Raw genomic sequence first — 66,047 nt, forward strand, 5'->3', positions numbered from 1 at the left:
GTCGAAATCCTCCGATACAAACCTCCTTGGTTAATAAGAGCTAAGCAATACACCTTTTTGCTCTTCAACATTTTAACTAAAATAAATTTAGAGTAGCTTTGATGAATACTTTGTGAACGCCAAAGTGTGACCAAGGTGGTGAAGAAATATTTGACTTGACCGGCTTTTACACATTTTTTGGAATATTTTCATCAGCACAAGTATTCATTAACACCAAAACCGTTTTATTTCAGCGTAAACAACATTCCTTAATGAAATTTTAATCTAAAACCTTCAAATTTTCATTCAGGATTTTGAAAAGCCTTATATGAAAAAGAAAATTTCTAAATTCTTCTTACAAAAAAGGCTTTTAGAATATGTTACCGTGTAAGCTCCAAAGGAGTATTGTGAAAGACTATGTGTAGTAAGGGTGTTCGAAGATTAAGTCTTTTGGTTCCAGGCACCTTGATTGTTTTAAAAGCAGGCCGAAGAAATGAGAATACAAACAAATGAACAAAATAACGGTCCGCAAATGTGCTGAATGGTTCAGGTTTAGGTTTATACAAAGTTTGCGAAGGTTAGTCAATTATAACACAGCTTATAATTGACACTCAGTGGAACACAGCATATTAATTGAAATTCTTGTTACTTGTTAATGAACGTGAAACGGTCATTGCTCGCACTGTGACACAAAAGTTGGCAATTGTCATGAAAATGAATGAAGAATCGTATTTATGCAAAAGGCTCAATGAAATTGAAAACCTTCATGTTATTTAACTTTAAAGTGGCCCGTTTTTTTGAGAAATTAAAATGAAACTCCTGCTTTGCGTATTAGATTACTCACCTCCGTCTTTAGGCGAAATGACGGAATTCCGACACCAACATGCGGACCGTTTTTAATGGCGACATGAGAAGCTTTGCAATTCAAACAGAGACATGCATACCTCAAAGGACCTTGAATTGTCAAAAAAACACCTCATTTTTTAGCAGACAGTGTGGTTACCATAGCTACAGCCACATACTCAATAACAATTAAGGTGGGCAGCTTTGTAGTTAACGTGTTCCCCAAAGCTTATCTTTAAACAACATCTTTTTTAATTTCTCACAAATGGGTTCTTAAAATGTGGATTTAAATTGCTGACATCAAAACGGTACAAATATTTTACCAAAAGAAGATTTTGTCGAGGAGCGAAGAGGCAACAAAGTTATACGTACTACAAAGTGCCTCCGAAATGCTACTAGTAACACATAACACGGCACTCATTTTATTCCAATTCACTGAAACGTTTTATGCTGTTTTCAGTAGCGACGAGTTTGTGTTCATGTATTTTATCTTATGCAATAAACAATCTCCAACTGTGTAGTAACTGTTCTAGAGATGGCAGGGCTCCTAAGCATAACAACTATCTGAGCAGGAGGAGAATGATGAGGCTTTGGCAAGTTTATAGGATGGAGAACACCCGTATCTCAAAGCAGTGTCTGTTTGGTGAACTCTCTAGTGGCCGGCGATCTCAGGGCAGACCAGAGTTTCGCTACAGAAACGTGTGCAAGGAAATCATGAAGCACAAACAGACAAAGTCTTGAAAACTAACTAATAGTGTCAGACCAAGCGACCTGGAGGACTACAGTACACACAAGGGCATCCCAGCAAGAAAAGAAGCTAAGGTCACGGCCGAGCGGGAAAAGAAACGCCATCGATCGCAAGAATCAAATGACCATCGTTTCAGATGCCTTTATTTGTCATTATTGCAGCCGGCCCTGCCGCTCAAGCATCGGCAGAATTAGCCATGAGAGGCGCAGCAATGCAAGAAGAAACTAATTGATCTCTGCCTGATGAAACTGCTTTGACCGTCTGTTCAGACGTTAGTTTTGATATAATTTTATAGAGGATATTATATGACGCGCAGGGATACAAATTTTATCTTCGAGTGCTGATAGTATCTCTTACTAGTGTCGGATGCAGCGAACGAGTGAGAGATAATATCAGCACGAGAAGATAAAATTAGTATGCTCAAGCGGCCATGAAATGTTCTTTTTTACAGTTACATAAAGTTCATTTGTTTTAATGAGCCCCCCACATTCCCTAAATCATAGTTCATAACAATCTGTGAAGAAAAACACAATGTCATTCTACTCTTTTAATGTTACTCATTCACTTCATATAAAATATGTTCATTAATTTTTTAACTTCTAAACAGAACTAAAACACTGATTAAAAAGTCAACTTGATTTCTTTTTGACGAACCAAAACTGATATATAAAGTTGAAACATCCCCTAATCTATAACACCCCCTATACCCCCCCCCCCCAAAAAAAAAAAAAAAAAAAAAAAAAAAGGTCGAGATATAAAATAAAATTGGTTAATAACCAGGCAGGATTAAATCGATATTGTAAATTCGTCAAGTCACATTAAATAATTTTCAAATCGCATTTTCTTCCCCAATATAATACATTTTTCTAGCGTCAAAGAGTATTAGTCATGAATTTCAGTTATCGATTTCAGAATCCAGAACGTTCGAGAAATGTTTTATTCGCCATCGGCCTCATTTATTCAATAAAACAACAGGTACAATTTACATTCAATAACAGGTAGAACTAACGGGCAATAAGAAAAGCCGAAACATGATATCAAGACATAGACGAACACAGCCTATGGGCTCTTGAATTAACTGTGTAAATATGTTTTGTTTTGACAACACGCCATTGAAATGTCAAGTCCGCATCCTGGCTGTTCATAAATAATTAACCCAGCTCTTTCCGTTATTAAACGAAAGATGATATTATATAGACACAGTAAAGCCAGTTTGGCTTAGATCTCAGTCCACGATTCATGATAAGCAGTAAAAATGTAAGATACAATGAAACCAACAGCGGTGGTCATGTCATTTCTCTTTCTAGCTTGGTTTCTGATAGGCACTTGCGAAGGAGTCCTTTCTGAAGAAGGTGAGTGTTTTAAACTTGAATCCTTCTTTATTACTTTACCTCAGTTTCAATTCGTCTTATTTTAATTTCAATAGCTTGTAAGGACGGCCTGCGTTTAATTAAAAAAGGTTTCAACATGTCAAGCGTCAGCTAGCTATCCCGAGCAATTTCCTTTATATGATTGTACGGAACTGATTATGCATATACAACTGACTTATGAAACTACTCAGAATATTCGTATACCTTCTAGAACTTCAACAAAATTGTTAAACGTCATTGAGATTCTATACTTCTTAATTTTCAAGTCACTACTGCAATACCAAAACACACCTGCTGAGCAAAAAATGCAATAAACACAGAGAAGTATTATAAAGAAGTCGGATAAAACGACTTTTCGACCGCTTTCTTTCTAACAGTTTTAATAACAGCAAAAATGAGTCCGCTATGCGAACATGTGTGGACTTTCTTTTGAATAAAAGTTGACATTATGAAGTAATCAATGAGTTACTGTAGCAGTCAACGACTTCAAGTTTCGAATCGAGTAATTCGAGATACAAGGCGAAAAAACAAAGAACTTATCAATCAATTTATTTTTTACAAGACTGTTGGAAGAACAAATTGTTCTATTACTTGTCTTATGTACTACGCTTCAAGAAACACACGTTACCATTGCCGCTTGGGATGTCACGCAATTTCAATGAGCGTGGTGTGACCCTTTGTCACGTCGTTCACGACAAGTGCCTTTTTTCATGCAAATAAAAACCTAGAATCCTACAAGAACAGCAGTTATTAGACCAAAAGTCTTTTCTTACCGCTAGCAAGATAGGATACTATTTTCATTAAAAAAAAAAGAAATGTTGCGTGGAGCACGTGAACTGTCTCGCATCGCTTGTTTACACAACCCTTACTTTTTGTGTAAAGCTTGTGTAAACAGCTCATCGAAAAACTTGTTTTCTTTCAATGAGTTCTTTTTTAACCTTTTTGGAATAACAACGTTTCAATAAGCTTTCACAAATAATTTCTTAGTAGCTTGCGTAGAAAGGCGGAGAAATATATTTTTCTGTTCACGAAATATTCACTTGGAGTCGGTGTTTTGAGAGGCGGCGAAGGACGTTATTTAAACCGACAATTAGATTATTTTGTCGCACGGTTTGGATATATGCATATTCTACGGTTCGATGTTATTTTTATTCTTTTCGTGACAATGTTTTAGTTCAGTGCTAAATTCGACATCGGTCTTTTGCTAAATATACTACTTGAGAGAAATGGAGCTGGTGAATTATATCCCGGAGTCCAAGACAAGTAAAACAACATGATCAGCGAACTTGTTTTGATACAACTCGTTGTGCATTCCTTGTGTGTGGCAAAGCTGAAAGAAATAAATAACCAGACATTTGATTCGTTTTAATATGCGAATCAAAAGTGCTCAAGCCGCACAGAAAAACAAACAATACGGAAAGTGAGTCAAAAGTGTGAAAAAAAAGAAACGTGACCTGCGACCGCAGTTGTTCAGCTTATTAGATATGCACATTTCGGCCGTCGCGATTGTTATTTCACTTTTCATCTACGCCACCGCTGCCTTTGAGGTTGTTCCTTGATGTATATTTTCCAGCCACCACACGCTCTTCGAAAGATGTGTCAAAAAAGGCTTCTAGATTCAAGAATAAAGTGGGACTTACTCGATACTGATCGAATTTCTGGGTTTACTGCCTTGGCTGCCCATCTCACCGAAACTTCGGATTCTCCGATCACTGTCGAAAACTTCCGAAAGCACTAACCCGAGTTATCACGGAAAGTGACCCCCCAATCGGAAAAAACTGCATGACAACAATGTGTAGACTTTAAAGTCCACACAAAAATGAAAGCAATTTCGCTCGAACAATGGTAATGTGATATTACATTATAATAAAACGAAGCCCAGTAGAAGGGCTGTTTTATTTTAATCAGCTCAAAACATTGTTTATGCGAAGAAAAGACAGGATTTGCAAGTTCGAGAGCTATATTTCAAACTCCGGGGGAGTGTTAAAGAACAAAGATTGTAGAAATCATACAAACATCGAATAACAAGTTTAGGTTTAAATTGGTTTTATTTTATTTGGGATGCATGTTTGTTTTCCTTACGAGAAAGTTCTGTTAACGCCATACTGTTAGGGTTATCCCGATGAAGTATTTTTCTGAATGTTATTTGGTATGAATCCGCATGCTTGTTTTTTTTTAACACTTCTGCTTCAGCGAATTTACAAATAAAACTTCCACTGCTAGACAAAAAACGAGAGTGAAATGTCATTACTCAAGCTCATTAAAAATTCATCAGGTTAAAAAAGGTAAATTAAAGGATACCATAATTATTTAGAATCATTGATAACGGTGTTTTGAAAAACTGATCGTCATCAGCATAAAATTTAACAATTTTTTTCCTTAAACACCATAAAGTTCGTCAAAAATACCTCGCTGCACATTGTTTTTTAACTCTTGTCAGCATTCGGATGATGAAGCGCTTTCTTTTGTGTTTGTTATAATTATACTAAACGATGGCAATGTTGAAATATATGGAATGCCTGACTGCTTTCAATGAGACGTCGTTTTGGGAACAAAACCTGGCCAGCTAGGAGTAATTTTGTTTTATGAAAGGGCGACAGCGGCTTAAAATATAATTAAATTATTCTACTTTATAAGGATATCATTATAAAAGGCCGTGAGTGATTGATGTGAAGAAAAATACATCTTTGTCAATATCCATATCTTGTTATGAAACGGTTTGTTGTGTATTTCGGAATACTGGCGTGGTTCCTACTAGAATATGCTTTTGCATTTCGGTGAGTAATTGAAGCGAAAGTAATAAAATTTATCCAAAAATGACAGCCCATGAGAAAATGACAGCCCTTTACGAGTGTCATCTGACGGCATGCCATTATGGACTATAAATCAAGCCAAGTTTTCTTTTTCTAGTAAATATGTTTTCCTGGGATGTTTGCCATAGTTTGATTATTGTTTGAAATTTTTTTGAGATATCACAACTCTGCCTTGCCATGCACGCTATTAAAAGACGTATTAATCGCAAAGTTATTCTATCCGCAGAAGACTGTCGACAAGTTGAAATCAATCCTTCCATCGAGGATCACACTTTCGTGGGTCACGTGTTCAAGAGCATATTGATACAAGACTCCAGTGCTTGCCAAGTGAACTGTTTCATTGAAGATGACTGCGTTTCGTTCAATGTCAAGCAACTGCAGGACGGAAAGTATTTGTGTGAATTAAATAATTGCAGTGATGCAGTTCATCCAGAGGATCTTAAAGACAAACAAGGAACTGTTTACACTTCATTCAAGGTCAGAAAACAAAGTTATCCTCTTTATTCCTACTGTTATTTTCTAACGCCCTTTCTCCCCTGCTGAGTGACTGATCCCTGTCTGTCTGTCTGTTTGTCTGTCTGTCTATTTGTCTATATGTCTGATTATCCGGCTGCCTGTCTGACAGTCAGACAGACAGACAGACAGACAGACAGACAGACAGACAGACAGACAGACAGACAGACAGACGGACGGACGAACAGACTGACAAATTCACTGACTCGCTGACTGGCTGACTGTCTGACTGACTACCTGACTACCTGACTACCTGACTACCTGACTACCTGACTGACTGACTGACTGACTGACTGACTGACTGACTGACTGAGTATGAAGCCCTGGATTAATTCATTCAGTGATAATTAGATTATCTCCGTTTACTAAATCTTAGTTTCCATTTTAATGGTTGAGGTCACACTAGTGCTTTTTTTACTATAGTAAAGTCAAGTTTACTATAGTTAAGCCAATTTGTAGTGTGACCGGCTTTTTTTAGTTTACTATGGTAAATGTAATCGTAGTCTGTCGCGATAGCAACGGCGGCAGGATGAAAGCGAAGTTTACTATAGTAAAACGACCTGAAAAGGCATGGTTTATCGCGCGTTTATCTAAACTTTGTTTTTTTAAGTAATGGATTGTCTACGTTTTGACATGAAAGGTCTCAAAGCTCTGGAACCATAAAATGGTTGCGCCATTTTCATTCACATGCTCTATTCTTGTGTTCGGATCAACACAGAAGCAACGCTAGAACTTTTATTTCAGTTGTCCTAGAAAAGTCGCTGAAAATATGTCTGACAAATGTCCGCTCTTCTTCGCCGCGCAGAAGCTTGTCTTCTCAGCATTCGCCTTGCGAGGAGAGCAGTGGGTAAGTCGTGCCGTCGTCTGTTCGGAAGAAAATACATGTTCAGGACAATAAATCTGAATCTCTGAGCTTTCCGGATAGCAGCAATTAATAGAAGAAGAGCAATAATCGTAAGGACCACGCGTTCTGAATCCATGGCTCACTGCAGGCGACATGCAAGCGAGTGAAAGTGGAATGTCTGAGCATATTTGTTTTAGTCATAAAATTGCAGTTTGATTGACAACATTTAAACAAGAAGCCATCTGGGAAATGTAAAAGTCGACAACACAGTTTACCATAGTTAACTTTTGTTTACTTTTTTTTACTATAGTAAAAGCCTTTAACCACAGGAAAAGTCTAAGTGTGACCTCAACCAATGAGAATAAAATGAAACGAAGAAATATTACCACGGGTTAACCTAAGTGCATTTTTCTGGATATACAGAACCCATGTTCAAGTAACCCCTGCCCAGTGATCAAGCGATGCCAAGCAGGCTTCAGCATCAAAGGTTACCGCTGTGTATGTATCAATGGAAAGATGGGAGAAGATTGCACTGAAGGTATTTGAGAGAAACTCCTGCGCCACTTATTTAAACTAAAGTGTTTTTTCATGCATAAAGATATCTTGATTTTATGTTGATTTTGAAAAACAGTCATTAAATTCCACAATTAGTTGAATCTTTTCAAGCCTGTTCTCTGTTCCCTTGTTTGGTTTCATGTGCGTTTGCTTGCCTGCTTCTTCGCTTGCTTTGCTGTTTTGTTGTGCAATTTTTCTGAACGTTTTGCTGATGTTAATTCCAGAACCTCCAGTTGTGCAAGTGGTTCCTGACAAAATAGCCATCGAGGAAAGAAGTGACGTCATTATGATGTGTAACGTGACTGGTAATCCTACTCCTAACCTCACATGGAAAAAATCTCGAGGAGGTCTCCCTGATTCAAGAAGCATAGTCAATGAAGGAAATCTAACCATACTGAACGTCACTACAGATGACAGCGGTTCATATGTGTGTACAGCTACAAGCAATATGGGTACGATGTCTGCATCAGTCCAACTTCGAGTCCATACTGCTCTCAACTTCATCACCAGGCCACCATCCTCTGTGATTGTGTACACCGGTAAGACGTTAAAACTGACATGTTCTGCATCAAGTGATTTGCAGCCAACAGTTTCCTGGATGTTCCATGGAGCCCCCTCGTTGCCTCAAGGCGCGGTTACTGATGCATCGAATGACATGGTCGTTTTGTCTGCTAATGTCACTCACAGCGGTACCTATACTTGCATTGCCACGAACTCACTTAGTTCTCTTCAGGCAAATGTCATCGTTTTAGTCAAGTACCCAGAAACCTGCAGCATTGTGAAAGCAAACATCAGTGATGTCAGTGGTGATTACGTCATTGATCCTGACGGCGTACAAGGCGAGGCTCCATTTACTGTTTACTGCGACATGATTGGCCAAGGGGGCATTGGAGTGACAGTTGTCAGTCATAATAGTGAAAACAGAAGCCACGTGAAAGGACATGAAGGCCCTGGTAGTTACAAGCGTGATATCCATTACATCGGCTCCAGTCTCTCTCAGTTGAAAGAATTAACAGAAGTTTCCAAGAACTGTCAACAATTCATTAAATTTGAGTGCAGATCAGCTTTGTTGAGTAAAAATGATCACGGTTATTGGCTGTCACGTGACGGAGTGAAAATGACATATTGGGGTGGTGCAACTTTTGGGAACCGGTGCGCATGCGGAATGAACAACTCGTGTGCTGATCCCACATGGCCCTGCAATTGCGATAAAAATGATTATACTTGGCGAGAGGACAGCGGTCTTTTGGCAAACAAGTCTCACCTCCCCGTATCTCAGTTGAGGTTTGGTGACACTGGTCACGCTGGAGAGGAAGGATATCACACGCTTGGAAAACTGGAGTGTTATGGAATGAACTGAGTTTGGTCATTAACAGTTGGAAACAGTTTAACATTAGAGGAGCGACACTTGTAATACGCGCACATGACCCGAAAAATTACCGTATATCATCGATTAAGGGACCCTCCTTGACTAAGTGCCCCCATGGCCAGGTGTCTTCAGAAACAAAATTGTATAAAAGTAAAAGTGGTGTAACCACAGAGATTTATAACTGATATCCTTGACGATTAATTGACGAAATACGGTATCCCTCATATCACAAAAGCTGTCTTATTAAAAGTAAGCTTATACTTGCATGGAAAACAAAAAAAGGAGTGTTTACATACAATGCCAAATAAATTAGATTAAGATGGAATTCGCCAGGACTTCGAGAAAGTATTGGACAACATTATGTACCAAAATTACAATATTACAAACATTTCTGTTACATTTTACTGCTTCAAATATCTTATCAAAAGAAATATTTTCTAACAACGTTCACCAAACGTCGAAAACCAATTTCACAGTTCCATCTAATTCCGTTGAATCGCCCCGGGTGAATCGCTTAAAAGACGTGAGCTTTTTCCTATAGGTTTTGAACTTTGAATTTCATTTTTGCAGACTCTGATAAGAAATTGTTGTACCAAAATCATTTACACCTTTCTGCAAACTTTTGTGTTACTGCTTCGAAAATAGAAATATTTTCTAACAACACCAAACATCGAAAAACAAATTTCGAAGTTCCACTGAATCGCTTAAAGACGATTTCACAAAATGGCTACACGTAAGATTTTTCCTAAAGCTTGTGAACTTTGAATTTCATTTTCTCAGACTCTGATACGAAATTGTTGTTGGTGTTACCACGGATAATTGCTTACATCTTTACCTTTTATTAAGGGTTCGAAATAACGCAGTAGGATTTAGCTATAAGATTATTCTGGTACTCGATTTTGGTCCAACTTAAATAAATATTACTCGATTTCCTGGTGGATTCCATCATATTGTCTTTTACTTTAATTTACACCGAAAACAAATCGAGCTGCATTAGAATAAATATGTCTTTACTATTTTATTTACTCGTGTACTTTATGAGAACTTAATTTGCTTTCCTGTTCACTCGACGATGTTCACGTCTTGTGCTCTTTCTCGTGTAAAATGACAACAGTCAGAAAAGCGTCTCCATTTCTGCTGTTTGTAGCCTGCGTTGCAGACGAACTAAACCCTGGTATAGTGTGTCTGCGCAACGGCGCCCAAAAGCTTGCTCCGATATCCCGCAGGTTTGTAAGGATCTGTGTATTCACTTTTGATTGGCTAGTTTTATATTACTTTCAAACGCGCTTTGCCATTGGACAAAATTAAAATCAAAACTAGTCACGCAAGACACGCTAAGCTAAAATTAAAATATTTTCCAATAACCATCTAGAAAAGTCTTTCCATTGATACAAATAAAACAACGGTGGTGGTCGAAGAGGACTAGAAACAGAGGAAACGTGAAAACCCGGCGTTTTGGACGAATATTAACAGGTTATCATATTCAAAGTTTCGTTTGCAATAGACGTTTCTACTAATAAATTTATGCCATTATTTTATAAAGAATTAATATATTGATTACCGTATTTACTCGAATAAGCGCCGCCCCCGATTAAGCGCCGCCCTCGAATAAGCGCCGCATTTGGGACAAAAAAGTTAATAAGCGCCGCCCCCGAAATACACCCAAAATATGGGAAAAAATTGATAGGTCACCAGGCTCGTTTAGGAGAAAGTGACAATTTACTTCTCTCGCGGACTAAGCCGCATATAAAAAAGCATTGTTAAAAACTGTGTAGCGCAGTCTGTTGATCACATAATAAAGTTAGAGTTTCGTTTATGCGCTAATTTTTGTAAATAAATCCAGACGTTTCGGGACTTCTGTCCCTTCATCAGTGGAAAATAGCCGTTAAAGTCAGCGCGCGTCATTTTCTTTGAATGTGGCAACATTGCGTGCGCGCGCGCTAACTGAGTCCATTTAAATAAAAGCAAAGTCAATGTTTATGCCGCGCGGCTGTAGAGATTTCAGATCCTGAAACAAAGGAACTCTTTGACAACTCGCGCGTACTCGGTGCTTACCGCCGGGACACCAATTTAAGAGATTCCTTGGTTCGCAGCAGTCTTCAATCCGGCGCTAACACAGGGGATAAACCCCATGGAACCTTTCCGTGCCACCGCCCACGATGCAGGACCTGCGCCCATACCAATCCAGCCTCCCAGATCAACACCCCTGGTGGACCGCTGACAATACGACAGAGGTTCTCGTGCACGACCAGTAACATCGTTTATATTATCACTTGTCGTGCATGCACCATGTCGTACATTGGCGAAACAGGACGTAGGCTCGGTGACAGGTTCTGCGAACATTTAAGATCTGTCGAGAGGAAAGCTGACCTGCCCGTAGCAAAACATTTCTCCTCGCCTGGTCACACAACAGATGACATGATGGTGTCTGTTGTGCGATCAGGCCTTACGAACATCAGAGAAAGACGCAGCGCGGAAGGCCGCCTGATCTTCAAATGCCGCACTCTACAGCCGCGCGGCATAAACATTGACTTTGCTTTTATTTAAATGGACTCAGTTAGCGCGCGCGCACGCAATGTTGCCACATTCAAAGAAAATGACGCGCGCTGACTTTAACGGCTATTTTCCACTGATGAAGGGACAGAAGTCCCGAAACGTCTGGATTTATTTACAAAAATTAACGCATAAACGAAACTCTAACTTTATTATATAAAAAAGCAGCCGTTTTGTTGATGTGCTCGCCCGCGCGCGCGCTAATTACGCGTAAAATTCTGCGCAGTAAGGATGCGCAATGCAAAACAGGGCAATGACCTTAAGATGGAATTCGCCAGGACTTCGAGAAAGTATTGGACAACATTATGTACCAAAATTACAATATTACAAACATTTGTGTTACATTTTACTGCTTCAAATATCTTATCAAAAGAAATATTTTCTAACAACGTTCACCAAACATCGAAAACCAATTTCACAGTTCCATCTAATTAAGCGCCGCCCTCGAATAAGCGCCGCATTTGGGACAAAAAAGTTAATAAGCGCCGCCCCCGAATAAGCGCCGCAGACCCGATTCGGCGCTTTTTTGAGGAAATCCGTTTGACATATAACAGCACTATAAAGCAACTCTAAAACAAACTTGGACATTTTTTTCCATCAAAAGCGATGTGTTGCAGCTGAAAGTTATTGTTTTACCGCGTGCTCATTAGTTTTCCAATCCAACATTCTTACAATACGTAGTTCTGTAAATGTTATGAAGACCACGATCTTTGCCAGGACAAACAAGGGAGTAATACTGACAATCGAAAGACGCTATTTTCAATTACCTGTAAAAGATTAAATTCTTTGTGGCGTCCAAATTTTAAATAAGCGCCGCCCTCAAATAAGCGCCGCCCTCGAATAAGCGCCGCACTTGAGGCGCGAAAAATTTAATAAGTGCCGCGGCGCTTATTCGAGTAAATACGGTACTGTCACGGATAAATGAGCAAGAAACACCAGTCGATGATTTTACCAACTTTGTATATTTAATGAGGCTAAACAACCTCATTTGTTTCCAAGATGTATTTCTAAATGGTGTTTGCTGCCGTTTGTATTTGAATGTTGCAATGGATGAGATTGGTTCCGTAAACAAATCACGAACTTGCAATACGAGGTACCAGTGTTGACAAGTGCAGTTGTAAACTGCATGCTATTTTCTTTAGAGAAAATTTGACCATTTTGTAAAGCTAAGGTAAATACACATCACTTTCTTAGACATTGTGTACAAAATAAAAAAAATAAAATAAATAAAAATAAAAATAAAATGTGTTCATATAACAGAGTACGTTTGTGTGACATTGCGTTTAGTATATTTTGTGCACATTTTCCTAGTATAAGATTTTATATTACATAATGATCTTAGTTCGCTTTTGCAGAGATTTAATTGTTATGTTTATTGTTCAAAATGCTAGTTTTTATAAACTCCGTTTGTACATGTATTCTTTGATTCCTTAACATACTTCTAAAGATGACTCACATTACTTTGGCATCATGTTACAGCAAACCTTGTAATGCTGTTAAAACCGTTTAGTGCAAGCCTGTAAAGTGTACATCACTATAGCTCTATAGCTGGTTGATGAACCTCTGTTTGCTCTCTGTTTTATGTCTAGCATAACAAGATGCCAAGTTATATATAAGACCAACAATTTGCTCCATAGGTGATAACCGGATAGGTAATTATCCGGTAAATAAGATTATCCAGCCATTATACAACTGGTTTTTGCCAATCACAAGGCCATTAAAAAAGTCAGACGCCTCAAGCGACCCTGTCAAGTAAAACAAGATAAAGATTCCCACTTCGCCCTTACGAGAGACGCTTACTGGATTTGTCATTAAATAAATTGAAACTACACCAAATCAGGAGTGAAACCGGCTACATCAGAATGACCCTTAAGAATTTAAAACAGGTACATCTCGGTTCTGTGCAAGTTCTACATAAAAAATCGAAATCCGTGATTTATTTGAATTTAGATCGTTCGTACATGTTAAGGTAGTCCATAGCATTTCAGTTTACCCAGAGTGTGATATCCTTCCTCGTTGTTGCTTCCGGTTTCTCCAAACCTCAGCTGAGAGACTGGAAGTTGTGCTTTGTTTGTAAGAAGACCGCTGTCCTCGAGCCAAAAATAATCGTTCGTGTCACAGTTACATCCATCACCTGGAGTGAAGCAAGTGTCGTTCACCCCGCATGCACATCTCTCAGTTCCTCCTCCCCAGTAAGTCATCTCCTCTCCATCAACTGACACCCACCAACTGAACAACGCATGACGGTTCTTGAACTTAAAAGCACTGGCATGGCATTCGTACTTTATGAACTGTTCACAGTTAGTTGAAACGCCGGTCAGTGCTTTGAGTTGAGCCAGGGTCGCAAGTCTGTAAGTTATATTTCGTACATAGGATCCTCTGTCTTCGAAGCCTTTCACGTGGGTTCTGTTCTCACTGTCATGACTGACAAATGTCACTCCAACGCCACCCTTGTCAGTCATGTTACAGTAGACAGTAAATGGAGCCTCGCCTTGGTTGCCGTCAGGATCAATGACGTAATCACCACTGACATCGCTGATGCTTGCTTTCACCGTGCTGCAGGTTTCAGGGTGCTTGACAGAAACAGTAGCATTCGTGTGAAGTGAGCTTAGTGAGTTAGTGGCACTGCAAGTGTAGATACCGCCATGAGTGAAGTTAGCAAACAAAAAAATCACGTTATCGGATGCATCAATAGCTGCGCCTACAGGCAAGGAGGAGATTCCATCGAATATCCAGGAGATTGTTGGCTGTAGATCACTTGAAGCGGAGCACGACAGGTTCAATATTTGACCAATGTACACAACCACAGAGGGTGGGGGCCTGGTGATGAACTTGAGAGCAGTGTAGACTTGCAGCTGTGCTGCTGATGAGTTGGTACCCATAATGTTTGTAGCTGTACACACATATGAACCACTGTCATCTGTTGTGACGTTCAGGATCATCAGAGCCTCTTCACTTAGAATGCTCCTTGATTCAGGGAGACTTCCATTGAGCCTGCTCCATTTGACTTCAGGGTTTGATTTTCCATTGACCTTGCACGTAAATTGCACTTCTCTTCCGGACTCGGTAACTTGCGTCTGAGGTGTAATAGTAACTAAAGGGAAACGAACTTTCACTCCAACGCCACCTTTATCACTCATGTTACAGTAAACAGTAAATGGAGCCTCGCCTTGTTCGCCGTCAGGATCAATGACGTAATAGCCACTGACATCACTTATGTTTGTTTTGACCGTGCTGCAGGTTTCAGGATACTTGATATTAACGATAACGTCCGTATAAAGCGAACTTAGTGAGTTCGTGGCACTGCAAGTGTAGGTACCGCCATGAGTGAAGTCAGCAGACAAAACAATCAAGTTGTTTGATGCATCAGTATCCGCGCGTTGAGGCAGCGAGGGATTTCCATCGAACATCCAGAAGATTGTTGGCTGTAGATCACTTGAAGCGGAGCATGACAGGTTCAATGTTTGACCGGTGAACCCAAGCACTGTCGATGGAGGCCTGGTGATGAACTTGAGAGCAGTGTAAACTTGCAGCTGGGCTGCTGATGAGTGGGTACCCATAATATTGGTAGCTGTACACACATATGAACCGCTGTCATCTGTCATGACGTTCCGGATCGTCAGAGCCTCTTCACGTACAATGCTCCTCGAGTCAGGGAGACTTCCATTGAGCCTGCTCCATTTTACTTCAGGGTTAAATTTTCCAGTGACATTGCACGTAAATTTCACTTCTCCTCCGGCCTCGGTTACTTGTGTCTGAGGTGTAACAGTAACTAAAGGGAAAAGACCTGAAACAAAAAATTATAACCGTATTAATTGGCCAGCGCGAAGCACAATTAGCAAACAGATTTGCTATGATTTGGCATTATATAAACCAGCAACTTATCATGGCAAGGTTCTCAAAGCACGTCGATTGTTGTTACCGTGTAAGGCAAAACGTTTAATAAAGATAAATAGATAGATAGATAGACAGACAGACAGACAGACAGACAGACAGACAGACAGATACGCAGGCAGGCAGGCAGACAGTCAGACAGACATCTGCAAATTATAATAATATTGTGTAACATACCTTGAACACAACGATACCCTTTGTCTTTGAATCCATTTTGACAAACAGACGAGCTGGCGAGGCACGGACTGCTGTGACAAGCGTTCTAAAACGAGACAATAAAGACAATTAGTTATTCAAGTCGATAGATTGAAAATTTTTTATGTTGTCATGGCAACTTATTTAGACGCCATATAGCTATCAATTTATTCATTTGTACAACGTATACGAATAAGTAATAAAACTTAATTATTCGTCCCCATTATTGGTGAAAAGGATAGGTATGCAGTATTACAGTGGAAACTGAACGGGAAGTGAACAAAGAACCAATCACACGATGAGAACAAAGAAAGGCGACCAGAAATGGACCAACGTAGACCGAACAGATTGCAACAAAAAACAGACAACAACGGAAAGTGCGGACCCTCAGGAGCGGATGGGAGCGACAACTGACTGACGGAGAGGCCGAACGAGTGGAAGGGAGGATGTGCGGTGAAGAGAAGAACGAAGGACGACGAAGACGGAAACGGGAGGACTGGGACGCCAGTGCCATGGATGAGATGTCGAGAGAGGAAGGAAGAACGCGAGAGTAGGTCACTCCAGACAACGTGTGTGAGGACAAGAAGGAAGAGAGGGAGCCCGCGACAACGACCTGAATGGTGCTCGCGCGAAATGACCAAAGTGTGACGAGCGGGAACCAAGAAAGAGAAGATGAGAACGGAACACTCCCCCGAACGTGAGAAAAGGAAAGAGAACGAAGATGAGCCGAGCACAGGACACCGACTGATGACCGGCCCAGGAGGGAGAGACGGAGACGACGAAAGGGAGAACGAAGGGAAGAGACTGGCGAGGAAGTGACGCGAAGGAAGAAGAGAGAGAGGGTACGGCGGAGAGTTCGAGGAAGAGGACGGGAACACCCTGGCCGGGGAATACGGCGAGGAGCCGCGAAGAAGCAACCTGAAGAGCCCCGACCACACGACCCGAAAAGGAGAAACCAACAGGGAGGAGAGGGCACGGAGCGACATGGCGCGAACGAGCTGCGAGGCGACATCCTGTCTCATACTGTCAGGTAACTGTCCAACGTCCCGGTTCGAGATTCGCACTGTAAGTGATTCTTTACAAAGTAGGTAAAATACTATTGTGGCCACACTGTGGCGACAGACAACAGTAACTCGATGTCTAGCTGAGTTGGGTTTTTCCATAGTGAACTACTTAACACCGTTACTTAATAGCGAACCGCGCGAGGTCTAAAAATAGAATGCAAATGAATATAACCACCACGAGGCTCAGAAAACATCAGCGTGTTCTGAGAGAGGAAAAAAGGAATCTAGGCGAAGTATTTGTTTTATGAGAGTGTTTTAGGAACATCGGCTGTTTAAGGTGATTCCCTAGAAATAGAACTGCTCATAGATTTCCAACCTAACTTTGCCAGTTGGTTGTTTACCTTAAGGGAAGTTCAATTTTGAAATAAAAAAGGGGGGTCACCGTATTCGTTTAGGAGCAGGAAGACCTTGTATTTTCCATATAATTCCTAATATTTCCTTTGCGAGTAATGCTGAAAGTGCACGTTTTCGGTGATTATGTATTATTCTGCCATAGAAATTGATCTGTATTCATTTTATAGAAAGAATTTGGTCGCTACTTTCGAACTAAGAGAAAAAAATGATAGGTCACCAAACTCGTTTACGAGGAAACGACGATTTCTTTCTCTCGCGAGCCAAGCCGCATAGAAAAAAGCCGCCATTTTGTTTATGTGCGCGCGCTAATTACGGGTAAAATTCTGCGCAGTAAGGATGCGCAATGCAATACTAGGGAATCACCTTAAGAAAGTGTTTTAGGAAAACTTTTGCCATTTCGGTTTGTTTGTCTGAGTCTTGTCTGAGTCGTGACGTCACTCGCGCGCTTCGCTATTAAGACTTTATTCAACTCTCACCTCGAATGGTTGATAAGCAAAACCTTCTCGTTCCAAAAGATCTTCAGGGTGCAGCAGGTGATCTGAGTTACTCAGTTGACACTTGTGAGTATCGTCCACAAGCTTAGAACCAAGATTGTACGACATGCAATTTTCTTCTACATAGCAGTGTGCCATGCACGAGCTGTCTCTTTTCACCGTCAGGTTTCTAAACACGTGATTGCGTAGAACCTTTCCTTCTTTAACAGGTGTTGGCTTTAACATGCGACAATCTAAACATACATGTAAACAAAAATAAAGCATGAGCTAAGTCGGAAGCAAGGATAGTGAGCAGTAAATGAAAACGACTTTACTATGAAGAATAATTTCAATTAAATGTTTTTTTTTCTCTTTATAGTACAGTCGTTTTCATTAACTGTTCACTCTGCTTGCGCAAATTCACAAGAGGAAATGCACAATTAAAACCCGCGTCGAGTGTCCAAGCTTTGCGTAGACATAAAAACAACACTGTTGGGAGAAATATATTTTTTAACAGAAATAGTAAGGGCGAATAGAAATAAGATAGCACACAAAAAATTTAGACTTATAACACCAAAGAGGGTATTGTATGGTCATTTTGAAGGATTTAAAAGGATTTTTATTGGAAGACCAAGCTTTGCCATCCAGTCACGCTCTAGTACTTTTTCACTAACCCTTGTAAAATTTCATATTTTCAAACTGCTATTAAATCCCTCCCTTCAAATGTATGGCTTAGGACGATACCCCCATTCTACTGTAGTGAATAGGTTGTAAAACAATGCACCATGCAATTTTAATTTTATTTAGTATATTTTAAGTAGTAGATAAAATATGAGCGGGAGATCTGTATGGGCGGTTACAATGGCGAGCCGATAGGCGAGCCATTGTAAACGCCCATACAGATCGGACGCGAATATTTTATTTTACTTGTGAAATGAAAACAATAAATTGAATGCAAAGTATTATTGCGAATCAGTAGAGATCTGAATCAAAAGTTAATGAATACGAATTAGCTGAGCAGGAGTCTGTATCAAAAGTTAATTATATTGTTTGATTTGTATTGGGGTTTACAGTTGTGTACATGTGATCTGAATAGTGTGCTGGGATTGGTTTGCACCCTCATGAATAATTAATGAATTTTACAAGTCATAACATAATTCACAGCTGTTTCTTTTTTTCTTCCAAAAATTAAAACCTTTGTTGTTGCTTTTTCCGCTGTTTGTATCATGTTTATCTTTCTACGATTGAAGCTTAATTCTGAAAGTTACAAAAACCAAAAATAAAACAAAAATTGACAAAGAAAACAGACTGAGTACAAAAGACGGGGACAAAACAGTTTTGACAAAACTAATTTTCAATTTGAAGATGAGAAGCGTTGAAAAATAACTTAAGTAGGGAAATCAATTTGGAAATCTGACCTATCGAGAATTAGTATTAAATATTATGTTCTTATTTGCACTAGGATTTCTTCTTGTTGCGTTAAACCGTCACCCGGTACGTTATATAATATTTTTTTGTTATAAAACTCAAATTAAGACTTTCTATTCATTAAGCGGTAGTGTCATTTATACTTTCGGGCGTTGTAGTAATTCTTCAGCACCTAAAAACAATCTTTAATTTGATAGTATTTGAGTACCTTCCAGTTGGAAGTTGTCTAGTCAAGTTGATGCAGAAAAAAAGGTAGAACGAATCAGAGTACACTTTTTGATCAGTAAAAAGCGGATTAATTTTTCTGAAAAGCCTAAAGTGTATTTACAGCGATCTCGAACATAATAATCTTTGAATAGGTTTTCCAAAAAACGCCTTGACCGAATAGCTCTACGCCTCACTTTTGATCGTGGCAAAACGAAGTCGTGCAGTTTATGTCAGAAATATCTGCCTGTGCTTTAACCAGTCAGAAAGTGATCGTAATGTGTGAAAAAAACGAGTTCAAATTTAAAAATTGTGCGAATCTTCATTGCATGTTCCTGAGGGATAGAAGTGTGACGCACTATACCGCCAAGAAAACCTTTGATTCTACTATCGAAAAAATTCCCCGGCTGATGCAGTTGTAACAACATCGAATTTTACTAACTAGAGTTGAAAAATAATAACAATTCATTGAAAGTAAAGAAACATGATCCTCGCAGTAAAATTACAAAGAAAGAAGCCTAAGAAAAATTCAGGGCTTCGATGAGATTTTTGAACTCATGACCTCCTCGATACCGGTGCGATGCTCTACCAATTGAGCTATAAAGCCCCACATTAGGAGCGAGGTTCCTTTCAAAGATTCAAGGCCAAGGTTTAAATTCTTTCAAATTCACTTCAAAAACTAATAGATAACAAAACCCTGATCGATATGATTTTTCTTTGAGTTTTGGAACCTTTTGCTAATATAGAACTCATAGTCGTCTTACCTCTTCCAGTCGAAGACTTCAAAAGAGAAAAAATCCAGAGCTGTACAATACTGAGACGAATAAAAGACTCTCGCATTGTAAAATATCATCACACCAGAATAAACGTTAGGTTTCTTTCCAGTGCACTAATTATCAATCTATCTATCCGAAGATTGTTAACAGAACTGATGATGGAAAGCCTATATTTAATATATGATCTCGTACAAACTCCTGGAGAGGATGTCCAACTGAGCGGCATACAAGAGCAGTGATTAATAATAAATACGTTTCCAATGACAAGAGGCTGTTTGTTGGTAACGCGCCATGTGAATTGTTAAGTATACTGTTCAGTCATTGGTCGAGATTGGAGTCAAGGTTAATAGATAATAGCAATATCACTTTAATCAAATTCAACCACAGAGAAAGATAATTCTTAATTCTGGATCTGACAACTTAATAACTCTGAACCCCATTATATGGTTGTAATAAAATAAAATAAAATTGATTATTTTGGATTTTTGCATTTTTGCAATTAAAGTTAAAAGAAAAACCCACTTTAAACCAGTCTGTACGTCCTCGCCAAAAAATGGCGATATACGTTGATAAAAAAAAACCCTGCGCGCTCACGTTTATAAGTTATTGCTGGCATTCGCAAAGATTGGTTAAAAAACAATTAACAATTATTTTGTTAAAAAATAATAGATAGTAAATTTTTTCTATACATATACATACATACATCACTTTTATTTAAACCTCAGATTTACAGAGTAGCTGTAAAGGCTAATATCTCGGAGAAATAAAAGAAAAAAACACTCAAAAATACAGTTGCAGGCGCCTCATTAACGCGTTTCATCAGTTCATTTTACTGCCCTGATCACCCTGTTTAACTGGTTCCGTAGCCCTGTGAAAACACAGGCATGCTCTCAATATCGGCAGATATCACACGCTGCGACAACCCTTTCACTTTTTAGGATTAATAAAAAAAAAACAATGATGAAATTACGAATTACAGTTAAACTCTTTTACATATTTGGAATCTCACGCCCACATAAACGTGCTGATCGCTCTCCCATTCTGACTCTTGAGTTTTCGTTGTCAATACATTCTTTTATAGCGTTATTCCTTTATAAAAAATGCCTGTTCCTTGCTTACAAAATAATATGGTTGTTTATAGTTTAAAGTTTATGACGTCATAATAAGGTTGACATTAAATTTACCATCTTCCCATTACTAGACTTAAATTATCTTCCAAGACCGCAGAAAGGTGCATTTACCAACCCAATATTATAAAAAAGTAAAGAATGTTAGATTGAACTATACAAAAACGCTGACAAGGCAAAGATACTGAAAGAAATTTATTCGAAACAGTATCATTTCAACGAAGAAATAAACCTCAAGATTTTACATTTTGTTGTACAGACGTGTCAAAACCTGTGTAAGATCGCGAACTGTAGACAAGTTAATGTCATTCCTTCGAAGGGTGAATAAGAAAACTCAATGTAGGATGGAGGATAGGGGGGGGGGGGGGGCACCCACCCTCAACCTGAACGCAGTCAAGGTTTAAATTGTCCACAGCCGTAGTCACTCTCCGACAGTGTTCAACATAATAATTCTCCCAAATGTTTTAACATAAAGTCATGCATATACGACTTGATATCGAATGCTATAACTTTTAAAACTGCTTCTATGATCAAATTTTCGCCTTTTGCAATTTTAGGTGCTTTATAGTGTATTTTACGTAGATTCAAAATGGCGTTTTCCGTTTTCAAATAAATCGTAAAATATGCAAATTAGGGGACTAATGACGTCATTTATTTATTTATTTATTTAAGGATTCGTACAAGTCAGGAGCCCATGTACAAGTACAGGCGCTTAATAATAGGACATAAGTCCCCTACTTGGTTAAAACACCCACACCCAGCCCCCTAAAAAATATCCCGAAAAAACCCTTCCCTGACCCGACTAAACTACAAATCAAATAAATCTAAATAACACAAATACAATCTGAAATATACTAATCAACTTAACAAGTACAGACAGAAATAATATTAACACGGCGACACTCTACTCAACCCAATTGGTGCAGAGACCAATATGACTTGGCAGTCTAATAGTTCTACAGGTGACACACTACCAGTGATAATATAATCATGTTACCATTTTAACTCACTCTTTTCCAGTCCCCAGCAACCTGTTTTTGAGTCTAATGCTTGCGTGCGCTTTGCGCATGCGCATTAGACTCTTTGTTATATGAAAAAAGCTGTTAGCAATCCCAAGGGAATGGTTCGGGATCGATAATCGTTCGCTGTAATGTAGAAAACAATGATCAGCTGCAAGAACGGACTCCGTACGGACACGCACGATTAGTTTCAATTAAAAACAGCCAATCAGCGACACGTGTTCCCACGCATAATTAAAAGTTTTTTGTCAAGTCACGATTATTCAACACTTGAACTGTACAGGCCCGCAAATGATCCCGGCCCTCAAATGATCCCGGGACAGCAAATGATCCCAAATCGGACCGCAAATGATCCCAGTACCGGAAATGATTCGTGTGAATGTGACAACAAAATTTTTGGAATGGTGTGGACTTTATTAATAGTCTATGGATGTAACGATAAACGCAACGATAAAAAGCGGTGAAAATACCGCGAGAAATAACAAAATAAACATGTAACTATTTAAGTTTTTTCGTTAAGAAAACGCACCTCAAAAATAAACATGTATCTTCGAAGATGCCTCTGCTGTCCAATTAACCACTTAGAATTTTTTCCTGTAGACACGAGTTTCCTTTTCCTTGGAAGCGCACATGATTTGTACGTGCGAATATCGGAGATTATGACACATTTGTAGTTTATTTTAAAACCATTATTTTAAACACATTTTCCTTTCATAATTCGCTCTTGCAAATATTAAATGAAACACAGTAAACGATAAGGTTATTTTACCACAGCGTCTCTGGGCAGATTTATTTGCATACCGCACGCATAGAGCTGTCACTTCTGCACGTGCAAATTTCTTACCGTCAATATTCTCCGCCTCTGTACTGAAAGCTACGCGAAAATGTAGTCAGTGTTTTAGAGAATTTTCGGTTGCCTTTAAGATCCAGAACATTGTGAAAATTCTGTGTCAGAATGTTTTTCAGTGACCTGATAAAGACATTCAAAGAAAAAAAAAGCTACTGATTTTGAAAGAGAGTAGCTCGAGAACAAGAGGCGGAAATGATTGAAATTTATTCTAGACTTTTTGTCTAGACATACATACATACATACATACATACATACATACATACATACATACATACATACATACATACATACATACATACATACATACATACATACATACATACATACATACATACATACATACATACATATCATACATACATACATACATACATACATACATACATACATACATACATACATACATACATACATACATACATAAACTTTATTTAAGTGTCAATGGTATTTTCATTTTCGCTATGAACGCTGCATGACTGCCTGTGAATGAATGGCTATCAGCTAAAAGCATTTCGCCGTAAATAGATCGTCCCTTGATTGGGGGGAGGTCCTAGAGGAGATAGTTTCTGTCGGTTGGGACGTTAAACTTTATTCCGCGTCTTAGGTTAATAATCATTGCATATTTAGCAGCTATATCAATATTTTTAAAGTTATGGTTTTGAATTTAAATCGTTTAAATACATTACATTCTCTTGCGTTAATTGTTTTTGTTATTGTTGTATTATAAAGAAAAAAATGGATTAAACAAATTTAAATCCCCTGTCCAAATTCCTTAGTCCACGCATATCCATCGTTTACGGTAAGGCGACCGTTTCCGGTCGGGGGTTCATTTCCGGTACAATCTGGGAATCATTTCCAGTCCTGGGATCATTTGCGGTCCAATTTGGGGATCATTTGCGGTCCCGGGATCATTTGCGGGCCGGGATCATTTGCGGGCCTGTACAGAACAGGACGAAATAATTTTCCAGTTAAGACATTTGTAAGCTTTTTGTGAAAATAAATCTTCGTTTTCAGTTCAGTTAAGCACTTGTGTTTTCGTCTTGCTTAAAAAGCAAGACGTCTTTGAGAAAAAAATATTTCGACGGCGACTCGCGTTTATTTACACAATGCGACCAAATATTTATTTTGTTTTAAAAAATAGAAAACTTTACCTCGGTTTTTGTATTTAAGTCATTCGAATTTTGACCAATTTTTTCTTTACAGTGCAAACAAAAACCTTCAAAAATAAAAGATGTACATGGATAAATGTAAATCAAGTTACGCGACTAAATCAAAATGCGTTTGTTTGGCCGCTTTGCAGTATTACACTGTCCCGGCCTTTGCCATACACTGAAATCGAATTTCATGCTTTTCGCTGGCTTTTACGACTCTCAGAGATTTTAAGTTCTTCTTACAGCTAGAAAAATCATAAAATGGTTACATTGATATGGAAGTGATGATTCGCGAAATTTGTACATCATGATAAACAGTCTTCGCTCCTGTGTATGGTAGCTCGATAATAATTGCCTAGTTTCCAGCGTTCAAAAGGTCATCATTCAGTATTGACGTGAGCATTTACACCCGTTTTTAGGAAAATCTGTCACTAAGTGCTTACAGTACAATGGAGTAACAGTCACTATTTCAAGTGCTTTTATTGCAAAATCTGTTTCAAGAGTCATCATCAAAATGGTGAAAAATCTGAAAGAAAACGATGTGAAGTTCTTCAACCCTTGTTGTAGTGAACATGCTTTTTGTAAATCGTCACGCAATCTTGTCCAAATGTTTAATCGTTTCTGCTCTTACGGACAATACGGAAGAAGTAACATCAACTCCTGTTCATACTTTAAATTTTGTGAAGCATATAACATTTATGACTGTTTCGTTTTCATCCATAATCATCCACGATGCCCCTAGCTTGCTATAAGCATTTTAAATTAAACTCCCGAACACAAACCTCTAACCAATTTTAACCGGCTTACGAAAACCGCGCAATCTGTATCACTATGCCATACGGCATTAGACTCATGTCACCCTTGGTGACCTATTTTTAATATTTTAGAGACGTCTGCCTAATCCTTTCGTATTCTTGCCAGATCACGCATATAAAGCATCATTGGCAAATATGAAAAAAGAACGCCAGAATTGGCCAGATAAGCATTCAGCGTCTGGGCGATCTGGAACCTAGCTGTCGCCATGGTAACTTCATATTCTGAAACACAACAAGCAGAGTATCACTACAAAGAATGAAAGACTTCCGATTCAAATTGACTGAGATATCACTCTCTTCATATTATTCATATTCATAATTTTGCTAATTTGCATATTTTAAAACTTTCACTGGAAAGAAAAGATATATTTCTTATTTATATTCACGACTAAGAATAAGGTAGGTGTGCAGCTCGAACTATGAGCCCGAGTATTTAATGCCGTCATCATCAAATACATTGTTCAAACATATAAACCTGAAACTCAACTCGGACTACAAACCTGTGCACCGCCTGGTACGAAAACCCAAAAACCCAGTGGGAAAAATGGGAACGTCCTCCCCAACCAAATGCAGGCGCACGAACCTTTGGGGATTAAAGGTAAAGTACAAAGATAAAAATAGGTCACCAAGGGTGACATGAGTCTAATGCCGTATGGCATAGTGATACAGATTGCGCGGTTTTCGTAAGCCGGTTAAAATTGGTTAGAGGTTTGTGTTCGGGAGTTTAATTTAAAATGCTTATAGCAAGCTAGGGGCATCGTGGATGATTATGGATGAAAACGAAACAGTCATAAATGTTATATGCTTCACAAAATTTAAAGTATGAACAGGAGTTGATGTTACTTCTTCCGTATTGTCCGTAAAAGCAGAAACGATTAAACATTTGGACAAGATTGCGTGACGATTTACAAAAAGCATGTTCATTACAACAAGGGTTGAAGAACTTCACATCGTTTTCTTTCAGATTTTTCACCATTTTGATGATGACTCTTGAAACAGATTTTGCAATAAAAGCACTTGAAATAGTGACTGTTACTCCATTGTACTGTAAGCACTTAGTGACAGATTTTCCTGAAAACGGGTGTAAATGCTCACGTCAATATAATGATGACCTTTTGAACGCTGGAAACTAGGCAATTATTATCGAGCTACCATACACAGGAGCGAAGACTGTTTATCATGATGTACAAATTTCGCGAATCATCACTTCCATATCAATGTAACCATTTTATGATTTTTCTAGCTGTAAGAAGAACTTAAAATCTCTGAGAGTCGTAAAAGCCAGCGAAAAGCATGAAATTCGATTTCAGTGTATGGCAAAGGCCGGGACAGTGTAATACTGCAAAGCGGCCAAACAAACGCATTTTGATTTAGTCGCGTAACTTGATTTACATTTATCCATGTACATCTTTTATTTTTGAAGGTTTTTGTTTGCACTGTAAAGAAAAAATTGGTCAAAATTCGAATGACTTAAATACAAAATACGAGGTAAAGTTTTCTATTTTTTAAAACAAAATAAATATTTGTTCGCATTGTGTAAATAAACGCGAGTCGCCGTCGAAATATTTTTTTCTCAAAGACGTCTTGCTTTTTAAGCAAGACGAAAACACAAGTGCTTAACTGAACTGAAAACGAAGATTTCTTTTCACAAAAAGCTTACAAATGTCTTAACTGGAAAATTATTACGTCCTGTTCAAGTGTTGAATAATCGTGACTTGAGAAAGAACTTTTAATTATGCGTGGGAACACGTGTCGCTGATTGGCTGTTTTTAATTGAAACTAATCGTGCGTGTCCGTACGGAGTCCGTTCTTGCAGCTGATCATTGTTTTCTACATTACAGCGAACGATTATCGATCCCGAACCATTCCCTTGGGATTGCTAACAGCTTTTTTCATATAACAAAGAGTCTAATGCGCATGCGCAAAGCGCACGCAAGCATTAGACTCAACAAAGTGTATAAAAAAAATGAAAAGTTCGAGAGATGAGATGTATACATTATCACCTTCTAACCTTATATACCTTACAACAATAGAGTCAATTAACGCCATAACGGCTCACGTGCGTTCATACCAATAAGAAACTATTTACATTCGACACCATAACCGCCTCGAGCGTGCACCGCAGAGATCGGAATTTTATATGATTGATTTTTATACTATGTGAATAGGACTTTTTATTGTATTTTATATATTTTTTTAGTATTTTTAATTCATTTCTAGCTTATTTTATACACGACCCCATAAGCTACTCAGCTTTAAATTTTTATCGTGTCAAATTGAGGTTACTTACTTACTGCCACTTACAGTTTAGTTGCACTGCACTTGAATTTTAAAGAATTGTTTTAAATAACTGATTGCCCTTGGAAATATTTTTAAATATTTCTAAGGGCAATCATTAATTGCACAGCATGTGTTGTAACAGTAAAATACACTCTTTCAAAACATGTGGTTTTCACTGACGGTGAAAAATTTCAAGATTATTCTTAATTTTTAAAACAGTCCCAGTAGTCTACCCTTTAATTAATGACAGTTTTCTGACTCAGATAAACGTTCAGAACCTTTCTTCGTATTTTTTATAAGGGTGAATCTTCATACTTTCATCTCTATTTTCATAAAATTGGTTTCTTGAGACAAAATTATAACTGAATTATTTTTGTTCCCAAAACAATTCGTTTTCCTACTACTGATAATGAATTTTAACTTGATTGATTTTGAATGATCGCAGAAACCCACGTGAATTTTTTTATTTATCGTCAGCCACATCAGATTCATTAAGCATTCACGATCAAAAACAGAAGCTACAAATAAAGTCACGGTTTTGAACGAACAAATTTGAAGCTCTATGCTTAATATGAAATATCTTTTAGTAGTCGATAAAATATGAGCGGGAGATTTTGTAAACGGCCATACAGATCGGACGCGAACATTTTATTCTACTTGTGAAATGAAAACTATAAATTGAATGTAAAGTATTGTTATGCGAATCAGTAGAGATCTGTATCAAAAGTTAATGAATACTAATTAGCTGAGCAGGAGTTTGTATCAAAAGTTAATTTTATTGTCTGATTTGTATTGGGGTTTACAGATGTGTACATGTGATCTGAATACTGTGCTGGGATTGGTTTGCACCCTCATGAATAGTTAATGAATTTTACAATCATGGTTACGCATTTTATAGTGCTCCATCAAAGTTTGTTTTAAGACAGAAAACAAAAAGACTGGTTTAATTATGTTTTCTTTTAACACCACGTCAATTATTTCAATGCTCGCATCACGACCATGCTTCTAAATATTTCACACAGCACCGTTTTTTGTTTGTTTTGAATTGATTTTTTAACAAAAGGCGGTATTCAAAGGGAAAATTAGTCAGTTCTGTGACGATCATAGTTCGCGGGTCAACAATTTTAGAAATGTAAGTTACAGAGAAATTCTCAGTGATGGCAGCCATTCCCTTCCTTGCTTGGTTACTGATAGCCAGTTGCAGTGGAAATCTTCCAGAAGAAGGTGAGTTTTTTAAAAAAAAAATCTTTATCTTATTACTTTACCCAGTTTTAGTTTAAAAGAATGGCTTGCAATCCTGGTCTGGTTAGTTGAAAAACAGCCTAGTGAAACTGCAATGCAGAATAACGCATACCAAAGACAAACCTACGAAACCATCCGGCATATTCTAAAAAAAAAGTGGAACGTTTTTGTCACCGTTAATCGTTAAAGTATTTCAACGCGGACAGTTATTTAATATTGATTATTAACGGTTTTTATTCCTCATCATTGAAATCCCAAACTATTTGCTAGCCTGATACTTGGGCAATAATATTAAAGGTGCTAAATCATGGACAACGAATCTTAAAAAATGGCCAAGTTTTTCAAGTTTGTTATTCTTAATCCATCGTAGTCTTCATCAGTCAAAACCATCCTTGTTTATCATGATTTTCGAGTTTTATTTCTCCGTTGGTGTTTTTCTGCCTTAGAAAACAATTATTTTGAGGTTCCCTTCAATTTGAGAAAAAAATGACTTAAAATACGGTGATATAGCTCCTTTAAAAAACCCTCTATTCAACTGTGGGTAATTAGAATTAACGACTTTATTTTAATCACATCCTCACATCCATGAAAGCGTCGTGGTTAAAGAAACACAGTCCCGGCTGAAATATCGTGTTTTCATGATTATGGCCAGGAGCTTACTGTAAGCTTATTTTATTATCTGAAAATCGAAAGAAATCATCGCCAAAAGTGATAGATGCAAAGAAATATAAACTAGATTGACAAAATAAGGGCAAGAAAGGCCAAACTGTCACAAAAATGGCGAGTTTGATTTCTTGACATCCTGTTAATAATTAAATCAAATTTCATAAACTGTAATCCATTTCACTCCTTGCAAACCTGCACATTATCTCGAAACTATTGCTTATAGCATATAATTTTTCTATCCATCTAAGCTGTACGACATTTGGCGATATAACGTGGAAATAGCTGAGTGAAATTTTTCTCACTCAGCCGGACAGTGTAAATCAATCACTCCTAGCTTAACGGTATTGTTAAGAAAGCCATCTGCAGCACAACAGCAAGTCGTAACGAGCTAATATGTTTTTTCATGAACCCCAGGGGGGGGGGGGTACTCCGGGATCCAAGTGACGGGGATGTGCGAAGGATTTTTTTGGGGTCGAAATTTTCGATTCCAGGATTTTTTTGGGTAGGAGAATTTGGCAGGTATTTTTTTGGGTTACTTGATTTAAATAGGGGATTTTTTTTTGGGTATTAAAATCAAACTAAAGTGCCTTGGCGCGGCCTTGGCAATTAAGTGGTAATTTGACTAGGGATTTTTTTTGGGCGTTTTTTTTTTTGGTCCAGGGATGTTTTTGGGTAATGTCTGGAGACTTAGGGATTTTTTTGGGTCCTGAGTTTTGCCTCCATTCGATCATCCCCGTCACTTTGATCCCGGAGTACCCCCCCCCCCCCCCCTGGGGTTCATGAAAAAACATATTAGCTCGTTACGACTTGCTGTTGTGCTGCAGATGGCTTTCTTAACAATACCGTTAAGCTAGGAGTGATTGATTTACACTGTCCGGCTGAGTGAGAAAAATTTCACTCAGCTATTTCCACGTTATATCGCCAAATGTCGTACAGCTTAGATGGATAGAAAAATTATATGCTATAAGCAATAGTTTCGAGATAATGTGCAGGTTTGCAAGGAGTGAAATGGGTCATGAACACCACTGTTTAAAGGGGATGTTTGCCAGATGTTCCTTAATTTTTTCTCGAAGTTTCTTACATTAGCTTTGTATTATCGTCATAAAGACCGAAAGACTGTAGTAAAGACTTCAGGAATCCGCTTTTGAAGTTGCTTGAGGTCCGCATGGTTAGACCACCAGCAGTTGTTTCTTTTGTTTTCAAAGCCAGTGAAATTAACGAGAGTGGCAAATATAAAGCGCATGTATTTCTTAATGCAGAAAGTTAACGTTTGTGCCGTGATTGTTGGAAGTGCTTCCTTTGCGATGACCACAACTACGAAATAAAGAAAAGAGTAAAACAGAACAGAGCTAGGTAGCTTGATATGTGAGGTTGAAAAACACCTCTGAGTAAAGAGAAAATCAGCTGAATTCTCGTTGCAAACTAGATTTTTAAGATTAAGTATACCAAACAGAGAAAACTGTAAAGTGTTGAAGCTGCTCAAACAGCAGGACATAACAGTGCTAAAAATGGTAAATGTTGTTTATAGTGGTCATGTACTCAGCTTCGAGATAGCTAGTTTGCTGGCATGCCACTGAAACAGAGAAAACAAATATTCTAATAACTGTGCTAAAAAATGTAAATGTTGTTTATAGTGGTCATGCACTCTGCTTCGAGATAGCTAGTTTGCTGGCATGCCACTGAAACAGAGAAAACAAATATTCTAATAACTGCGCTAAAAAATGTAAATGTTGTTTATAGTGGTCATGCACTCTGCTTCGAGATAGCTAGTTTGCTGGCATGCCACTGAAACAGAGAAAACAAATATTCTAATAACTGTGCTAAAAAATGAAAATGTTGTTTATAGTGGTCATGCACTCAGCTTCGAGAAAGCTAGTTTGCTGGCATGCCACTGAAACAGAGAAAACAAATATTCTAATAACTGTGCTAAAAAATGTAAATGTTGTTTATAGTGGTCATGCACTCTGCTTCGAGATAGCTAGTTTGCTGGCATGCCACTGAAACAGAGAAAACAAATATTCTAATAACTGCGCTAAAAAATGTAAATGTTGTTTATAGTGGCCATGCACTCAGCTTCGAGATAGCTAGTTTGCTGGCATGCCACTGAAACGGAGAAAACAAATATTCTAATAACATGATTAAAAATCCCAACTGGCAGGAGGCAGACCAGTTTGCTATATACGAAGCGTGACCGAAGATTTGAACTCGGGACGAGCGAAAACAAATCCAGCTAGTGGAAGTGTGGAGATTTTGAACCCTGGACCTCCGAATTACAACACCAGCGCCGTAAACTACTCGGTTACGGTTCAACATTTGTTAAGCAACACATGTTGCTACAACAAGTTAATGTTTATACTTATTTAACGGGACAGAGCGATGCTCTTTTCCGTTCAACAACGCTCAACATGTTAAATGGCATATTTCAACATTTAACGTCACATGATAAACTGTTCAACATTTGTCGAACAGAAGTCGAAAAATTTGTTGCTCAACAAATGCTGAGCTGTGTATCATTGGCTTTAAAAAAATAAGGTGCTTTTTAATGACGCTGAAATTAATGATTCGTGAAAATGTCAGATCTTACATTAGTTTAGCCTTTTTTTTATTCCGTGACCTCAGAATTGAATTCTGACTGTTAGACCTTTTTCAATCTGATTGTTTGTTTGAAAATGATATTCTATCCACAGAAAACTGTCGTCAAGTAGAAATCAATCCTGCAATCGAGGATCACACTCTCGTGGGTCACGTGTTCAAGAGCATATTGATACAAGACTCCAGCGCGTGTGAAGTGAACTGTTTCATGGAGGGTGACTGTGTATCGTTCAACGTCAAGCTACAGCAGGACGGAAAGTATTTGTGTAATTTGAGCAATTCCGATCACGTCGTTCATCCTGGAGATCTAAAAGAGGAACAAGGAGCTGTTTACACTTCGTTCAGGGTCAGAGATCAAATTTGGCATGCCTGTTTATTTCTGCTGTTATTTTCTAACGCCTCCCCTACGTCTGTCTGACCGATCGCCCGACCGACCGATCTATCAACTACCTTACCGAATGGCCGACCGCCTGACCGACTAAACGACCAACAGACTGACTGTCCAAATGATTGACCAGACTGATCGAGTATCTGAGCTACTGACACTGACAGTTCGAACTGCCGTGCCATGAATGGGTTTAGTTTGTTCTTGATTATAGACTCGCTACGAGGGTTTTTTCTCCCTCCTAAAAAGTTCCAATTCGACCTGGATAGAGGACCCGCATGAAAACCAGCTAGGGCTGATGTGGCTTCCTCTCTAAATAACATTTATAATAGTAAATTTATTTATTTATTTGTTAATTTATTTATTTATTATTTTTTTATTTATTCCCGACTGACTGACTGACTGACTGACTGACTGACTGACTCACTCACTGGCTGACTAGTCGACTGAGATAATGACAAAAAGAAAAAAAGAAAATGCTCACTAATTCTCGATTCAATTGGAAACCTGAAATGTTAAAAATCAGATTCTAATGTAGGTGTGCTTTCGCTCGAAAATATAGAACCCATGTTCAAGTAACCCTTGTCCTGTGATCAAGCGATGTCAAACAGGATACACCAGCAAAGGTTACCGTTGTGTATGTATAAATGGAAAGACGGGACAAAACTGCACAGAAGGTACTAAAGATCAGTTTCAGGTTGCTAACAAATGGCACGGATTCACCTCAGTTTAATATTCCACAATTAGTTGCTTGCTTGTTTGAACTGTTCGATTGCTCACTTGTCTTCGTATTTGGTCTTGTTTGGTTCCTTGCTTGCTAGCTTGGTCAATCGATCGATTTTATTCAATATGCCATATTAGCACACATAGCATCTTCAGTCATTTTATTTCCAAAAAAGTCGTTTCCTGATAGAGCCCAGAGCACAGCATCAACCATAAATCAGTCCTATGCATGATCTCAGGTTAACTACAACTGCCTTTGACGTCCGAGGGAAGTCTGTTTTTTCTCAAGGTCTTACAAAGTAAAACACAGCCATGCACTAAGGTGTATGACCTCATATACTACCCCGAGCGTTTAAAATAAATGTGCAGCAATGGCTGATTCCCTCTATAGCGCGTGCCTGCAGGGAATCACGGTAGTTGTATTCATCAAACCATGCGCGAGACTCAGCAACGATGCACTTGGAGTAACACCACATGTAATGCCCCGAGCGTTTAGAGCGGAATGTCTTAAAATTGAACTTGGTGTAAGACCACATATAATTTCCCGACAATTTACAATAAATGTGGCTACTTTGTTACTTTGTTAACTTATGTGAGGTCTTACACTAAGTACTACTCTGCGCTTAGCTTTTAACAGCATATTCTGGAACGCACAAATCATCAGAGAGCACCATCGTAGAGGGGAGGGGGGTTGGACTAAGATAACATTATTACGAACGTTTTGACACATTTGTCACACAGGTATCAAGATATGCTGTTTTTCACTTCCAGGCCCTCCATTTGTGCAAGTGGTTCCTAACGAAATTGCAACTGAGGAAAAAAATGACGTAACTGTGATGTGTAACGTGACCAGTAATCCTATTGTAGACCTTATCACGTGGAGCAAGTCTCAAGGAAGTCTCCCTGACTCAAGAAGCGTTGTAAATGAAGGAAGTCTGACGATCCTGAACATCACCACAGATGACAGTGGCTCATATGTGTGTACAGCTACAAATATTTTGGGCACCAACTCATCATCAGTCCAGCTTCGAGTCTACACTGCTATCAAGTTCATCACCAGGCCCCCATCCTCTGTGGTTGTGTATACCGGTCATACAATGAATCTGTCATGTTCTGCATCAAGTGATTTGCAGCCAACAATCTCCTGGATGTTCAATGGAATCCCCTCATTGCCTGGAGGCGTGGCTATTGATGCATCGAATAACTTGACCGTTTTGTCCGCTGACATTACTCATATCGGTATCTATACTTGCAGCGCAACGAACTCACTAAGCACGCTTCACGCGGATGTTATCGTCAAGTACCCTGAAACCTGCAGCAGGGTGAAAGCAAACATTAGCTCTGCCATTGGTAATTACGTAATTGATCCTGACGGCGTACAAGGCGAGGCTCCATTTACTGTTTACTGCGACATGATTGGCCAAGGGGGAGTTGGAGTGACAGTTGTCAGTCACGACAGCGAGAGCAGAACCCACGTGATAGGATTTGAGGACATTGCTAGTTACTCGCGTGATATCCATTACATCGGCTCCAGTCTCTCGCAGATGAGAGGATTAACAGAAGCTTCCGCGAACTGTCAACAATTTATTAAATTTGAGTGCAGATCAGCTTTATTGAGTAAAAACGATCACGGTTATTGGGTGTCACGTGACGGAGTGAAAATGACATATTGGGGTGGAGCCACTTACGGTAACCGTTGCGCATGCGGAATGACCAACACCTGCGCTGATCCCTCATGGCCCTGCAACTGTGATGCGAATGACGATCTTTGGCGGGAGGACAGCGGTCTTCTGACTAACAAGTCTCACCTTCCTGTCTCTCAGTTGAGGTTTGGAGACACTGGCGGTGATGGCGAGGAAGGATATTACACGCTGGGAAAGCTAGAGTGTTATGGAATAAACTGAGTTTGTTCGGAACCGAGAAACCTGTAACAGTTGTTTTATTTATTAAGATACATACACAAGACAACAAGTAACAGTTAAATTATTTGTTTGGTTGGTTTGTAAAGATAATTATTGTTTACATGCTATTATTGAAATCTCTGATCACTCAACAGGGCTCACCAAAGAAATTCTGTAGAGACAGCTTTAGTTCATCACCCGTTGAGGCCCGGCTTCAGAACTGAAGTATTCTGTTAATGTATATTTAACAATTATTCCACGAGCGCGCGTTGGATATGAAATGGTAGATAGCGCGCCGAGTTGGCTATAACGATCTCATATCCAACAAGCGCGAGTGGAATAATTGTCTTATTAAAAACGCCCAAAGAATTGCAATATTTGAGCTCCCCAGTTGTTTTTGTTGACGCGTATCGGCTACCATATTTGTGGTCAATGGTATATGAGCTCATATACCATTGGCTGTCAACCAATCAAAACGCAGGAATGGCAATATACACTTGCTAGTTTTTAACAATTGCACATGCACAGTCAATTGAGTTATGAATCTTGTCACGAAAAAACTAAGGTTTTAAATAACACACCGTTATTCGCAGAGTATTATTAAAAATGTGGGATTTCGAGAAAAAACAGCTGTTTTTAATAACGACGCTTTTTGTTAACGAGTGTCTTTATCAACATTTTACCTTGCATTGTTTTGGAACAAAGACGGACGAGAGTGAAGAAGCAAATTTTCTATAAACGACCTTGTGAACCAATAGCGCCTGTGATCAGATAATGCAAATCACCAATATTTGGTTAACCGTTTGTTTTTAATTGACACCAATTGACGCCGGCTTGACAGACTAAAGTTCTAGAAAGAAACCACTTATTCTTTCTTCAATGTTTTAAATTTTCTCCTCTGAACAAAGCATGATTGCTTAAACTTCTTAGAGACATGTCATTTTGTAAAACCATGTTAATTGTTTATAGCAAAAACACATAAACATTTCAACGCAGCACTTCGCGCTTTTATGAAAAGAATGGTGGTGTTTAACGAGGTGAATAAACGAAATGTCATAGCCTACAGAAGAATGTTTATGACCTAAAGAACTACAGCACTGATATACATTACAACGAAGTCTGTAAGAGCCATGCTATTTCATTTCCTTATTTGGATTCTGCTGGGCAGTTGCAAGGGACTTCAACATACGTCCTTCAGTTTGTTTTTAATTGACACCAATTGACGCCGGCTTGACAGAATACAGTAAGCTTCTAGAAACAAACCACTTATTCTTTCTTCAATGTTTTAAATTTTCTCCTCTAAACAAAGCATGATTGTTTAAACTTCTTATAGGCATGTCATTTTGTAAAATCCTGTTTCCTGTTTATAGCGAAAACACATAAATATTTCAACGCAGCACTTCGCGCTTTTATGAAAATAATGGTGGTGTTTAACGAGGTGAATAAACGAAATGTCATAGCCTACAGAAGAATGTTTATAACCTAAAGAACTACAGCACTGATATACATTACAACGAAGTCAGTAAGAGCCATGCTATTTCATTTCCTTATTTGGATTCTGCTGGGCAGTTGCAAGGGACTTCAACATGAAGGTTAGTGTTAATGCTATGGCTGTATTTGGTTTCAATTTGGTCCTTGTTGTTAATAAGACGCCGCCATGCCCAGAATCAGATTTCAAGTTATACACCTTCACAAGTAAATAAAGTAACAGCATTTAAGTTGTCTTAGATTCTATAAGCGAACTTTTCTGCCATTGAAAATTGCCCCCAAAGCAAAGTGAAGGAAAACAGATTGAGAGGCTTTGAGCTTGAGTTTTTGCCGGACTTGAGGAAATCGTATGTGCGCCTAAAACTTCCCTCCGAAATTTGCCAAACATTGGACGAGTGTCAAAGAAGTAAATTGCGATAATTCAAACAATTGAATTCTAGAGAGTTTTAAAACAACTCAGCTTTGACTATATCGGGGACATTTCACTGATCTTTGTTTTAAGACGATGATTGTTGATTTCCTTTCCTCTCCAATTATGTCAAATTATTATGTTTGTTATTTTAGAATATTCTCGATCTACAACAGTTTACAAAAGCTTAAGTCTTAACTTTATTAAATGGTTTCTTTTGTAAAACATATATGTGCTTCGAACTTAACAGGTGTAGAAGACTGCAAGCAGTCCAATACTATAACCGTCGACAGCGACAAGAGAAATAACTGAGGGACTCTTCGAGTCTTTTTAAAGCTTCATTCGTTCTGAATTAATTAATATAATGTTCTTTGGAGTTCTATTTTGGTTTTCCTTGACTACTGTTCATCCATTATTAAACTTAATATCTGCCGGGCCAATTTCGCGGTTTGAATAAAAAGCCGTGACAAGGTTACAAAACGGTATGTTCAAATATACTGCTCTTACATTAATTACTATAATGTCTTTGAAATTTTATTTTGGTTTTTCTTGACTACTTTTCATCCATTATTAACCTCATTCGCCGGGCCCTTTTCGCGATTGAAATAAGAAGGCGTCCTAGGGACGAGGCTGACGAAATTACAAAACAGCATGTCCACATAGACTGCTCTCACATTCAACAATTTTCTGTGCATTTCAATGTCACATTTCGACAACTACAACTGTTTTTCATTTCTCCTAAAAGCTAAGGAGTCGGAATTACTGAGGTGCTATTACATTCTATCCGCAGAAAACTGTCGGCAAGTGGAAATCAATCCGTCAATCGAGGATCACACTCTCGTGGGTCACGTGTTCAAGAGTTTGTTAATACAAGACTCTAGCGCGTGTGAAGTGAACTGTTTCACAAAGGATGACTGTGTTTCGTTCAATGTCAAGCCACTGCAGGACGACAAGCATTTTTGTGAATTGAGCAATTCCAGTGATGTCGTTCATCCTGAAGACCTTAAAGACGAGCAGGGAACTGTTTACACTTCATTCAAGGTCAGAGGACAAAGTCATAAATCCTCTTAAAGCGTGCTGACACACTGATCGACTGTCTGACTGACTGACTGACTCCACTGACTGACTGACTGACTGACTGACTGACTGACTGACTGACTGACTGACTGACTGACTGACTGACTGACTGACTGACTGACTGACTGTTTTCATCACCGATCGACCGACTGATTGAATGTCAGTCAACAAACTGATGTTAGTGCATTAAATATTTCTCCGGTAAATATAGAACCCGTGTTCAAGTAACCCTTGTCCTGCGATCGAGCGATGTCAAACAGGCTTCACCAGCAAAGGTTACCGCTGTGTATGTACAAATGGAAAGATGGGAGAAGACTGCACTGAAGGTATTTAAAACTAGTCCATACATATTGAGGAATCATGTATAAATGCACTTTTTCTTCATATGCCAAGGTATTTTCAGTGACAAAAATGCGTTGATGTCATTAATCGGGCCTTACGTACACCTAAAGCAATTGGACAGGACCAAATAATCCCTTCTTCGTTTATTCATTTTTCTGTCTTAAACTATTATCAACATCGTTTATCAAATAATATACTTTTTTGAAAAAATCCTTACTATTATTACTATTGCTGTATGTGTTATGCCAAAGTAAAGAACAGATTTTTATAATTTTATTAACTGAACGCAGTGTCATTTATCAATCCTATGAGAGCCCATTGGTACAAAAGCCGGGATAATATTTTATCACTGAACAGCCGTTAAACGGTGAAAATTAGAACAATACAGCGTTCTCATCCAAGGGAGCGCTAATTGTCTTATTTACTGAAACAAAATCATCAGTATTTTGTTGTGCGAATCGAAGAATGTTTCGACACTTGAAATATGCTGTTTTAATTAAACTTAGAGGGGAAATATCATGACGATTTTGATTGTTTTTTTCCTCGAAACTGCAAAAAAAAAATCGTAGAACACCAAAAGGAAGATATGGAATTCATAAAAAAAGAACAAATCATGATCGTCTATAGCTTATTTTGGAACAAAAAGGGAAGAACTTGGCGAGAACTTGAAAACTTCCGCCGGAATTCATTTCGACCCTTTCCACCCATGGCCAGAGACACTCGTCGACAGTTTTAGTACACTAGGTGGTAATTTATAACGAACCTGGACTATTATTTGAAGTTTCCGTTAACACTGAAATGTGTTTTTAACTTTTGAAGTTACACAAAATCCCCGTGAACTTCCCCTTTAAATTTTACTCCCTTTTGAAAAAGTTTGCCACAAAGCTGCCTTCCTAGATTTTGTAAAAAAATCCTTGTCATAAAAAACAATTAAATGAATTTCGCCTTGGAAATCATAAAGTAAACTGGACCGGTAGACAACAAGACTCCAAACATTTACGAATTTGTTCTCTGTGTCCATTAAACGAAACAGAAAACGAGCTTCATTTCTTATTCTCTTGTCATTATTACAATAGTATCAGAACGAAACTTTTCAATGAGATACGTGTTAGATTTCACCGCTTTAGTAGTTCAGATAACGAAACTAAAGCTGTTTCTTTTTTAACAGTGTTGATTTATTTATCTGTAGCACTACTGCTGCATTTGTCTATGATTGTATGTTAAGCCGACAATCCATGTTATTGTATATTATTTAGTAATACTACCATGTATAGATATGGAAATACTTTAACAAATTGTCGCTGTTGTTGTTGTTGAAATTCCAGAACCTCCATTTATACAAGTGGTTCCTGACAAAATTGAAACTGAGGAAAGAAATGACGTCATTATGATGTGTAACGTGACCGGTAATCCTATTCCAGACGCGATCACGTGGAGCAAATCTCAAGGAAGTCTCCCTGATTCAAGAAGCATAGTCAATGAAGGAAATCTGACCATACTGAACGTCACCACAGATGACAGTGGTTCATATGTGTGTACGGCTACAAATATTTGGGGCGCAAAGTCTGCATCTGTCCAGCTGAAAGTCTACACTGCCCTCAAGTTCATCACCAGGCCACCATCATCTGTGATTGTGTACACCGGTAAGACATTAAAACTTTCATGTTCTGCATCAAGTGATTTGCAGCCAACAATCTCCTGGATGTTCAATGGATCCAACACACTACCTCAAGGCGCGTCTATTGATGCTTAAAACAACTTGATTGTTTTGTCTGCTAACTTCACTCATATCGGTACCTACACTTGCAGTGCCACGAACTCACTAAACTCAATTCAGGCGAATGTCATCGTTTATGTCAAGTACCCTGAAACCTGCAGCATTGTGAAAGCAAACATCAGCGCTGTCAGTGGTGATTACGTCATTGATCCTGACGGCGTACAAGGCGAGGCTCCATTTACTGTTTACTGTGATATGATTGGCCAAGGGGGCATTGGAGTGACAGTTGTCAGTCATGACAGCGAGAACAGAACCCACGTCATAGGATTTGAGAACCCTGGTAGTTACTCGCGTGATATCCAGGTCATCGGCTCCAGTCTCTCTCAGCTAAAAGGATTAACAGAGACTTCCATGTACTGTCAACAATTCATTAAATATGAGTGTATGGCATCTAAGTTGACTCCAAACGACATGGGGTATTGGGTGTCAGGTGACGGAGAGAAAATGACATATTGGGGTGAAGCCACCTATGGGAACCGCTGTGCATGCGGAATGACAAACTCGTGTGCTAATCCTAACAGGCCATGTAACTGTGATAAGAATGATTACACTTGGCGCGAGGACAGCGTTCTTCTGACTAACAAGACTCACCTTCCTGTCTCTCAGTTAAAGTTTGGTGACACTGGCCACGATGGAGAGGAAGGATATCACACGCTTGGAAAACTGGAGTGTAATGGAATAAACTGAGTTTGGACTTAATTTGAAAACAATGTACCAATTGCAGCGATTTAATTCATAATAAGCGTCCAACACGACGATAAGAAGTAGTCCTTTCCGTTTTATAAAATAATTATCTGCGAGACCACTTCTCTTTCTCTTAATCTTACTCAGACTGGGCTTTGTTTGGTGTTTTTGGAGTAGGGTTTTCGCCATTTTTCCCACTCTGTCGGTAAAGGTTTCCTTTAAGGTCCGCAAGAGGAGATGAGGAATGAATCACTGAGAATGTTTTGGCGGCGTGGAATACCAAGCGAAAAATTGGTCACGATTGACATTTAACAACCAAAAAATGGTAAATCATTTCAGAATCATTGGAGTTATTTTTAATTGGTATAATTCGCAAGCCCTACTTTTGCCAGACTGGACACCGTTATCACTGTTTGTTGTTGTGATGTCAGGCAAACTTCAAAAGAACAAACAAAATGCAAATAGCTATTGTGTTTTGTGCACGGTCAAGACCAAGACATGCCCTTAGCAACCATTTGATAGCTACTGCGCACATTCGGTTGCCCGGCACCGCTATGACCCCTTTTTCAGTCGTGTAACAAAGGGAGTTTCTTCCCCCCCCCCCCCCACCCCCTGGCGTAAAGGTAATCTACAAGTTTAAATTTTTGCAAGTGACATGTTTGTTTCTCCTCTCATGAGACCTTTCCGTTAGCTTTTCTTTCACTGTAACGTGGCTTTGCGCTTGTAAAATTCTTCTAAAAATTCAGTGTGTAACTTGTCTGAAGAGAATGACGTGACATCATGACGTTATACTTCATTAGTATTCAGCGCGTGCAGCAGCCCAATACCCATACTACCTTTCGGTCTTGTCGCTTGTAGCTTGAAGCGTTGTTCCGCCATCGTTAAAATTGAAGGAGCTGTATTCACGTGCACACGGGATTATTATTACAGCAGCACAACATCGCTCGCGCGTGGAGCTTTTGATCTTAAAGTGGAGTCATAAAGCGCTCAAATTAATGGCTGCATGAAATTGCCCAAATTCTGCACAGCTTGTAAAAAAAGGCCTCAGGAAAGACAATCGCATTGCAAGAAATTAACTCATATTTTTACATTCTCCAGTGATTAAATGTTTCTGGCTAGTGATAGGTACGTTTCCATACAAATCCCATACAATATGATTACGTTATTTGGCAATTTATGCTCGCACTGTGAGCTCAGAACGCCTGTGATCATATAATGAAAACCGCCAATATTTGCTTAATCGTCTGTTTTTAAAACTACTGGCTTGACAGAGCTAGGGTAAGGTTTTAAAAATGAACAGATTTTTCTCTCTTGATTGTTTTTAATTTTGTCCTTTAAACAAGCATAATTGTATGATTTCTTAGAGACATGCTGTTTTGTAAAACCCTGCGGCTTTTTATAACGAGAACAACACATAAATATTTTATCTTTTATGAAAAGGATGGTACGTATTGTTTACCGAGCCGGTGCATAAACGTATTGCTAAAACCTACAGACGAATTTCCATAATCTACATGACTACAATGAAGTCAGTAACGGTCATGCTATTTCTTTTCCTGATTTGGATTCTTTTGGGCGGTTTTACGGGACTGCAACATGAAGGTTAGTGTTTATTGCGTGGCTGTATTTGGTGTCAATTTTGCCCGGAATCAGCTTGCAACATATAATTACAGTGGAACCCCGATACAACGATCCTCGATGTCCCGGCAAAAGATGTCTCGCAAAAGTTACAGTAAAATGTATGAGACAGAACCTCGATATAATGATCTTCAAAATAACGATATTCCCGATATAACGATGAGAATTTAGTGGACCGAACGTAAAATCTTCCCCATATAACGATATTATCAGTACACAGTCACAATTTAAGAAAAACATTGAATTTAATACAATAACATAACAGTAATAGAGTAATCTCTAGCGTTTCCGACAACAGCTTTATACAATGATATAAATAAGAAAATGATACTGTATTCTAAGTCTCTTTATCCAGTTAAAAAGTATATGTAAGGTTTACCCCGATTTAACGATATTTCCGGTTATTTGACGGCCATATCGTTATATCGGGAGTTTCGATATAACGATTCTTCGATATAACGATATAATTTTACTGCTCCAAATGGCATATCGTTATATCGGGGTCTTTGGCCACTGTATATACCTTTACAAGTAGGTGATAATCAAATGAATATCATGTCAGTTGTCTCAGGTTTTATAACCTTTACTGTAATACGGTGAACATTTTCATGGCAAACACTAGTCCACAGATGAGTTATTCCGATGATGATAAATGTGTGTGTTATGTCAAACAAGTCTTTTAGAATGCTAATAAAAAGGATGAAAAGAGATTAACTTGAGGAAATTATACGCTTTAAGCTTCACACCAAAATCCGCCAAACATTCGACGAGCGTCAAAGAAGTAAATTGCAAGAATTTGAAAAAAAAAATGAATTCTTAACATTGAACAACTAGTTTTGACTTTAATATCGGGGGTTTTTCACTGAGCGTTGTTTTACTTATAGGAGAATCATCATTTGAGAAAAAGAAGTCATCTGTTTATTTCATTTCCTCTGCTATTATGTCAAACTGTTATTGTTATTTTAGAATATTCTCGATGTACAATAGTTTACATAAGTTTTACTCATAACTTTATTAAATGGTTTCTTTTGTGAAACATATAATTATGAGCTTTGAACCTTACAGGTGTCAGTGAGTGTAGACTCCAAGCAGTCGTCAAATACTTCGAGTCTTTTTGCACTTGCATGACTTTAAAGCTTTATTCGTTCGGACTTAATTGCTAATGTCTTTGGAATTCTATTTTAGCTCCCGTTTTGACTACTGGTCATCTATTATTAACCTCGTCCCCCGGGCATCTTTTGCAATTTGAATGATAACCCGTCCTAGGGACAAGATTACAAAACGACATGTCTACATATACTGCTCTAATATACCACCCAATCGACGTTCAGAGTTAAAGATTTAAGCGACGACGTTTCTACAGTTCATTGATTACGTCAGTATTTATATCAGAAAAAATATTTCGTTAGCAATTTTCTGCGCATTCCGATGCCACATTTCGACAACTCCAACTGCTTTGTATTTCTCCTTAAAGCTAACGAGTGGAGTTACTGATGTCCAATTACATTCTATCCTCAGAAAACTGTCGCCAAGTGGAAATCAATCCTGCAATCAAGGATCACACTCTCGTAGGTCACGTGTTCAGGAGCATATTGATACAAGAATCCAGCGCATGTGAAGTGAACTGTTTCATTGAAGATGACTGCGTTTCGTTCAATGTCAAGTTACAGCAGGCTGGAAAGTATTTGTGTGAATTGAGCAATTCCAGTGACGCAGTTCATCCAGAGGATCTCAAGGACGAACAAGGAACTGTTTACACTTCATTCAAGGTTAGAGGTTAATCCTCTTAAACCATGCTGTGTTCTCCCATTGTTTTCTATCTAACAATTAGATCTCTCTCCTCCGCAGAGTTCCGTACAGGCTGGGAAATGGGGAGAGGTGAAAAGTAAGCGCGCGGAGCTTGGAGAGAATCGAAACGAAAACGCGCGGGGGACACTGGGAAGGGAAAAGGAAAGGCGTCGTTCTCCGCGCTCCCCCTATTTTTCATTTTTCGTGCTTTACGCCTTACTCCCCCCGTGTTTTTCACCCCCACTAAAGGAGCCTCCGCGGAGGAGAGAGCAATTAGATTATGAGCACGAAATCGCGTAGACTTAGCTCTTAAAGGGACTATGTCACGAATTTTAACAGATTAATTTTTGAAATTTTCAAATTTATATTTGTGTCGTAGGGAACTAAAAAATAATGGTCCATTTTTATTAAAAATTGCTATTTTAGAGCACTAAATCTGTTTAAAAGCGTTTTTGGCTACGGATCGCTCGGATGGAAATATATGGCAATTTGAAAACGTTAGCCAACGTTTTCAAGTTGCTTCCGCGCACCTTCAAAAAATCGATATTTATAGCCGAAGTCTGATTTCTATCGCCAAGTAAAGGTTATATCTTCCGTTAAATGTTCAAAGACAATGTTTGTCATTGATAAAGTTGCCGACCACTTATTTCAGAACAGTTTAGACCAAAAAATTGCAAAATCCCCGTGACTTAGTCCCTTTAGAAGGGAACGTTCTTCTTGATTTAATTTGGCTTTGTAATACATAAAATTGTACGTTTTGGACTGCAATTTCAACAGAGCGTCAACTTAAACAATCAGACAACTCGCTCTCGTTTTCTACGAGAGCACCAATAGTCTTTTTGCTAAATAGTGCAGTCTCTACTGTAAATAAAGAGGTGTTACACTGCATTAACATGACCAGTGTAATTTATTTCAAAGTCCTCTTGGCTACGTCTGGTTGATTCGTCTATTTGATTTGTAGTTGATTAATTAGTTACTGATTACTGTACTTCTTGACTGACTTCTTGACTGACTGACTTCTTGACTGACTTCTTGACTGACTGACTTCTTGACTGACTGACTGACTGACTGACTGACTGACTGACTAACTGACTGACTGACTGCAATCCTGCCTGTCTGACTGACTGCCTAGCTGGCTGGCTGACTGACTGACCGACTGTCCGATTGAATGTCAGTCAACAAACTGATGTTGTTGTTTTCTCCGGTAAATATAGAACCCGTGTTCAAGAAACTCTTGTCCTGCGATCAAGCGATGTCAAACAGGCTTTACCAGCAAAGGTTACCGCTGTGTATGTACAAATGGAAAGATGGGAAAAGACTGCACTGAAGGTATTTAAAACCAGTCCATCTATACATACAACACATTACATTACTTACATCGATAGCACTACATATACGCCGTATTCACTGTTACATTTACTTATAAGTACAATGTTCACTTGAGTCAGTTATACTTACAAATAACACATTCACTTCTTACATTTCCTTGTGGTACTTACATTACTTTTTTCTAAAATTCGTTCTACACTACCAAACACACTTACAATATATTGTACTAGTCTTTTTTAATGTATGGAATGCACTTTTTATGGTAGACATACAGTAACTCGCAGCAGAGTAAAAAACAACAACAACAAAAACTGACTCAAATCTGAATGAAGAACTGAAGCTTGGAGTACTTATGTAAATATTATGCGTAACAACTACAGTTCTAAGCATCTAAAAGCTAATGGATGTTCGAACGCTGGATGGTTCCGTAGACAATTTGCTTTTTAGCAAGATTTCAAATGCTAGTAAGCTATAAGATTCACTTTCTTTGGCTGCAGTGTAGATGTAGTTTCGAGCGACAATCAGGCAAAGATTGAGAACACGGAAAGATCATTTCTAGGGGTAATATGCGTATATTTTATCTTTGTTCGTCAAAGCACCTTAGGTGAGTTACAACAATTCCACCAAGAGGTAAAGAGGTTCCAGAATGTTTGGACAGTTTGTCTTAATTACTGAGACAAAAGTAGTATTTTATTGTGCGAATCAAAGAATTTTTTGACACTTGGAAGATGCTGTTTTAATTCCAGGCCCTCCATTTGTGCACGTGGTTCCAGACAAGATTGAAACTGAGGAAAGAAGTGACGTCATTATGATGTGTAACGTGACCGGTAATCCTACTCCAGACCTGATCACGTGGAGCAAATCTCAAGGAAGTCTCCCTGATTCAAGAAGCATAGTCAATGAAGGAAATCTGACTATGCTGAACGTCACCACAGATGACAGTGGTTCATATGTGTGCACAGCTACAAATATTTGGGGCACCAAGTCTACATCAGTCCAACTTCGAGTCTACACAGCTCTCAAGTTCATCACCAGACCCCCATCGTCTATGATTGTGAAAGCTGATGAGACGATAAGCCTTTCATGCTCTGCATCAAGTGATTTGCAGCCAACAATCTCCTGGATGTTCAATGGATCCAACACACTACCTCAAGGCGCGTCTATTGATGTATCAAACGACTTGATCGTCTTGTCTGCTAACTTCACTCATGGCGGTACCTATACTTGCAGTGCAACGAACTCACTAAGCTCACTTCAAGCCAATGTCATCGTTTATGTCAAGTACCCTGAAACCTGCAGCATTGTGAAAGCAAACATCAGCGCTGTCAGTGGTGATTACGTCATTGATCCTGACGGCGTACAAGGCGAAGCTCCATTTACTGTCTACTGTGATATGATTGGCCAAGGGGGCATTGGAGTGACAGTTGTCAGTCATGACAGCGAGAACAGAACCCACGTCATAGGATTTGAAAACCCTGGTAGTTACTCGCGTGATATCCAGTACATCGGCTCCAGTCTCTCTCAGCTAAAAGGATTAACAGAGACTTCCATGTACTGTCAACAATTCATTAAATATGAGTGTATGGCATCTAAGTTGACTCCAAACGACATGGGGTATTGGGTGTCAGGTGACGGAGAGAAAATGACATATCGGGGTGGAGCCACTTATGGGAACCGCTGTGCATGCGGAATGACAAACTCGTGTGCTAATCCTAACAGGCCATGTAACTGTGATAAGAATGATTACACTTGGCGCGAGGACAACGTTCTTCTGACTAACAAGACTCACCTTCCTGTCTCTCAGTTAAAGTTTGGTGACACTGGCCACGATGGAGAGGAAGGATATCACACGCTTGGAAAACTGGAGTGTAATGGAATAAACTGAGTTTGGACTTAATTTGAAAACAATGTACCTATTGCAGTGATTTAATTCATAATAAGCGCCCAACACGACGATAAGAAGTAGTCCTTTCCGTTTTATAAAATAATTATCTGCGAGACCACTTCTCTTTCTCTTAATCTTACTCAGACTGGGCTTTGTTTGGTGTTTTTGGAGTAGGGTTTTCGCCATTTTCCCCACTCTGTCGGTAAAGGTTTCCTTTGAGGTCCGCAAGAGGAGATGAGGACTATGAACGTATCCCGTTCAGTGTAAGCAATTATTATGATAGTGTCACGTGGTTCATTTTAGCTTGAGTCGGGGGATTGATACAGTTAAGTTTTGACTGAACAAAACCACTGCATGGAAAGACTCTATCTAAATTGCACAGTAAAAGCTCAGCTCTTTAAATTTCCAGTGAACGTCATGCAAAAGCACAGGTGGCCCAAGCATGAAATTTGCATATATTAAAGTAAAATAACGGCCTTTTGAAATATAAGAGTTTATATGCGTTTTAAACGGAAAAATTTTAAGCGATAAATAAAAGCGTAAATTCTAAATAAAGTTTACGGAACATGAAATGGTGGCGTTTGTTTTTGTTACAGCGTGATTTTAAGCAATTTAGAGCTATTTTACGTCTATTTACTGTAACATGTTTATCGTACATAATAATATGACAAGGTAGGAAACCTTAGTCGCTTCTAGCATTCGACATGTGTCGAAATTGGCTCGAATTTCGCCCACAAAAACAGCTTCCACTCATATTCTGACTTCAAATCTCAATGAAAGGATGATGATCGAATGCTTTTCTAAAACTTGCTTGCTGATACCTCGTCACCCTCAGCAACTAGCCGCTTTTAAAAATCCAAAATCAGCTCAAAAGAGCCGCCATATAATCCGTGACTCCCACGACAGTAACAAAATGACCCAAAATAGACTGGACTCCAGTCATATCCCCAACGGAGAGAGGCACGGTATTTATGATCGCGTATCAAGTTGTTTCCACTACCACACGGTGAGGACGACATTTGCTTGGGCTACCTGTGGCAAAAGAAAACTCGACTCCCTTTTTTCTCCTCACTTTGTCGGTAAAGATTTCCTTTGAGGTCCGCAAGAGGAGATGAGGCCGGTGTGAATTTAAGTATATGATGAACGCATTCCGTTCAGTGTAAGCAATAATGATGGTGAAAACGTGGTTCATTTGAGCTTGAATCGAGGGGGGGGGGGGGGGGGGTTGATACAGTTAAGTTTTGACTGAACAAAATTTACCACTGCATGGTTAAAGACTCTATCTAAATTGCACAGTAAAAGCTCAGGTCTGTAATTTTCCAGAGAACGTCATGCAAAAGTACTGTAGTTTACAAGATGCCTGGCCGCTCGGAGATTAGAAAGAGGAAAAGGCTAAGATGAGGGGAATTATTTAAAGAGAGCTTGTAGTTATTTCTTAGAATTCCGTACCGTCATATGACCGGCAGAAATATTCAGCCGGATAATTATCACAAAACGAAATTGCATGATTTACAAACTTTAACAACTTCGAGGAAAACGTTCAGTACAAATAGCTTTTAATCACGATTGGTTTTGGTTTTACTACTGAAAGGTTGAGGAAGTCAGTGACCATTGCACGAGTTTTTAAAACCTCACTAATTATATAAGCGTAGTAATGGAAAATCAAAGCAAACGCGAACTACTGGAACCACTTTCGACAGTCAAGTGAAAATCGTTCTAAAAGTAAGTTCGACGTGATTCGAGTGGCGAAACCATGTAAACCATTTTTTTTAATTTTCTTGCTGGATCTTCCTTTACTTATGTTATTTCTAAGGTTCTGCCAGATTAGGAAGATTTGACGAGTAGTGTAAAAGAACCGCCAGGAGGTCATGCAGTGAATCCATTATGGACCATTATGGTGAGCGAGAATCTATGCTATGCGTTAAAAAAAACTCAACGACAGCAAAGTTGATATGGTCATTCTAAAAGAACTTAGGCTAGCAAAATAATCTGTGAATAAACAGACGATCGACCCCGTGATGAACACAGTAGCTTGAAATAGTATAATCATAGCGAATTGGTAATTTCAAATTATCTTAATACAGCAACCAGAATGAATAAATTCAAACATATATAAATGAAATTATAAGAGACTTAGCCAAGGCTCTATTTCCTTTTTTTGTTTCTTTGAATTCGGACCTCCGAGAGCAAAGCGTTTGTTCAAAAACATGAATGTATTTACTGATTACCTCAGTGAACTAATGTTTTAATTCGCAATGTTGTTCTCTAAATATATACAAAAAGACTTCAAGAAAATCGTTTTGAAGCTAAAACAGATAGCAACTAAAACTTTCAAATATAGCCGGGGTTATACAGAACGTTGCTTTTTTCCAGCAAACATTTAGTGGGTCTATACAGAGGGACATTGTAACCCTTCTTTATAGCTATGGACGAAAGAAACAGACAACACACAAGATTCCATGCAAGTATTTTATTTTAATTTAATTTAAACTTTGATTTATAGTGCTAACATACACTTTTATCATCTAGGATGAGTTTATAATTTGTCTTTTACAATCATATTTAATATAATTCAATTCAATATCATCATATCATGTCTTCCTTTGGTGGTCCAGGGTCGTTAGGCATTCAGTGCATCTTACTCATGGATGTATTCCTAGGAACCTGTAAATAAGCATTGAAAATTAATTAAATATTCATGCGGGTGCAAACCAATCCCAGTACCATATTCAGATCACATGTACACAACTGTAAACCCCAATACAAATCAAACAATAGAATAACTTTTGATACAAACTCCTGCTCAGCTAATTAGTATTCATTAACTTTTGATACAGATCTGTACCGATTCGCATAACAATACTTCGCATTCATTTATTTTTTCATTTCAAAGTAGAATAAAATATTTGCGTCCGATCTGTATGGGCGAGAGGGCTCGCCAGTCGGCTCGCCATTGTAAACGCCCATACTGATCTCCTACTCATATTTTATCTACTACGTAAATGTGTCTCTTGATTAAGATTGTCGTCAAGGTTAATAATTGGTGTTTTTTAACAGAAAATTTAAACAAGAAGGATTGATGTTTCTAGAACGATCATGCAAGATCTAAGCTATAGGCGAAGAAAAATTGTCAAAATTTGTTTTTCTTTTGTGATTTTTAAAAATGTTACTCTGTGGCAGACTTTTATGACCAATTTAATATATATTTGAAAACATAACAGGCAGCTATTTGTCTCAGGAAAAGACATATTTCAACGAAAATTTGAATTTAAAACTGCTCTGTTTAGTTTTTCGATTTTGTCAAGAATATTGGGCAAAGGTCTATAGAATGATCTATTAGAAACTTCAATTTTGTCTTTCAGCCTTTCCTCTGTGTTATACAAGGGATGTTAATGGAAAGTGTGAAGTGTTTATAATTCATTTTCAATTTATTAAATAAAGAAAGCAAAATAGTACAATGTGTCACGAAACTGTTAAAGATTTTCTGCTTTCGCCTCGAAACTTAAGGACAAATATTCTCCCGACCCCCACCCTCACCTTCCTTCATCTCGAAAACATTTTGTTTAAGAGGTAGTCTCTTGTCTAAAAATTAAATAGGAGGAGGGAAAATATAAACTCTTTTTTAAGTAGATATCTTTAAAAGTGCTCTCTTCACACGAAATGTTTTTCCTTTCATTTTTGACCGGGATCGCAATCAGGAAAAAAAGAAAGAAATTAGGCATCTATCGTGTCACACTGAGCAGTTTTCAATTGAGTGTCGTAAAACAAAAACCAAAGTAATTACTCTGGCCAATACTTTCGACACTCAAGTGAAAACCGCTCTATTACATAAATTCAAAATATAAATTCAAATGCTTACCAATGACAAGTGCGGCCACCTTAACTGGATCGTAACCATTCAGATTGTGAAGTTCTTTGATGCACACTTGAAAGCCGGTAGTAGTAATTTGCTTAGAAAAAAAGAAGCAAAATAAAAATGTCAGTCAAAAAGCATTATGATCAGGAATAATCATATTTAGAAATAGAGACGAAATTAAAAAATCTGCCATTCACACGACACACTTAGATGACTAACGATCGCATAATCCAAAAAGTTGGTACATTGAACTGGTTCGTGCATGTCGTGATTGTGTAGAATTGAATTTTACACACCTCTACCCAGGATGCAATGCTGTTATGCTCGGGAATCAGTCGACCTGTATATCCTAGTTTCGGATTGAGGTGAGACGCTGACACAATGACTGTGGGCGTTGAAGTCTTGGGCGTTGTAAAATTTACGACCTGTAAAATAAATTAAAAATAAAGTTACATGCATTTGATCTATTTGAAATTCTGGGTAAAGAGATAATATCTGATTTTGATTTTTTTCCTGAAGAAAGGATTTCTGAACTGATTAACTAAATTCGTCGCTGAAAAAAAGGCATCAGAGCTGTACATATGTCTATTGAATGAAAGTTCTGAGCAATAGTAGTGAAGCACGTAAGATTTTTACCTTGCAGTAAGAATTGTAGTCCTCGGCACGTGGTAGAGCATCATTCTTGAAGTCGATGAGAGTTTTCTCAGCGGGGAAATTAGTTGGAAATTTGTCATAAACGAACCAGTTCTGCAGTAAAGCAAGAACGCAACATTTGGTGAAAATTATTCGGGAGCTTAATAATGAAACAACTGTTTTTAAATTAGTGGCGATCTATTTTAAAACAATAAACTTGGTCAATATTAGGGATAAAACGGATAATTGAAAATGTAAACAAAGAAGGAACAGTTTTTTGAAGTGAAGATAATGAATTAATATTTATTTCCGCATACGCCGTATATTTCGTAGAAAATGGTACTTCGAGAGTAAAGTGATGACGAAAAACAAGGGCCCAGGGCTAGGCTTGCTTTCTCAACCATAAGAGAAACGCACTCAATTGATCGTTACCCTTTGTCTCTGTTTCAAAACGAGACTAAGTGCGAAACCATTCATATAAAAGCCAGCAAAGTCCATTTTTATGCAAATCAAACTTATGTTCATTCGAATGGTTTCGCATGTAGACTCGTTTTAAAACAGAGGCAAAGGGTAACTCGAAAATGGCCTAATAAAATGTCTAAAAGTCAAGCCGTGTTTATACGAGCAATTTTTACTATGATGTGACAAGTTTTTATGCGCCAAGTTTGATCGTGCAGATGACATAACAATATTATTTGTCGGCAGTTCAAAGTTTAGCGCGCCATTAATGATCTTGCATAGCAATATATTTAACTCTTCTTTTCTGTGACGAGTCGTCAAGGATACACGAGTACTTTTTCGTATGAGACAATTTTTATTAGTAACATAAAAGCTGACACGCCAGCTTCTCGGCAAATATATTTGTCACATAAAAATTGGCCATTTTTCTCATATACAGGAGCAAATAAAAATTGTCACATAAAAATTGTCTTTAGAATCACACAACCAGGTTATCTCGAGGTATGTTCTATGGGTGAGATAGCATGACGACCTCACTTCGACCCATTCGTCACTGTAAATGGCATTTGTTTTGTTACAACTTACCAGTTTAATGTTTTCATGTAATCCATCGAAGTTCTGCATTTCTCTTGAACAGGCGGAAAAGGTGCTTGCGCCGATGTTCTCGACCCAGACCGTTGCGGCGTCGTGTTTGAGACCCAATACTGTGTGTTCAGCGGTTACCAAAACATGTGGCGAGGTTATATTGGTCGACTGAAATCATAAAACATAATACGTTTGCATCAAGAGATTTTGATTTGCATATAGGTTAACTTGCGATCAAACTTTTTGTTCCGAGTTTTAAACTTTTGCTTTAATTCACCTTTTGCATTCGTGATAGAAAGAATAAAGACTAGCAAAGCGACTACTTTCAATTGAAAAGCTATCTCGATTTCGCTAGCACCCACATTCATCTCAAATGGAATTTTTCTTACGAGTGAAAAAAGACAAGCAGATCGTTGCCAACAAATCAGCAAACTTTCCAATCAGGCAAAAACTTTGAACTTTAGTTAACTAATCGGTGAAAACTCTCGCGAGGGATTAATCGTTTTCTCGTAAGATAATTGCCGTAATTTATTCCAAACATTTCCGTACGCGTTTCGCGAGATGAGATACGATCGTCTCGCGAGAAACGAGACGAGACGTAGTAACTTTTTGTGAGCGGTGTTGTATTCGGTTTTTAAATAAAGAGCTCTTTGGCCGGCTAAAACATTCATGTTAGTGCTTCGATTTACCAAAAATACATTTTACAGTCACTCCCATCTTTCAATTTTGCAACCAGTTTAGCCAAGAATCATTAGAGCAGCAGATATTGAAAAGCTTTTGGTTTGTTGTTTGGTCCAGCTTCAGAGATGCCAAGGTAAAATTGGTAAAAATTAAGAGCACTTTCTTGAATAAGGCTCGACAATTGAACTAAGAAAAGGGATGTATCGGTATTTGTCTAGCAACTTTTTCAGCAATATAGTAGTTTTAATTGACGTGTCGGAGAACTATGAAAAAGCAAAGTTATTACTCTGGCCAATTATGAAGTACACAGACAATGCAATGAGCAAATCGAAACACGAAGCAAATACGTGTCGCAAGCACGAGGCGCAGAAAACTGTGCTTGAGCGAGTCACAATTGGTTCTGGTTTTAGTTCTGATTGGCTAAGAAAAAAGCGCGAGATTTTTAAACCAATCACTAAGCGAGGTTATGCAAAACCAAAGTAAACGCAAACTACTTTCGACACTCAAGTGACAACAGCTCTAATAGTTCTTATTTCAGTAGTAAACTTACTTCAAAAGTAATTGACTTGCATTGTGTCCCATCCCACCAATTTTGCATCAGGACTTGACCAGCTGCGGAGCTCTGCGGAGCTTCCTGGAAGGCGATGAAGTCGATAAATGTGAGCCCGCCATCAGGTGTCGAGCGTTCTAACCTTCCTGCCTTAAGCGCGCACACGTCGAAGGATTGGACTGAAACTTTCTCGACCCAGGTCACCGCAGCGTCGTGAATGAAGTTGCCGCTGTAGTTGAAGTAGTTGATGGTTGTTTGTATGCGTACACTTCCTCGGCTGCTCTCAAATAAACTTCCATTCTTGAAGGAAACTGTTCTGCAGCGCACGTCTTCTGTGTCCAAACGCAAGGCAACGCGGCCACGTTGAAGAACAAATGCTGTAAAAAAGGAAATCGGGTAAATTCAAGAGCTGTTTTTGACGATTTCTTCGTACCTATTAGAGACATTAAGCATGACGTTATGCGGCAAACGGCAAACGCGAGCTTGTCTTTAACTTTTTGACCTTTTTATCGAATTCTAAAACCAATCCCTCATAAAATTAGTGAAAAAATCGCACATTCACGACAAACACAAAACCTCTCATTTGCGCGTACAAACGCCGAACGGCAGACAGCAGAAGTTGAATTTTTGCCGTTCGCGGGAAAAATAAACGTCATGCTTAATCTCTCTATTATTAACAAACGCACAACTTTACACGAGGATTTGACGGCCACGAAATGATTGAGCTTGCCATTGCCTTAAAATAAAACAATTATACGAATAATTATCGTCCATGTAAGTTTCCATCTCTTTCTATAATTATTGACACTAATTGAATTATTGTCAAGAATAAAGAAACTCGTCAACTGGTATTTTGTCTTGAACTGGCGTTTTCGTCACCGAAAACGGGACTTTTCAAAAAGTTCCGCACTCCAAAGTGGTATTTGAAAACGCTGACATCAAATAGTAATGTATTCTCTGTCAAAACAAAGATTTATTAGCTCAATAGCTCTGTGCATGCGTTGTTACACTGCGTGCGATAAAGCGCTTCGCTTTTCAAATTTACCCGGGTTAATGGAAATGCCTTTTTCAAACAAAACAGTTTTGTCACGGCACTCAGCGTGATGTCACATACGACAGAGAACTCAATGAAAGGCCGTGAACACGACATAAAAATATACACACTTCAAAAATGACGGAAAACCTTTTATGCGGCGTTTTCAAATTTCTCCTTTTTTTAAATTTACCCTGGTCAGTGTGGACGTGCCCTAAGAATAGCAGTATAGCGATGGCACTAAAACTACAAAGACTAAGAGATATTCGATTCTCAGCCACATAAAACTGACAATACTTACGTTTGCATCCGCCAAAGTGTTGGATTCCGGGCTCTTCCTTAGCCAGGCAAGCCGCGTAGTTGTATTCACATTTGTTTTTGTGTGTTTTGCCTTTGTTGTCGCACAGTGGCGCCGACTCATCTGTTGTGCAAGGCTTGCAGGTGCATTCATGAGCTGTAGCAGAAGTTGCATTACATTCCGCATAAAATGGACAAGTTATGCCGTTACATGGGTGATAATCTGTTAAGATAACAAAAAGAACAGTATTGCTGGTTTTCACTGTCACGCAATGAAAAAATAAATTGGAAACCATTCAACTACAGAAGCTATGAATTTCAAATGTTACGGGCCATGAATAGATATCAATTTCTTCCACGTTTCAGGTCTGTGCTGTGTTCCGTTCGCGAGTTATTCAGATTGCAGAACCTTTCCGCGCAAATTTATAAAGGTTAGTGCGGAGACGCTATGTTTGTGTCCTTCCGAGGGACTCAAATATGGCCGCCGTGTTGTCAGAGAAACTATGAACTCATTTCTGTTTACAACGGCGACAATCTTTGGCTCATGAACAAGTACACTTTTACCTAAACACCACTTATTATATCTGAAATGTTCAATTCTGCTGAAAATGGAAAGGAAATGCCTTTTTTCAAACAAAACAGTTTTGTCACGGCACTCAGCATGATGTCACATACGACAGAACTCAATGAAAGGCCGTGAACACGCCATAAAATATACACACTTCAAAAATGGCGGCCGTTATTTAAAGAGTGAATAGCGTTATCCACTAGAGAAGTGTTGACAAAACAAACTGCGCTATCCTCTGGAAAGAGTTATTTACCTTTGAAAAACAGCTACACGAAACATAAAGGCTTGGCTGGCCCGATGGTGGTTTTTCTACGCAAAATCTTTTCAATTTAACGAGTTACAAATTTTGAAGTCTTTTAACCAAAACCACTGAAACCTACAGAAAATAGCAAATTCTTTTTCATGTAGACAAGTGAGACCACAGTGGCCAATCAGTCAGTGTTTTGAGAAACTTGATCAGACAACACAGACAGTCGTCGCCATTTTTGTATAGACTGTAGCTAGAATGAGGGTCTGAATGGGGTTTTGTGTTTAGTGTTATTTGCCCATAATTTGTAGTGTTTGCTGTTACATTGGCCATTTTTCAATGTTTAAAGTTTCCAGAAAAATATACTCTTAAGTGTTTGGGGGATTTTCGTGAATTGTAAATTCTTATCTGCTCTTCAAAAATCGGATAAAATCACTCATGAACTTGTAGAAAATTTTCAGATTTCTCCTAGGAAATCTTCTGTAGTCTTCGGACATATTCGGTATTCTTCGCAACCTTGCAAACTGATCTGAAATCGTCGAAAAATGGCCAAAAACTTCTTCATATACTGAAAAAGACAGTATTGGCCTTTTTGGAGCCGTTTTTGTTTCTTTCTGGATAAAATTTACTGTTACAGTGAATTTTTTAATGTTAGTGTTAAAATTCCTAAATTTTTACTGTTTCATGTTAAGGAGCCAAAAAATTAAGTGTTTAGTTTTATCGAGGTACCCCATTCAGACCCTCTAGAATTAAATTATTTGTAACTTCAATTCAAGACAATACTTACGCCCTGCTGCCATGTATGTTAGAGTGATGGGGTCGTGGCGAGCATCATAGCGTTGAATATCCTTCAAGCAGACTTGAAACTCTGTCGTCGAAACGCTCTAAGGAAATGATCAAAAACCATAATCGAGATGAATCTTATGAAAGGTATCTCCATATTTAAGGTAACAAACATGGCCGTGATTACACTGTTTGCTTTTGGCAGTGTTTTCCAACTAGAAGAAATCAAACTTCTTTTTTGCAGAGTAGTTATAAACAGTTATTGGATGAGGTTTTTGTGATATCCGGAATAATCAAGGTCGAGGTAAGTGTTATCAGCCGAAGCCGAAGGCTGAGACTGATAACACTTACCGAGATCTTGATTATTCCGGATATCACAAAAACCGAATTTAATAATTGTTTTATTATACATTGTTTTTCTGGAAAAAATAAGGACAAAACGACTACAACCGTTCTACTAATTCCTACTTGTCGTCTTGCTTTTGAATGCTTTTCTCTCGAGGTATTCGTGGAATAGTTCCTCCGCAATCTTTGTCGGTCATTCTGGTTTTCCGAGAATTTATTGTCCAGCAATTTTTCAATTTAGGTTAATGTTTTGCTCGGTTGAAGAAGCGAATCGACGAACTATGAATTTCCTTCGCTGTCAGATTTGTCCCACATTCCTCTCGGAAATCATGCATTGCGCGCCCAACCTACAGATTAGTGATCTGTAGGTTGCGCTGATTCTCGGAATTAACTGTAGGCTCTTAGCCAATGAGAAGACAGGTAGTGACTACAATGTATAATAAGTGAAATTAACTGTAACAGTCAGTCCTTGAACGTTCTGGTGAACTCTGAGTGAATTTAATGATAATAGCAGTAGAAGGATGCGGTTTGGCTGATAGCAGAGAGAACTGGTCACAATTTTAACTGTCAGCCTGATAAATGACATTGCTGTATTTAAACGGATTGACGAGATCTGAAAACTGCAAAATTTACTGATTTCTGAGAAAACGCCGAAACTTTAACTGATAGCCTTGGCAGACTCCAGAAAACTCATCCAGCGGTTTACAGCTCTTAGCGTTGGAAATGAGCTCTTGCGATAGGATTGATTAATTTCACTCACGAATCATTAAGTCTTTCTTTCAAAGTATTAAAGTACTGGAGCATTCGTTCAGAAAAGTGATCGAAAACCGTATTTTTTTCTATTCTTAATGGCTTTAAAAGCGGAACTCTTCTGCTAATCTTGGGCGTCCTAGTTCTCCGACTTATCTTGAATTAATTATAAAGATACAGATTATCCAATAATAATAGTGCATTTATAATACTTAAATAGTTAAAAGTTTTTTGTGGCAAATCACGTTGCTAAAAAATTGTTCTAAAATGAAGGGCTGCGTTACCGGCATAATTCCTACCTCAATCCATTCTGTAATGGCGATGTTATCGGCATCAATAAGAGCAAGATTATCATCTTTAGCATGCTTGGGTGTGGTAATCATGGTTGGATTTTCATAAAATTTCTGAGGGAAGGAGACAGTCTGCGGAAAAATTGAAACATTTATAAGTTAGTCATCAATTAAGTCGAAGATTGGTACGATGCTCGGTAAAACTCAACCGTTTTAATTCTTAAACTAGTTTATGGATACACGAAATTAAAAGACGACTTTTCAAAATTTTCCTTCATTGGATAGAGCGTAAATATCAAAACTATGTATGATAATTTAGGTTCATTAAGGAGGTCCACCCTTGTTTGATTGCCATGGTTACTCTTTGGTGTATCAAGAGAGGAATTTTGAATAAATAATCTCACCTTACAGAAACTGTAGCCTTTGCCAACATCAGGATTATAGTTGTTTGGAAAACTAATTTCATCAGCCAAAGGTATCTTCCATTCACTAGGTACACTAGAGTTAGTGAATGCCAAAATATTCTGAAAGGTAATAAAATACATTTCAAATTTACTGTATTAAAACCCCGGGGGGGGGGGGCACCCGGTATATTTTTGGGTGGGGGTGTGCCGCTGGGAATTTGAAGCCCTTACCCTATACCAGACCATGTTCAGCTGATTTTTGCAACCCTATACTAGACTAGACACTGAAAATCCCTACCCTATCCCAGACTTGCATTTTGTTAGAACTGTATCATTATCAGTGTTTTAATAAAAAACCATCTGTGAACAACGATGCCGCGATTATTTTATTTACGTTTAGGAAAGCCTCTTTCTCTTCCAAGTTTCTGGACTTTATTTGCCATACCGTCGATCGGTTTCCCGGCAAATGCTACCCTTTTCTAGACCAAAACTCTCTGATTTTTATACCCTATCCCAGACTAAACTGCTTGAAAACCATACACTTCACAGCGGCACATACCTATATAGCTCAGGTATGGGAGTGCCCCCCCCCCCCCCCCCGGGATTAAAACGTCATGTAAATTCCATTTTCTTAAAGAAACCGACACAAGAAAGTAAGGTACATTCAGAATGAACCCAAGAGTTGGTTGTTGGAGGGAAGCCATGTTTTTGCTTTTTTGGTGTTATTTAATAGGAAACTATTTTTATGCGCGCTATTAATTAAAGAGAAAAGAAAAAAAAGGTATTTATATTAAATTGACGACGTTTTGCATCCCATACTGCGCATAATTTTGCACGTGATTAAGCGTGCGCACATCAAGAAAATGGTGTGTTTTTTTTTCCTATACGGCTTGGCTCACAAGAGAGATAAATTGCCGTATTCCAATTCATTTCCATCCGCGACATCCGCAGGCAATAATGCTAGTTAACAATTTCAGTGCTCTAAAGTAGCAGTTTTTAATAAAAACGGGCTATTATTTCTAGGTCTCATGCGACACAAATATAAATTTTAGCTGTTCAAAATTCTGGTAAAATCCGTGACATAGTCCCTTTAAGATGGACAACCAATAGGCAAAGTTTGAACGAAAATCTTTTGTCAGTTCTGTTTCGATGGAATGACCTTAAATGTCCTTACAAAGCTGCAACTACTCACCACGGTCAGGTATTTGTGTGCGCCGTCAAAGTTCTTCAACTCGCGAAGACACGCTCTAAAGTTGTCCGTTTTGACATCTTCTGCCCATACACTAGCGGCATCGTGTTTATTTCTATTACGATGAACAGGGGTCACAAATACGTATGGAACAGTCGAAAAAGCCTGAAAGACAATACAAAAAGTAACCGTCAGCGATATTCTACTTAAATGCAACTACGTCTTAATTTTCGTGGATGGAAAGAGTATTTATCAACATGAAGAAGAGTACAAAAAATTTAGCCAATGCATTGAAGGATTGATATTTTAAGGAAGTTTATATGGCTAGAAAAAATTGGCAAGAAGATATTATTTTTTGGAGTTACATCTCCGTATAGAGAGAGGGCTATATCAAGTAAATTGGTAAAGTTCTTAGTCAAAAATGCCAATTTGTGTGGCGTTGTCAACAACTTATAAAACGACTTAATCAAAAGGTTCTCTCTATAAATGTTCGACTCATTTTTTATTCCTCTGAAGTTAAGTTTGTAGACAAGCAATCGAAAGCTCACTTAAGCCAGAGAACGTTTCTGCATTTTTAATAAGTTATGTCTCACCCTGGCTACCCTGCATCAGCAGGAGGGCATTTTGCGTGCGCATGCGTCGATATGGACTAGTGCGCACGACAGAGAAGTTCTGCTATCGATTGTTTACATATTTTCCACAATTTATGGCCTAATTTCTAGCTCAAAATGAAACGTGTTTTAAGTTTAACTTGCTGTATACAATACTAAGAGTCCTTGCTTTATCTTTTGACAACAACAAGCAAAGTTTGGTGTCGGCGTGCTGTTTATCTGATCGACTTTGGCTATGTGTATTAACCCATTGCACGTGGACAAAATGGCGACCGAATGTCGAGAACCTAAATACCTTGCCCATGTTTTTAATAGCCGGAAGATCTAAACGGACAAAGCGCTACGGCTACTTAGTACTAAAGTATAAAACAGCAGTTTTAACTATACGATGTTATAATCAAGTATCCCGGGTTTGAGCGAGTGGTCATGATTTTGTTCAGATTTGTCATAAAACTACAATTTAGTCGTTCTCACAATGCAAAAATCTCAAAATCTAGCCTTGATCTCCAGCGTCTACCGATGATATATGGAGCCTGAAGTACTTAAACTATCGTCTAACGCTGCGAAGGTAGCGTTAAAAAATGGTCAATTGTGGAAATTTTTAGCTTTCTTTAACGTACGTTCTCGCTGGTTTATCCTAACAGAGAAACTATCGTTTGTGATTATTTCCTTAAACGTGAGCATTGGTCAAAATAACTTCACATTTCGATGATACCACAATTATTCTGTTGAACAAGAAAAGAATTACTGCGATCGGTCTTAATTTTAAAGTGTTATGGTAATTCTTTGCTGGTAGACTATTTGTTTACATTTTACTATGTTAATTAGTACATTTTTGGCTCCTTTATCAAAATCTAGCCTTGATCACCAGTCAAAAAATAGCATGAAACGAACAAGCGATATATATATTTTTCAGAAACGTTCTAATAACTGCTGCATAAAATGTCTTAAGAAATAATTTTTAACTATAAACAATGTTATTTTCAATTTTTCATTCAACGTTTATTTCTTTAAGTTTGATGTTCATTCTGTTATAACGGCTGTTTTACTTCTGTGTCGCCTAAATGTGTTTTAAAGAACTGCAGTTCTTGTTCCAGGAAACCCTGTTTGCCAGTCAAAGGGCAAGTTGGCTTTGCTTTGGAGTCATCAGTGACCTGCATTATCATGTGCAGAACACCCAAACATGTCGTTCCCCTCAGGGAAAACCCTTTTTTTTGGTGGCCGTCCCTTTAGGCAAAAAATCTCTCGACAAGCTATAATATTGCTCGCACTCTGCCTGTATTACAGCAATTGATTTGATGTGAAGTTTTGATCCTAATATATCACACTCCAGCGCACGGATAAATGTTTTCCTCTTTTTACGGCCTGTTTGATTTTTGTCGGTGAAGGCTTTCCTACCTGTCCCACATATTTTCCCATTATTTGCAACAACGATCCCGAAGCAGGCCAGAAAATCTGCTTTATAAGAGCCTTGCCACACACAAAACACTTTTGCTTAGCGAAATGTACGTCTATATTAAATTATGTGACGATAAACAGTACAAAAAACAAAGTTTGAATCTTCCGCGCCATTTTTATTCCCAAGATCACGCGGTCTTTGTACAGCGGTTGCACGCATGCGCACGCAAAATGCCCTCCTGCTCCCTGCATCGATGTTATTAATTATTACATAAACTGCAGTGGTATAGCGAGTAGTAGCAAATCGATAAAAATGGTATCACACGTGTGGATAAAAGTGATATCGACACCTGTGTGATATTATTTTCGTCCAATCAGCTCGCAGAGTTTGCCATGTTTCAATGCACAATGAGCCAAAGTTTATCGATATTAAGTTGAAACATCTTCGGATCTTCCGCGGCAATCTTCGGTTATCTTCGGAAAAGTTCGGACAATTTTCGGAACATTCGTACGACCTTCTGACAGCCTTTTGAATATCTTCGGAAAATGGTCGGACCTCTTCGGAAAATCGTCAAAAACATCGTAATTAGAAGTTTTATATATTAAACAGCATAATACATGGTTGTTTGGATATATGAAATTTATCTTCTTGTGTTCAAAACCGATATCTCACTCGTTCGCTATGCTCACTCGTGAGATCATTTTGAACACTTGAAGATAAATTTCATATCTACGCACAATCATGTATTGTCCTCTATATATTTACTTTACCTGTGGAAAATTTTCAAGAATGCATTTAGTTCCTGTGGTCCACATTGGAATGCTCACTGTCCTCTCAAATGCGCCATTTGAAACAGTTTGATAGGCAAGCCATTGTAAAGAGACAGTCCTGGTTCCAGTAATCGCACCAGAAGTTGCAACACATCCTGTAAAACTAAAAAAAAAACCAGCACATTAAACTACAAGAACGGTTTCTGATAATGTGCAGTCTGGCAAAGCAAGGGCATTACCACCGGTCAGCCCCACCAATATTGGATGGCTTCAAATGGCGGCGGACGTAGATGGATAGTGTACAAGTCAACCCGGGACCATGGCGTGAATTCACAGACGAGCTCTTCGAGTATTTTTCGATTATTTGCAGAAATTATTCAACAACCCCAAAACCTCGACGAACAACTGAAAAACCTTTGGATGACGACAAACTCCCAGGTCAGTGTTTTCATGTCTGGCCAACAACTTTCGTGGAAAAGAAAAAAAGACTAAAAAAATTTTAACCAAAAACGGAGAAAAAATTGGATTACCAACTGACCAAGGTTTCATTTTCTAACTCAGCCATGTTAGCAACAATTACTGAGGACAATGTCCAGAAATAAGAAAAAAAAAATTGTTCTTAAACCAAACAAAGCCCTGAATTCTATGCTCCAACCAAGATTAATTTTTCGGCGGCGACCATGTAAAAGACCACGTTTTTCTGATCAGATTAGATAGCGTTCTGGAAAGCGTGCAGTACAGTGAAGATTTTTTGTTCGGTTCCGTCATCTTACTTAAACTGTCTTTGAAAACAAAAAGTTACGTTAAGTGGAAGTCTTCTCGACATTCGGGAAATATTATTCCAACTCGATTCTTGCAAATGGAAATTCAATTAACATGCAATTTATCTAATGTGCGATTTGCATCGTAATCTTAAAATCCGTCTCAGTGGTGACTACCTTATTATAGGAATATAACGTGGCGTTCTGGTCAAATGCTTATAGTAAAAAAGTTAACATACATAAAATTAACGCGAATTTTTGAAATTCGCGTTAATAACATGTATCGTTAATTTCCTATAATAAGGTATTTTTGTTCGCCCTTTACAATCAACATTCGATTGACCACTGGAGCAACGACTAGCCTATTTTTCCATTGAAGATTCTTCTGATTGTCTTTCGCTCTATCGGGAAAGAAATACTTTCTCGGAAATTAATGAGGGTGATAAAGGGTCGTCTGGATCACGTTTCACACAAAAAAATGCCATTTCACGTCACACAAAACGAAACAGCCATTTCACGAAATTAAAATAAAACTTGTTAAACCTCCTATCGGAATAGAGTCGACTTGGGGCCAAGAATTACGATCAGTCACGCTCATGCACTCGGGTCAATTTGTTTTTAAACGCTTACTGGATAATTTTTAGAAGGAAGGGAAAATTACGGTTTACAGTCACATTTTACGAAAAAAAACAACGGGCATTTCGCAATTCTCGTGAAAAAGTCTATTCACGATTCACACGGCGCGGCTATGTCACCAAATCCGTTTCATAAATATCAAATTAACGGGAAAAGGCCGTTCACGGATCACTACAAAACCCTTTATAACATTTGTGGAAATTTATTGGATTAAAGATGACTTACCCTGATTTAGACACTCCCTCGATCCAAGTTACAGCTGCATCATAAGTTTTAGATGTTAAAGCCAACTGCACACCAACTACATCCGAAGAAAAAGCTGGATTGAAGGGAAACACTTTACACTCGTAATCTTTGTCCTGAGGAACAATTATATCTCCAGATCCAAATAGCATTCCATTTGTGTCTAAAAATCAGAGAGAGAAAGAGTTATTGTCGTAATACGTGTAACACGAGTGCAGAATAGCGTAACACAAGTGCAAAGTTGTTTCAACGAATGTTTACGAATTTCCTACTTTATGTTTTTGGCGTAATAAGACTTTAAATCGAAAATGTCTGTTTTACCAGGGCCGTAGGAAGAAGGAAGACGAGGCACTCACTTCGCCTTGTTTTGAACCCAAAATTAAAAGAAAAATACGTTTAGGTGAGAAATTAATCCCAATTAAACCTGTCAGTGACTGATTTTTCAAAATAAATACCTCATGAAAAATGCTAAAAAAAAGTTTCTCAGAGCCGCTAGATTTCAAATTTTTCTTTCCAGATTCCGCTAACGGCTCGTGCCTTCGACACTCAGAACTTTTGCCTCGTCTATGCCAAAAGTCTGGCTGCAGCCCTGTTTACGTTTGAAGAAAATTGTCTCTTTGTCTTCGAGAAAGTACGTTTGTATAGCTATTCGAAAAAATATTTACAGTTTGCTTGTCCATTCGCACTGAAATGAAGTAAAGTCATTGAAATACTAACCTGAAATTTGTCCAAGGATGATAGCTGAAAGAGTGACACTCGCAATGAATCGTAGAAAACACATGGTCCAACCACGAAATACAGCAAACCAGCTCTCTGACCTCAACAAGGGAAGACGGAAAATGTGGCGAGCAAACGAAAAACAACCTTAATATAGCTGACAAACAAAAGGGAAAAGGTGATAACCGCACGAGATTTTACAATGAAAAAGTTTCGAAAATAAAGGAAGAAAGGGTGGCCGACAAATTAATATTCATTTCTAAACAAATGCAATTGTTTTTATTCTGTGTGGTAGTCGATCGCTTTTTCACACTTCATTGTGAAAAAACCATTGCTAAACTTGTTATTGTTATACTCTTTGTTGCAAATTGTACCGGAAAATTTTCGAGACGGAAAAATAAACCTGTAGACAGCGAAAAAAGATGTTTTCAGTTCTTTTATTTCAAAATTTTAAGGGCGGGCACTATGAGATAATACCATCGACAATAAAACAAAAACTTTTAGTTTTTTCCACAAACATTTGGCGTAAACAAGGCGGTGTATCAAAACAAGGGCGTGTTACAGGCGTGAGTTTTTTACTGCGTGCAGTATGCAACAAGCAAGCATGCTGCGCTTCGTGGATCAAGTTGCCGAAAAAAATATCAGTACGCAGAATTCATGAGAAAGAATAGTAGTGCTATCATTTTATATTTTTTTAAAGTTAAGCCGAGTTTTAGTGGAAGGTGGAAGAAAAAAGTTCACCATAGAGTTATACGGTTAATAACGGCGTGTAAGGGTCGGGTGTTCTTTTGCTAAATGTGTGACATCTTTCTGCTAAACTGAGCGAATACAACTTTCTTTCTGCTGACGAAGACGACGGCAGTCACAATTCCTTCTACTACGACGTCGACAGCGAAGAAGAAGACGAAGAAGACGGAGAATTTTATCGTCGTGATCGCCGCAAGAAAAAAGGTATGTGATTGGATTAAGTGTGTTTAAATTTAACAGATTTTTGAACAGCCAAAATTTATTTGTGTCGTAGAAAGCTTAAAAATAATGGTCCATGTCGTATTAACAATTGCCATTTTAGAGCACTTAAACTGTTTAAAATCGCGTTT

At 38.3% G+C, this 66,047-nt stretch overlaps 4 protein-coding genes across 8 annotated transcripts; 2 read left to right on the forward strand and 2 right to left on the reverse strand.

Annotated features, from left to right (window-relative positions):
* The first annotated feature begins 2,763 nt into the window (after positions 1–2,763).
* LOC144657247 (uncharacterized) lies at positions 2,764–47,644 on the forward strand. 5 transcript variants are annotated; one of them, XM_078517562.1, is made up of 4 exons: positions 2,764–2,922; positions 37,414–37,664; positions 37,912–38,026; positions 46,005–47,644. In XM_078517562.1, the coding sequence occupies exons 1-4, from the start codon at positions 2,838–2,840 to the stop codon at positions 47,141–47,143; spliced, it is 1,590 nt and encodes a 529-aa protein (XP_078373688.1). In that variant the 5' UTR covers positions 2,764–2,837; the 3' UTR covers positions 47,144–47,644. The 5 variants fall into 5 exon arrangements, with proteins under 5 accessions (XP_078373688.1, XP_078373689.1, XP_078373690.1 ...); XM_078517563.1 differs by lacking the exons at positions 37,414–37,664; positions 37,912–38,026; positions 46,005–47,644 and adding exons at positions 5,980–6,230; positions 7,534–7,648; positions 7,890–9,146 and having other exon boundaries at positions 2,765–2,922; XM_078517564.1 differs by lacking the exons at positions 37,414–37,664; positions 37,912–38,026; positions 46,005–47,644 and adding exons at positions 5,983–6,230; positions 7,534–7,648; positions 7,890–9,146 and having other exon boundaries at positions 2,766–2,922.
* Positions 13,473–15,006, reverse strand: LOC144658537 (uncharacterized). Its single transcript, XM_078518960.1, has one exon. It carries the CDS (start codon positions 14,995–14,997, stop codon positions 13,552–13,554), a length of 1,446 nt encoding a protein of 481 aa, XP_078375086.1. The 5' UTR covers positions 14,998–15,006; the 3' UTR covers positions 13,473–13,551.
* On the forward strand, positions 28,322–35,399 carry LOC144657050 (uncharacterized). Its single transcript, XM_078517340.1, has 4 exons — positions 28,322–28,441; positions 31,813–32,063; positions 32,665–32,779; positions 33,597–35,399. Exons 1-4 carry the CDS (start codon positions 28,375–28,377, stop codon positions 34,727–34,729), a joined length of 1,566 nt encoding a protein of 521 aa, XP_078373466.1. The 5' UTR covers positions 28,322–28,374; the 3' UTR covers positions 34,730–35,399.
* Positions 47,645–49,799: 2,155 nt separating the features above from the next.
* LOC144658063 (uncharacterized) lies at positions 49,800–65,053 on the reverse strand. Its single transcript, XM_078518386.1, has 14 exons — positions 64,951–65,053; positions 64,216–64,396; positions 62,594–62,756; positions 59,817–59,978; positions 58,625–58,744; positions 58,230–58,352; positions 56,840–56,936; positions 55,242–55,460; positions 53,908–54,284; positions 52,677–52,844; positions 51,636–51,746; positions 51,296–51,424; positions 51,003–51,093; positions 49,800–49,807 (listed from the first exon to the last, which is right to left on the reverse strand). The coding sequence occupies exons 1-14, from the start codon at positions 65,012–65,014 to the stop codon at positions 49,800–49,802; spliced, it is 2,013 nt and encodes a 670-aa protein (XP_078374512.1). The 5' UTR covers positions 65,015–65,053.
* Positions 65,054–66,047: the final 994 nt, after the last annotated feature.

Source organism: Oculina patagonica, chromosome 6, assembly GCF_052425735.1.
Source record: "Oculina patagonica isolate OP01 chromosome 6, crgOcupat, whole genome shotgun sequence".
Lineage (NCBI taxonomy): Eukaryota > Metazoa > Cnidaria > Anthozoa > Scleractinia > Oculinidae > Oculina > Oculina patagonica.

Bases quoted from the DNA above. Each gene is read 5' to 3' on its own strand.
- LOC144658537 (XM_078518960.1), bottom strand. From the start codon at position 14,997: ATGTTCGATGGAAATCCCTCGCTGCCTCAACGCGCGGATACTGATGCA.
- LOC144657247 (XM_078517562.1), top strand. From the start codon at position 2,838: ATGAAACCAACAGCGGTGGTCATGTCATTTCTCTTTCTAGCTTGGTTT. The intron at 2,923-37,413 runs GTGAGTGTTTTA...TTCTATCCGCAG, and splicing joins AGGAGTCCTTTCTGAAGAAG to AAAACTGTCGGCAAGTGGAA. The intron at 38,027-46,004 runs GTATTTAAAACT...TTTTAATTCCAG, and splicing joins GGGAGAAGACTGCACTGAAG to GCCCTCCATTTGTGCACGTG.
- LOC144658063 (XM_078518386.1), bottom strand. From the start codon at position 65,014: ATGTGTTTTCTACGATTCATTGCGAGTGTCACTCTTTCAGCTATCATC. The intron at 58,745-59,816 runs GTGAGTAGTTGC...ATTACCTTTCAG, and splicing joins CACACAAATACCTGACCGTG to AATATTTTGGCATTCACTAA. The intron at 51,094-51,295 runs GTGTGTAAAATT...TTTTTTTCTAAG, and splicing joins GCATTGCATCCTGGGTAGAG to CAAATTACTACTACCGGCTT.
- LOC144657050 (XM_078517340.1), top strand. From the start codon at position 28,375: ATGGCAGCCATTCCCTTCCTTGCTTGGTTACTGATAGCCAGTTGCAGT. The intron at 28,442-31,812 runs GTGAGTTTTTTA...TTCTATCCACAG, and splicing joins TGGAAATCTTCCAGAAGAAG to AAAACTGTCGTCAAGTAGAA. The intron at 32,064-32,664 runs GTCAGAGATCAA...TCGAAAATATAG, and splicing joins CTGTTTACACTTCGTTCAGG to AACCCATGTTCAAGTAACCC.